This window comes from Magnolia sinica, chromosome 16, assembly GCF_029962835.1.
Source record: "Magnolia sinica isolate HGM2019 chromosome 16, MsV1, whole genome shotgun sequence".
Lineage (NCBI taxonomy): Eukaryota > Viridiplantae > Streptophyta > Magnoliopsida > Magnoliales > Magnoliaceae > Magnolia > Magnolia sinica.
This window is the reverse complement of record NC_080588.1, coordinates 8,320,728-8,392,816: the sequence shown is the minus strand read 5'-3', so window position 1 is coordinate 8,392,816 and position 72,089 is coordinate 8,320,728. Positions and strand designations below refer to the sequence as shown.

The 72,089-nt window shown below is 40.8% G+C and overlaps 1 protein-coding gene across 1 annotated transcript; it reads left to right on the top strand.

Moving 5' to 3' along the window:
* The first annotated feature begins 31,127 nt into the window (after window positions 1-31,127).
* On the top strand, window positions 31,128-71,475 carry LOC131228583 (hexosyltransferase GAUT11). Its single transcript, XM_058224339.1, has 2 exons — window positions 31,128-31,611; window positions 69,604-71,475. The coding sequence occupies exons 1-2, from the start codon at window positions 31,462-31,464 to the stop codon at window positions 71,056-71,058; spliced, it is 1,605 nt and encodes a 534-aa protein (XP_058080322.1). The 5' UTR covers window positions 31,128-31,461; the 3' UTR covers window positions 71,059-71,475.
* Window positions 71,476-72,089: the final 614 nt, after the last annotated feature.

The window sequence follows — 72,089 nt, the reverse complement described above, 5'->3', positions numbered from 1 at the left end:
ATTTCATAACTGTTTTGGGTTTAGGAACATAGTTGGTCTTCTTTTGTGTATATTTGTAAGAATGACCTATAGAGTTAGATTTTAAGAGCTCCTTGAGTAAATCAACTATCTTTTCAGCTAGTGGATTTCGTTTCTGATTAAAGTTGACATGGCTGTTTCTAGGTTTTTGAAAAGTTTTTGAATTTCTAGAAAAATCTTGATAAGTACTTTTCCCTTTTTAGTTTGAGGACTCTCCTTTAACAAACATAGGAGGAGTATACTTTTGTTTAGGAGGTAGATTTTTATCATAGCCCAACCCGGATTGATCGCCACATTTTCTTGATCCGGATAAAAGTTTCTCTAACTTTGGATCACCTTGAGCATATTTCCATGTGTCCTTTTGACTCAGAAGAGAAGATACTTCAATTTTAAGTTTCTCAATTTCAGATTTTAAATCAATAATTAGGGAGTTTTTGAAATCCAAATCGTATTTTGATTTTTTAAAACAATCTGAAATTTGTGGTTTTTCTAAGACAAGTGATTCAAAACAATTTTTGAGTTTAGAAAACTTTTCTTTTTAAAGTTTAAGTTTGACAGCAATTTTACAACTTTCCTTATAAAGGGCATTGTAAGCGTCTTGAAGATCATCCTCATTTTCACATTCACTATTCAGATTTTCTTCACTTGTAGAGTCATTATCTGAAAATGTGAATTTGGCTAGAGTCATAAGAGCTTTAACCTTATTGCCCGACTCAGTTTCAGAATCTTCTGATTCAGAAGAACCTTCAGAATCAGATGATTCATCCCATGTAGCCAACATACCCTTCTTCTTGCTTTTGAAAATCTTGTAAACTTTCTTAGCTAAAAGAGCCATATCATCTTCTGAATCAGAATTTTCTTTTGAATTACATTTAGAAGATTTTAGTGCGATAGATTTACCTTTAGGAGCTTTAAAGTTTAACTCGTAGGTTTATAGAGAACCAACTAGTTCTTCTACCCTCATATTATCTGTATCACGAAGTTCCTGGATCGCGGTTACTTTAGAGTTGAACCGTTCAGGAAGTGAGCGTAATATTTTTGCACATACTTTACTTTCTGAGATTTTATCGCTAAGACCCCACATTGAGTTTACAATGTCATTCAATATAGTGTAAAAGTCCATAAACATTTCATTTTCCTCCATATGAATTTCTTCAAATCCGGTTGTGAGAAGTTGGACTTTAGATTTTTTAACAATTGTAGTACCCTCGTGTGTCATTTCTAATATATCCCAAGCTTGTTTTGCAGTATCACAGGAAATGATTCTTTTGAACTCATCCGGTGATAGTGCGCAAGTAATTGCATTTAGTGCTTTAGCATTTGCACTACTCTCACTTTTCTGAAGAGTGGTCCATTGGTAATATGGTGTGGTTTTCATAGACTTTGAACCATCAACCCCAGTAACTTCTATGGTAGGAGGATTCCATTCAGTCACTGTGGCTTGCCACACATTTTCATCCATTGATTTGAGGAAGATCCTCATTCTGGCTTTCCAATAGGCATAGTTGGAGCCATCAAAGGGTGGAGGCCTTGTGATTGAAAGGCTATCAAAATTTGACATCTTAAATAGCTTAAATCGTTAGCTCAAGAATTAAATCCAAGAATAAAAAAGAGCTATTAGGCTCTGATACCACTTGAAAAGGCCAAGCTATATGTCCTAGAGGGGGAGTGAATAGGACAATGTCAAATAAAACTTATAACAGCAGAATTAAATAGAATATGATAGCCAAAATAAATCACAATGCAGGAAAGTAAAATAACCTCAAAATTCAGATCTTGAGAGGTTGATACAAATGTTATTCTAAGGACAACCTTACACCAAAAACTAAAGTTTATGGTAGGACAACCTTATTTCTAGAAAGATCTTTGTATCAAATCTCAAACCGAAGAGGAATACAAAAATGAATACAAACTGAATTGAAACAAATTGCAATCACAAATGTATTGTTCTAGGGAAAGCCATACACCATAAAAATGGCAGGGCAACCTTGCTGGAACAACTTTCAAAAGAAATTAAAATATCAAGCTGATAAAGGAATAGCAGAAAATAAATTCTAAACTATTACAACATTCTCATAATGCTTGAATTAAATGATTACAACATTCACCACCATGCATACATCCCACAAAAGAATAATTTAAAGATCAGAAGAATAAATCATTCAACCACAACACAAGGGATTATAGTGGTTCGCCTGTGTGTTCACCAACTGTTAAACAACAGCCACACAAAATGCTACTCCACTCCTAATATCCTCACACAAGGGATATTAGCGTTCACTAACAAAATAGGTTTTCCCAGGTTCACCCAAAACCTTTACAATTGTGTCTTTGTATGTGGGCTTACATAATTAAAAAAGCCCCACTTCTGAGTTTTCTTGGCTCTCCTCAGATAACCAATACAACAAGATTTTTCTGGCAAATCTTGAAAGAAACCAAAACAGAAAGGAATTTACAATTAAATGTAAAATACCTGATTATCTCCTTCGTTGTAGCAGCCCGGTAGAACCAAATCAGAGTAGATGATTGAATGTCCAAGTTCAATGTCCAGTACTCAATTACAATGGTTCTAATTCTAATAGATTTTAAATTAAATCGAATAGGGCTTGCCTTAATTGATTTTGATTCCAAAGAAAGGGAATAATAATTCCTCTTATCAAATCAGATTGGAATAGCAGAAACAAAATCAATTAAAATAAAGCTAAGGAAAGAGAATATTAAATAAGCACACTTAGCTTAGATGGAGCACAAAATTATCTCTCAGAAGTTCGACGAAGTTTGGCTTGAATGGATTAATTAATTCGATTGATTTCTTCTGAGATTCGTGCACTATTTATAAGTGAGCAGATCGTGTCTTCGACTGGTCTAGGGAGCTCTTCGACTAGTCGAAGCAATAACAGATATTTGAAATATCCGGCGGGATAAGCTCTGATCGTTCTACAACTGGTCGAAGGTCACCTTCGACTGGTCGTAGGTCACCTACGACTAGTCGTAGGTTTCCTTCGACTGGTCGAAGAACCTATAACACATCGCTGGATTTCGAGTCGAAGATTTTCGATTGGTCGTAGATGCAGTCGACACTATTCCTACGACTGGTCGAACAGATTCCTGGACTAGTCGAAGCCTAACAGATTTCATCCGAAATTTGTAACAAACTCACGACTGATCGAGGAATTTCTTAGACTGGTCGAAGTAACTCTAGGACTAGTCGAAGAAGGCCTAGGACTAGTCGAAGAACAGACCAAACTCATGTAAAATAAACATTCGACTTATGTATCCAAAATGACCTACTTCTAAGGTCAACCTATGGTCAGTCAAACCTCAACCATGAAGTATGGACATTGAAACATTAGGAACTAGTGACCTTGAAGTACGAGCCTTGAAGTCTTGATGTAGATCGATCTTGAAATCTTGATGTAGCTCAATCTTGAAAGTGTCTTGAGTTCTTTACAAACTGCCTTGAACTCTTCTTGAAGTCTTGCAACTTGAGTCTTGTCTTGAGAGCAGTTCTTGCATTCAAGATTGATCCTTGTACTTGTGAGCTTTGCTTGTTGTGAGCTTAGCTTGTTGTGATCTGCTTGTTGTGAGCTTAGCTTGTTTATGAATGTTGATCCTTGAGAGAGCTTCACTTATGCAAGTAATATATAACAGTGATTTTGGCACCACAAATTTGACAACAAACAGGGATATAAACTATAGCACTTACACGTAGGCCAACAGCTCGACCACGGTGTCCCATATCACCATGCCCGGCTCATGAGTCTTAGCGGATCGAGGTACCAAGATTTAAAGGGTTTTCACTGGTGAGTTTGGTACCTTAGATTCAAGCAGTAGCGTCCATACATGGTGAACATACATTGGGTCAATCGGGTTACTTGACGAGCTCGACTAGTACGAGCGTACGTTGAATTGATCGACATGAAGTGCGTAAGCACTCCGTGTGGCCTAACCACTGCCAACAACCAAGGTACAACTCGTGTTCATCGAACACGTCCTATGTGGTGAGACAACCTCAGCCACCTATTCGGTGCCTGTTACCGATTACCTGGACTATTCCGTAGTCCCAGACACATTCAATTATATCAGATAATTATACAAGCTAATCAAAACAGTAATGGATCAACAATTCCAATCATACAAGCATGTGAGCATTTGATGAATTTCAACTAAAACATGAATTCACACACATGCAGTGTCGAAGTAAAGCAGACAAAGAATGCAAATTACATGGAGGAAATCATACACCTCATTAAGATAGTTGAGAATCTCTTCTCAACACCCATATAAAGTACAATATATCACACACTTGTTCATTCAGACATTTCTACAAATACTTAGACTACATATTCCAACATACATGACGTATGTTGGTGATAGCACGTATTAGGATAAATCCTTTCGCCAAGGAGTTTTTACACATACAACTAGCATAAACATACGACAATTAATCATGGCAAGCACACGTTTAAATTTCATACACATATGATACTTTCTACATATACATGGAATACACTAAACTCCATATAGTTCATATATATCAGAAACGCGGTACAAACATCGCATTTGGCATGTGAAATTTCACCCACAACAGTAATAAACCAGTAACTGGCATTGAAAGCCTTGAAAACCATAACCTAAGCATTTATAGTCCACAACTTTCGCCAGTAGACTCGTAACGAACTCAGTTTTAAAGTCAAGTCTTTGTCTACGGCAGATTGGTAACCTGTAACATAAATTAGGTTAGCTATTTCATAACTTACACTATCTAAAACCCTAAAACAGATTAGGGTTAGGTTTTCTTACCCAAGTACGTTGTCGAAAATGCTGGATTTGTGATACAGAGGGGGTGGCTAAGTGCGTGGAGTAATGGGATCGAATCCCAGGAAGAACTTCCAACTCTCACTCTCAGTTTCTCTCTTTTCCTTTCTCTTTTCTCTTCTCTCTCTCCTAGGGTTTCTCAAATTCGTATGGGGTGAGAGAGAGAGGGTTTAAGGTCCTTATATAGGCCCAGGTTTGATGGAAATGGCCCTAGGGCCAAGGTATACTTAGGTTATATCCAAATACGGATCGTTCCTGTCCAACGGAGCACTTCTGGTGGCCCCTTTCCACGTGCGGTCGGACTTAAGCTCCCTGACCATGGATCTAGGTCAGGCTGAGTTTTCGTTCCGATCGGATTTATAGATCAGCCGTGGCGGACCAGTTTCAGTTTAACGGTCATGGTCACTCAAACAGGGTCACAAGTACACCGACATGTGTGGGACATTTCTCCTAATCCGAGGGTGTATTTGGGTCAGATTCTAACGGTCTGAATCTTTATATTTGGCCCGCAAGCAACACGACTCAGATTACTTAAATTCGGATTTTTATTTCTAAATATTTTTACGTTTCTCACACTCTTCGCTCCAGGCTCAAGTTGTGCATTTCTAGACACAGTTAGGACTTGATTTCCGAAGGGGTTGTCAAGTCCAGTAATGCGGTCATATCCGTATAGTTTTAGGGTAATCGAACTTTCGACGTGCCATCCAGGTCCGATACGAAGTTTCAGGATGCTCCCGAGAGCAACCGGGTTTTGAGATGGATTCTAGATTTCAGGGTAACGTAGCGTCAATGATTCTGTACATTTTGGGTCTTGCAGATCATATTTAAAGTGATTAGTGTTAATTTCACAAGCACTCTAGTTCAGCACTTTCTAACTTTAACCTAATTTCTAAAGGCTTTGGTCCTGGGTAATTTCTGCCTGAGGCGGTACTCAGGTCTTTGTACGAATTTTTTCGAGACGTTACAACTGGACTGGGAATGTGAAGGGAACGTCGTCGCCCTCGTATATTTTCACTGTCATTGTTTCACAATCAATTTCTGCCTTTATCACTGTCAACCAGTCCATGCCCAAGATGACATTGTAATGGAAGATCTTGGTCACTATCAAGTCCACGAATACCACCTTGCATCCCAAGTCTATGGGGCAATCACAACATATCTTGGTTGCTTTTGAGAAAATACTGGCGGCGACAATGATCTTTACTCCTACGAAGGGAGTAGGGCGTAGCCCTAAACGCTTAACAGTCGCATGTGATATGAGATAAGTAGTGGACCCAGTGTCCACCAAAAGAAATATAGGAGTACCTTGTATGTGGGCTGTCACCTCGAAGGCCGTGGGAGTGGAGGTGACTACATCTTGGCCCTCTGCCGATAAGGCATGGACCCTAGCTTGCTGTGTGAAGTTCGATCACTGCATAGGCCATTGTGGCAGCTGAACTTGAGGTAGGGGAGGACGGCTGAACTGTTGGCTAGGTGCCATCGTCCGAAGAGGAGGAACCTACAAGGCCTGTTGTGGGGGTCTATTGATGCGCTGTGGAGGCGTGAAGCCGAGGTCCCTCATCCTCTTAAAACAGTACAGCTCAAAGTGACCTATCCACCTACAGTAGTTGCATATCTATGTAGGTCGTGTAGAAGGGGCCGGTGTGGTAGCTAGCTTAGGTGGGGAATTCGGATGCGTCCTTTTCCTGGCTAGAGAAGAGGACGATCCCTCCATCCTGCTTCGCTGCCCCAACTATGAACGGGTCCATGAGAGTCGCTCCTCATCCTGTTCCACCCATATCGACATCTCAACAAGATCGGCATATGACCTGATGTTAGCACAACACATCTTTGAGCGGATGCCACTCCTCAACCCCTCAGTAAATCGCCTCATTTTAATCGCCTCGTCGGCGACTATATGGGAAGCATGGCTCAACAGTTCGGTGAAGAGATTTTCGTATTGCGCCACAGACATCCCTCCTTGTTGGAGGCGTAGGAATTCATTTTCCCTATCGTGCTGGCACATCTGAGGGATGTATTTTTTATTGAAGCGGCCCTCAAACGCTTCCCACATCCATACATGATTCTCGGGAACGGTCCTAATAACTCTCTCCCACCATAGGTCCGCCTCCTTCTCAAAGAGTTAAGAGAAGAGTTCGACACTCTCCGCTTCGGAACAATGGAGAGGTCGGAGCAATTTAGTGACTCGGTTGAGCCAATACTCAACTTCCTCTGGGCTGTGGGTGCCAGCGAACGTAGGGGGCCTGAACCTCTAAAACTGCTCAAACAAGTTGCCTGTGTTGGTTGCTGGGGCGACCATGCCGGGTTGTTCCGGCTGTTGCACACCCATGTTATGGGCCATAGCTCCCATCATAGTGGCCATCATTTGTTGCTGTTGTTGCATGAGAAGCAACATCTAGCCCATCTGTGCCATAGCTGGCGTGGTGGGAGGTGCGGGTGCCGTGGCTTGCGGTGGTGGGGCATCTGGAGCCGCCTCCTAAGTAGTACTACCTGTATTTTGGGAACCGGTCGCCCCTTGGGGGCCTTGTTGATCATCAGGGATTTGGTCCCTCTCGACCAAGCCGCTATGAGGTAGGCGGACAAAACGAGTATCATTCCGAGACCGCATCTCCTGGAAAGACGTTTCTTAGAGGGTTAGACACTAAAGCATCGATTATACAAAAGGTCTCACATACATTCATACAAGACCCATGGGCTCCATCCATAACTTATAAGTAACCATACATGCTAAGTAGTCACAATCAAGAAGAAATTTCAAGGCAATCCATACATTCACATTGATTTCAAAATGCCATTCATATGGCTAGTTACATCCTACAGCATGGATTATATATATCACTAGACATTTTGAACGTAAGGAAAAATACGACCTAGTCAAGCAAAAGTTCTAACTATTCTTCAATACATGCAGTTAGACCTAACCGTCTTAAAGCAAACTACTAATTTATTAGTAAGGTTATGCTGCTACTCTTCTGAGTCGAGCGAAGATGGGGGTGCTTCCTCTCCCTTGCTGTAGCAGATCAGGGTCTTTATGGCTCGATATATTTTCTTGTTCCATTTCTCTTACTTCGCTTGGTGCCTGGCTTGATTTTCCTTGATCTTTGCTATCTCGGCCTCGAGCGTATCCAAGCGCTCGCATAAACCTGGGGTGGTGAGTGGCTCCCCGCCAACTTCTTTAATTTCCTCAGCTTCTTCCACCTCTTCAACTTCATCCTTATCGCTTCCATTGCTTTCCTCTTCTTCTTCGTTAAGATCCCTGTATTGGTTGATATGGGCATGTTGCTGCCTGGAGCCTATCCCCATCTAATTCAACATGTCGTCGCCCAATAGTTGTGTCGGTACAGGATTTCCATCCGATCAGCCCACTCTGTATTGTTGAGCCAACAGACTGACCAGGCGACTAAATGGAAGGCATGCATTCTTCCTCGTAGCTCTTGCGGCTCGCACAATCTGGTGGAGCACTACACTGGGAAGGCACACATCTGCTCCCTGTCTCACTTGATATAAGAACTCTACCATATAACGGGAGCACTCGGAGCTGTTCAGTAGCCTCAGGTACACATTATGGGTACAAATGCGGTGAAACACTTGGTACTCTGGGCTAAGGATAGTCGAGCTCAGACCGACCTCTTGTTCTCCACGCTTTCACTAGGCAACCCGCCCACACAAAAAGCGGGTCCGCTCATCGCGGGCTCGACTCGTATCCAAGTTTCCCTCATCAATTTGTACCTCACCTCCTGGCACTCCAAGTACGTCGGCAATATCCTCCACCCCGAAGTGGAACCTCTTACTACCCTTATAACATCAAAGCTCAAGGGCTTGAATTGACGGTTTCTGATCCGCATGTAGAAAGCCCTAGCTTGACCTTCATCTGCCTAGGAATCTCCGTAGAATATTGGACCCCATTCTTTTTCCATAAGTTGACCGAGTAGGGCATACTTATCGAACAAATGCTCCTCCACGGAGGCTTCGAAGGCAATGTTGCGTACGCGAAAATTTTCCATATCTTTAACGGGCGGTTGGGATGCTTGGGTTGCGAGCCCTCTTTGGGGATCATTTCGGCACATGGATCGGACTTCCGAGACCACCTTCCCCTTTAGATCAGCTTTCTGCTTGATTCGCCTTTCTCGGCTCGGTCCCGCCTCGACGGGAGTCAGTCTCTTCTTCCCCATGGGGTTGGAGAAAGGAGTTGAGGTAATAGGGGATGAGTTTATGTGGGATTTGGGAAGGGATTTTGGATGGGTTTCAAAAAGATGGATTTGAGGAATGAGAGTTAAGGAATGATTTGGAAATGAGTTGAGGAAAGGAGATTTGAGAAAGGTTTGGAATGGGTTTGAAAATGAGATTTGAGGAGGGTTGGGGTTGGGTTTTATGAATGAGTTTTGGTAAATGGGTTTTGTGGATGGAAGTGGAATTTGGAGGATGGGTTTTAAGATGGGTTTGTTGGAGAGGAAGGTATTGAGAATGAGATTGAGAAAATTGTTAAGAAATGGTTTGAGAAGATGATTTGGAGATGAGGAATAGGAGATGGGAAATGTGGAAGAAGAAGATGGTAGATTTTAGATTTGGGTTGAGAATGGAGAATGGAGAATGGAGAGACTTCCTAAGAGTTTTGAAGCTATGGAGGGGAGTGAGATGGGAGGAAAATGAAGCTATTGGGTCTTTATTTGTAAGAAAAGTGGGCCCTACACATGTGTATGTTGCAAATGGGGAGGGGATCCACGTTTTTGGGGGTCGGTGTGGTCACGCCGACACGTTAGAAGATCGGGCGTGGTCTACGCCTGTTGGGCGTGGCCACGTCGGCACTCTGGAGGTTCGGGCGTGGGTTGCGCTTGTTGGGGGTGGCCACGCCGAGACGCTGGACAGTTAGGAGTGGGCAGCGCCCGCTCGGGCATGGTCGGGCCTGGGCTGTGCCCGCTGGCGTGGCGAATGCAGACGGGCGGGGTGGCCGGGTGTGGTCACGCCAGCTGGGCGTTTTTCCAGATAGGGTTGCCTTGTTTTGCGATTTCTCGGGCGCTGGTAAGGCCCCCGGGGAAGTACCATATATGATTTTGGGGTAAAAGAAGCCAGTTTACGCAATGGGCCTACCTATTTCACGAAATTCCTCCCAGTTAGGGGCTAAAATCTGAATTTTCTTCTATTTCATGATTTTCGATAAATATTTGTTCACCCCTAACTCTTTACCCCTAAATGGGTCAAACTATCAAATTTGGCCTGATATTCGCTCATTTGGTCTAGGACAATGATTTCAACCGTCAAACCGTTCAATTACCGGCTCGTTTCTGTCTATGGGTTGTGGGCTTATATGACTCCTAGACTCATTCTCTATCGTCACTACTCCCTATCACTACCCAATCCTAATTCGTGGGAAGCCTCACCATCCATCTAAGATTGTCGATTTGGGGTCTGGGAGGGGTCCTAGCGTTCTAAGTCTCTGTTGTGTTTCCTCTCGAGGCAGCGGACGCGTTAGTGGGTTCATGATCCACGGCTTAATTAATTCCAAACTATTGTTCTGATACCAACTTGTAATGTCCTGAAATTTGGGGGTTAGGCATACACTCGACTCTCAATTTTTCGGGTATCACTTATAACCGATTTTACTAAATGACGAGTAATCAGGTTTAAAAGCGCAGCATAGAATTATTTGAAACATGAAACACAACCACAACTAGTCTACTGAACTGAAAGAGGCCAAATATATACAAGTCCAAAATAATATAAATGGGTCGCACAAGACGTTGCCCATCAAAATTACAAAAGAATATGTCCAAAAAGAATGATGAGCTGAGTCCAACACCCAGCCATCCAAAATCCGTCTATTAGGCCGATAGGGAACCGTCCATTAGCTGGAAGTAGGACATCTCGTCCTCCTCCTCAAGACTTGCGCCACCAAGCTCCTCATACTCTACACCTGCATCTATGGGAGAGTCTTGTTGGTATGTTAAAATACCGTCCTAGAGTGGGAGTGAGTGATCAACTAAGTGGGTGCTATTAATCTTAAGTTACATCAGGCAGCTATTATATTATGAACTTAATGAAAGACAAACATTCATCAATCCCTATCTAATCTTATTAATGCATATGCATGATAAATGATATGATGCATGACCTCGCTACAATACTCCCTCGAGCGACTCCGTGTAACGATCGCACATGACCAACACTCCCTCATTGCGACCCCAACTGTCGAGTCTCCAAAGCCTAGCTAATGCAATGTATGAATAATGTTAACTGAGTATTTAGTTAGTTCCGTTCGTCCAAAAGATTGGAAAAACTGGTACACCCCACGTATCAATACCCTCAACTAGTTGCGAGGCCAAGGCCCCTCAACGTGCAAGGCTAGGACCCCACGATCCTTGACCCCATTGGGTTCCCCATCCCTGACTTCAAGCACATTGGGAGTGCTGAGAATGGATCTCTCGCAGTCACTACGGGGAGGCTCGTCACCCCAGCATAGGACGACAGCTCGAACACTGTCCCATTCCACCATGCCCGACTCACGAGTCGGTGGATCGGTTTCAATTTGGTTATCAATGAATTACAACAGTTGAAGGGTGGTCCAGGTTCCATACATACGTGAGCAGACAGGGTTAACAAATAAGGTTGGTCAGTAAGTAGACTAAACTGAATAGATTTTGGTGAGTATGTGACAGACAACATCGGGTACAAGCGACCCATGTAGTCTAACTACTGTCGCCCATACGCACCCACCCCAAATCCACAAGTTTAGCCTCAGGATAATCCTACCAATGAGACCACCATTTTTCTCGTCGGATTCCTGACCAACCCAAGGATTTGATAGTATTCAATAACATTTCAACAATCAGGGTTATTAACTAACATAATCAGTATCATGCATTCATATTTCCCAAACCAAAATCCAGATTTCCTACAAAGAAAATGCTAACAATATTATGAAATAAAGGTGCATGTGTTGTGTGGGTTAGTGAGGAAGGCAAGCATTTCATATATCTCCTAATGCTAAAATATACACAAGGGTTAATGCATCAAATATGTTATGGGGAAACATCAAACAAGAATCATGCAATGATTGTACAAACAATCATCAATTGCATACCCAATCATGTTGAGGAACATCAAACATTCTATCACCATTCCATGTTGATTTAGGGGAAATCTAAAGTGTAAGGTCTTATCTAGGTTTTTTCTAAATTACCCAAATACATCATCCAACAAGAAAAATCATTAAATTCATATTAAAATTGGTGCTAGGCCACTTAAGAACAATAGTCCACACCTATGGTTCGTTGAGGTTTTGGGAAACAACCTAAAAGAGCCAAACTCGGTGTCAATCGGCCTGAATCTTAAGACAATATACTTGCATGTTAGAATCTCATGCAAATCCTCTCTCACATAAGGGTTTTAAGAAAAAGGGGTGAGGGATTTACCTATACAATCAACGAAAGCAGTTCTTGCGGTTGTGGTGGAGGGTTTTCTTGAAGAAGAGGGATGGAGTTGCAAGGTTGAACTCCCTTGGGCCCCACTTCGATCTACAGTCCACTTCCTCTCTCACCTTCACTCTCTTTCTTCTCTCTTTACTCTCTTTGCTCTCCCTTTACTCTCCTTGGTAGTTGTAGTAATAGTGGGAGTTATGAGAGAAGGAGCTAGGGCTTTATTTCTTAGACTTGGGCCAATTGGCCTTAGTTTCAACAAATTCCACAATGGCCCTATGGGGGCCCCTTTTAGCTTTGGGGAGGCTGTATCATCCCCTTGGCCACCAAATTTGGTGTGTAGGTGTCTCATGGCCCGATAAGGGGCCATGCAAAATTTGAAGGCTTTATCATATGGTTTTGATCTTTAAATGGCCCTACGAGGTCCATTCTGGTTGTTGGGGCGGTCCTAGTGGCCCTCTGGCCATGAAACTTATAGGATAGGTGCTCCATGGCTTGATGAAGGGCCATGTAAAATTTGGAGGTAAACGGACACGGGATTTGACCATACGGGTTCAATTTGCGATCAACAGTCACCGTTTCACGATCGGGTCCCAGATTTTGTGGATGGGCGTAGAAAAATATCTTGGACCTCCACCGTAAATGTAGAAGAGATCCGATGGCAGGAAAGCTTGGTATCTCAGTTTTATTTACAAGTGCCAGATTTTAATTCTGGCCTTGGGTGAGTTGCGTTTGACAAGCGCAGTTGGGACAGCATGGATAATTAATTTCTAGATGTCCACTGAGTCCGTGGTCCGCGACGGACTACAAGCCTAGTGAGATCTTTGGTTCCCTAAATTTTTAAATTTTTCTGACCTTCCTTTGCCGATGCATGCCCCACACGGGCTGTTGCTAAGTACAAACAGGCTATCTAGCTTGACGGCCCGCACTATTCAGATCATGACTAGATTGGTCCACTCTAATGGGCTAATCCTAGGTTAATTTACTTGTGGTACCCCACCATGAGTAGTTTAAACGAACGGTCCTACAGCAAATCCTACGTGGACGACTCAGGACACTGTTCTGGTTGGACAGGACGTTACAGGTTAACATTCGGATTTTTAGAGAACAAGTCATATACTTGGGTTCCGAAAACTCGGGGCGTTACAGATGTACCGGATCATTTTAAAAAAATCTATAAAAGATTTTAATAAAACTGACATCGATCACAACTGACAATTCATGATTTAATGGACCTTATCATTAAAAAAATCATAAAATATTTTAATAAAAACCAGCATCAATCATAATCATTAAATCGCGAGTCGATGAACCAAATCATCTTTTAAAAATCACAAAATATTATCAATAAAAGCTGGCATCGATCGCAACTGTTGGATCACAATTCGATGGACCAGATCGTCTTTCAAAATTCAAAAAATATTCTAATAAAAACTGGTATAGTTTGCAACCATTGGACTGTGATTTGATGAACGAGATCATTTTCAAAAATTCTAAAAAATATTCTAATAAAAACCAGCATCAATTGCAACCGTTGGATCACGATTCGATGGACCAAATCATTTTTAAAAATCTTAGAAAATGTTTCATTAAAAATTAGTATCGATTGCAATCGTTGGATTACATTCGATGCACTAGATCATTTTGTAAAATCTCAAAAAATGACTCAATAAAAATAGGCATCGATCATAACTATTGGATCGTGATTGGATGGACTAGATCATTTTCAAAAACTCCAAAAAATATTTTAACATAAAACCTACATCGATTGCGACCACCAACTCGAGATCTGATGGATCGGATCACCTTTCAAAAATACCAAAAGCACTTTCAAATCCCCATAAGAGTCACAACTGCACTAAAATCTGAATAAATAGCAGGATAATGGACCTGATTGGTCGCAGATCAAAATATTGACCATCAACGATGGTCAGATCTACACCATCCCTAATAATATCGGATTGGATCACAACCAATGATCCAGATCAATAAAAAAAATCTCTAACAAGTTTGATTATCCTATGAGACGATGGAACCGATCACCAATCCGTAACAAATCAGACTCTTAATCACGACCACTAATCAAACTTTGAGCTAAATAAACCATCCCTAGTATATCCCTGTCATGATTGCGACCATCAAAACCAAGTAATAAATAAAAACTTTAAAATCTATAATCCTGAGCCGAGTCAATTTAGATCGCAACCATCATTTCACAAGAAAACGCATCAGCCCCTTGCATGTTTTTAATAAAAATCAGCTTACTTAAAATCCCATAGGCATCCCTAGTGGAGACAGCCAAGTAAGATAGATTCATTTATAAAAATCCTTGTGTAATAAAAACCTCTAAAGATTATCATTCTCCCAGAGTGGGGTGACATTTAAAATCACAAAAATATTTTCAGAACAAAAGTATCAGGCTTACGAGGCATTAAGAGATCTTCCATATCTCTGGGTGGAAGTCGGCGCAAAATCGAATAAGATCTGATATCTCACGATTTCCCCAGAGATTATGGGATCCGAATGTACATCAAAGTACGATCGGATTGAACTCCAGTATGAGCTCAATTGTATCAAATGTTAATGCTAAGAAAGACAATAGACCAAGACTGATTAGAAGAAATCATCTAAACAACGAAAAAGACAAATTGTAATCTAAGTGTCAAAACTAGAAGATTACATGGAAAAAAGTTACCCGCACATACTTAAGTGTGGATGCTTGCGAAACTTGATTGAGTCAAAGTCGGCATAGCGAGATCTCTGTAAGGCAGGAATAAGTGCAGGGTAAGCTAACTACTTTAATGATCTAGCAAAACAAGTACTCCTAAGGTGATCTGAGAAGCAACGAACATTCCATTTTGGGTCAGTATCCTCGTATGCTCGCAAAAAGCACAGGGGCTTTACTAAACCTTTCCAATGTTAGTACCGATCATGAGTGAAAGGGTTGCGATCCGTTACTCGTAATACTGTAGAAAGCGTAAGGACAATCACAACATTTTCCCCAAACCATCAAGATATGTGCAAGTTATCTATTTCCAAGCAACCAACTAACACTGACACAAATGTATGCAATGAATCTAGATCACAATCCATGACTGACTGGTAATACTCACTTTGGCATTCAGTTGCACACAATCTCTACTATAGAGGGGTATCCTTATACACCACATCCCACGACAATAAGCTAATTAGGTTTGAACCAATGGATGGTTAACCCAAACCTTAATCTTAAATCCTAACCCTAAAGGCCTAAACCCTAAGAATTCTAATTCTAAACCAAACTCGACCCTACTCAACCTAGTCAACCTTAACCTTAAAGGCCTAAACCTTAGGACCCTAAACCCTAGAGCCTTGAGTCAACTTGACAAGTCAACTCGCTAAGTCAACTCACTAAATCAACTCATCCGGTCAGCCAGCCCAGTCTAACAACCCATTCAACTCACCTAATTAATGCACAACAACAATACAACATCATTTATAGTAGAGCCTCCACACGAGTATGGGATGCTGCCTGCCAAAGCAAGAAGTCCATCTGTGAACTGGTAGCAACCTGCTTGCTATCGGCCACGTGGCATGCCTCCTCTTCAGTTAGGCACCTCTCAACCATGTGAAGTTCCCCTCTTATAACCCAAAAGTGTGTGACCAATGTGTATTTACTCCAATGCCCATCTCATTATCCAAATTTACCCTTTTACAACTCCTTCCAACCCATGAGATGTTGCCACATGGAAATCTCAAAATCCCAACCATTAACCCCCTTTTAACCATGGGATTACCCAAAATTACAGAAAAAACTGGGCTTGGAGGCTATAAATAGCCCATTCCCCTTCTCATTTCAACTGACCAAAGCATCCAGAGGAACCAAAATCCAGTGAATCCCCATCCATTCAGAAGCCTCTTTATTCCTTAGTCCCTTAGTCATCTTGTCATCCCATCCCTCACCAAGGAGAGTGAGAGTGAGAGAGGGATTCCAACCCTAGTCCAGTTTAGCCTAGTCAGAGCCTAAGCTTTCTAAGCTACTTAGTCCTGATCCAAGCCACTCGATATAGCCTTACAATACTACCATCCATCCAACCATATAGTCTTCAATCAACCTAGTCTAATTTCAAGCATTATCATTGAGCAACACACATTTCCTTCTTAACTCCCTTGCTCCTCATATACACCATCGCTATATTGTATTACATTATTTTTTCACATCCATTTGGCTCAGGCGTATGCTCTATGACTTGCTGATATAAGAGCCTGCCCACCAGAAACCCAGCCAATTAGCTTCCATTTTGTCATAAGCATCAACACAGATCAAACAACCATAACATTCAGCACTCGATCAATTTGAATATATGGTTTGTGGCTTGCTGGCATAGTTAGATCCTGCCCATTAGAAATTCAGATGGATTAGCTATTATCATCATTGCATTCATCTTTTGTATGTGAGAGCTAATCTTATCCCCCATAAATTAGTTAGATCTTGTGAAGTAGAGACCATACGCTTGAACGTACAGAATAGGTGCCTAACACCTTCCCTCTCTGTAACCAAAGTCCCTTACTCAAAATCTATGAACGTAGCCTTAAAAGTCATCTTAAGACTAATGATCTTCGGATTCCCAGTGTTAAGCGTTTCTATAAGGTTTAACTGACTGTAAATTAGAAGTAATTAATTAGTGATGACTACGGTCAAATATAATACCCCCTCAACCACAGCCCCACAAAAGCCCTCAAAATAGGTACACCCCTTCGGAAGCGAGTCAATCCATTTAGGATCCGGCGTCTACAGACCCAAGGGACCAAGCCTAGTCAAAATAATCAGGTGGACCACAATATACATTGGATGTGAGTTATGTGCATCTAATGGGCCACCAGTATACATTGAATATGAGTGGCTGGTTCTATTGTTCTTATGCATGTGGAGCCCACATAACTTTTGGGTTCCACATTCTTTTTGGGCTCGTCGGATTTCATGTGGTCCAAGAATCACTCTTATTAGATGTCATAATCATCTATTTGATAAAAAATTCTCTCTTTTATATATATATATAGAGGCATGCTCACCTATGCCCCTACGCACATGTGTCATGGGTATATAATCCAAACGGTCCATGTGATGCAGCATCCTAGGAAACCTCAAGGGACCAAATTTCACCCTGATCCAAAACTCTAGTGGGTCATAGCAAAAAGAGATGCAAATCAAGGGAGGAAACTGTTTTCTTTTTTCATGGCCCACCAAAATTTTGTATCAAAGTAAAATTGGGCCCTGGCGATTTCATGGGGTATTGCATCACCTGGATTGTTCAGATTTTGGACTTACATCACGTATGATGAGTTCTAAAAAAGTTTGCTTGAGTTCCATGCAAACTGGAGCGTAGCGGCTATATATATCCAATTATTATTTTCTATGAATATAATTTGCGTGTGTCATTATACCAAGATATGGTATATTACTTTTCAATTGCAGAATTAGTGGGCTTACTTTTATAACACAATAAAAGCTTAAAATTTCTTAATTTTGGGCTTTATATATTCCAATAGGCTTATTATAATTATTTTGTCAAATTTTACATATACACACTAATTCAAGGTATTAATTAAAGTTGATTTACTTAATCAAATTTAGGTTCAAGAATTCTAATGCATTTATATTATGGGGTCCAAATATAATTTTTCAATTCTAGCCCATTCCAATTTTAAACTACTTGACTAAGCATTCCAATTTACATCAATTTTATAATAATCGTGATTTGATTTTAATTTGTTCCAAATATAAGTTCACCAACCAAGCAGCCATAGCTTACAATGCATTAATAGCATGGATCATCCTCACATATAACAATTATTTAAATCATAAGGACGGTCAAAGTCATTTTAAAATCTTGTAAATCAAGGTCATTTCATGTCACGATAAATGGCGCGCCTAATGAAGCAAATCCACACGTTATGTTAGACTAATCAGCAAAATTCAACATATCATTATCATTAGATAATGGTCATCATGTCAAGAATCCATGCAACTGCATCCATATATCTATATGTACTTTCACTTGGTGCATACACCTGGACTGCATCTTTGCACAGTATACTCGAGTTCTAAGTTCTGGCAAGTGGGACCCATAGTTAGGTGATCCATACCAGTGGCCTCTTGGGTCCCACAATGAATGGAGCATGACCCAAGGAATCTCTCCAGGTGGCAGATCCCAGCGACCAATATGGCCCTTTGTTCATTTGAATGTCTACCGTTGTTATATCTCGTTTACTGCCTATCTATAGGCCCCAGATGGAAATGCTAGCATTGTCATATCAAGGAGATTTTTGACACACACTCCACCTATGGTGGGACACGGCAGATAAATGGTCTGGATTATGAAACCATCAGACCCACCTGTCAAAACTCAAGATACGAGGGAAAGATGAGGGTCACTGTCTCATATATGGTGCTTCTTGCATCAATAACATTAACGAAAACAATAGCAGAAAATGTCATTTGGCAAAGTGGGCCATGCCTATGTAATCCAGGCCATAGCTTTATTGTGTTCAACCGTGGATAGATCATGCCCCTAAAAAATCTCCGATATTGGAAGATCCTAGCCTTTGAACCGTCTATTTGTAGGCCAAAAATCAAAGGTCATGATTGTTCTATTGAGGCTATGTATGGGCATGGTTCATCCACATGGGACACAACAGAACAGTGATTTGGATTATGGAAAAATGGGCCACACTTAACAATGATTTGAATTATGGAAAATTAAAAACCTGCCTATGCTGATGGATGGTCCAGCTTAAAATAAAAAAGCATTTAATTATATTTCTCTCGTTATCAAGATTGTTACAACATTTAGATCTTCTACCCTGAAATCGGGCCATTTCACACATCAGGTGGGCCACAGCTTACAAATATCATGCCTAAAAACCTTTAATATTTGAAAGCAAAAAAAGAAAAAGAAAAAGAAGGAATAGAGCGACAGTGCCATACGGATCAGAGATTGGATGACCAGGAAATTGTATTCATGGATATTTTTCCAAGCATGCTTCATCCATGGGAGGCCCATCGTATCAACGGTCTGGATCACCCATCAATGCACCCTACTTGTACAAACATATTGTTTTAAGTTTCTGTCTCATCCACTGGCATCCATTGCGTCAATCTTAAGCGTCCGAATTGTCGGCCATCATTGATGAGTTTGAGCTCAAAGTTCATGCCGATCTTACCATCCTAACCGTCAGATTTTGCTGATTGGATTAGGGATTCTGACCATTTTAATCTGTATCATCCATTTGATAGCCACCAACTTCACGGTTAGTAACGACCAATCAGGGTAGATTCTGGTGTACACCATCCTACCATATGGCCTATGATTTGGACGGTCTAGATTGACGTGCATGTATGCTACAAGTTCAACGGATGAGAGGCACCCACCATAGGTAAAAAATGGTTGTCGGCTATGGCAATTACCATGTTTAGATATCTTATCATGTTAGTTTAGCTGCTTGGGTGGACCCAATCAGTTTCTACTGAGGATTGATCCTAGCCGTTCGTGTAACGGGTCAGTCTTGATTCCATGCCATTCAGCCGCCCAACTTGCGGCCTGGAAATGGGCTTTAAAAACAAGGAAGATCCAATGGTTCAGAGTAAACACGAAATGATCGGACGGATAAGGATTCCCTGATTGGCGTGCTTTTTGTAAGTTGCACCATCCATGGCAGGGCCCACCAATCAACCGTCTGATTTACTTTGGAGATATTTGGGATGTGGTACTTTAATGGTCGGATTTCACAAACTAATGGTGGAGATTGAATCACGAAAGGTTTGGATGGCCGAACAAGTTTGAACGCGGATTGCGTACTGCTATGGACTGCTATAGCGTACTGAGTAAACTCTCTGGGGCCCACTGTGATGTATGTAACTTATCCACGCCGTCTAACCATTTTTCGAGCTCATTTTAGTATACGAGACCAGAATTGAAGCATATCCAAAACTCGAGTGGATCACACACAGGAAATAGTGGGAATCGAACGCCTACCGTTGAAAACTTCTTGAGGGCCACAGAAGTTCTGGATCAAGCTGATATTTTTGTTTTCCCTTCATCCATGTCTGTGTGACCTTATGAACAGGTTGGATGACAAATAAACATCATTTTGGGCCCTAAGAAGGTTTCAACGGTGGAAATCATTATCCATACCGTTTCCTGTGGTGTGGTCCACTCGAGATTTGGATATGCTTAAATTTTGGGATCATGCCATGAAATGAGCTAGTAGATATGATGGACAGCATGGATAAGAAAAATACATTATCGTGGGCCCCACAGATTTTACTCAGTACGGAATCCGTGTCCACCGAGTATAACTTTTGAGAAATAGACCGTGGCCATGCATGAGTGTTATCAATCTCATACAAGCAGCCACGTCTCTTATCGTACAATCAAGTTCAACTATAAGAATGAGATCTATAATATCAATCCACACCATCCCACGTGCATCCCACCGTACATTTTTAATAGTAAAAGATAGATGGTCTAGATTAAAAATTTAAAAAGCATTTGATGATACTTTTCTCTCTTGATTAAGATTGGAATCATGAAAACCCTTTTGGAGAATGACAAACCCTAGTCTAGTTTAGCCTAGTCAGATCCTAAGCTTTCTTAGCTACTTAGTCCTGATGCAAGCCACTCGATATAGCCTTACAATACTACCATCCATCCAACCATATAGTTTTCAATCAACCTAGTCTAATTTCAAGCATAATAATTGAGCAACACACATTTCCTTCTTAACTCCCTTGCTCCTCATATACACCATCGCTATATTGTATTACATTATTTTTTCACATCCATTTGGCTCAGGCGTATGCTCTATGACTTGCTGATATAAGAGTCTGCCCACCAGAAATCCCGCCAATTAGCTTCCATTTTGTCATAAGCATCAACACAGCATCAAACAACCATAACATTCAGCACTCGATCAATTTGAATATATGGTTTGTGGCTTGCTGGCATAGTTAGATCCTGCCCATCAGCAATTCAGAGGGATTAGCTATTATCATCATTGCATTCATCTTTTGTATGTGAGAGCTAATCTTATCCCTCATAAATTAGTTAGATCTTGTGAAGTAGAAACCATACGCTTGAACGTACAGAGTAGGTACCTAACACCTTCCCTCTCTGTAACCATAGTCCCTTACTCAAAATCTATGAACGTAGCTTTAAAAGTCATCTTAAAACTAATGATCTTCGGATTCCCAGTGTTAAGCGTTTCTATAAGGTCTAACTGACTATAAATTAGAAGTAATTAAATAGTGATGACTACGGTAAAATATAATACCCTCTCAACCACAGCCCCACAAAAGCCCTCAAAAGAGGTACACCCCTTCAGAAGCAAGTCAATCCATTTGGGATCCGGCGTCTACAGACCCAAGGGACCAAGCCTAGTCAAAATAATCAGGTGGACCACAATATACATTGGATGTGAGTTATGTGCATCTAATGGGCCACCAATATACATTGAATATGAGTGGTTGGTTCTATTGTTCTTATGCATGTGGAGCCCACATAACTTATGGGTTCCACATTCTTTTTGGGCTCGTAGGATTTCACATGGTCCAAGAATCACTCTTATTGGATGTCATAATCATCCATTTGATAAAAAATTCTCTTACACACACACACACACACACACACACACACACACACACACACATTGGGCTCGTAGGATTTCACATGGTCCAAGAATCACTCTTATTGGATGTCATAATCATCCATTTGATAAAAAATTCTCTCTTATATATATACACACACACACACACACACACACACATAGAGGCATGCTCACCTATGCACCTACGCACATGTGTCATGGGTATATAATTCAAACGGTCCATGTGATGCAGCATCCCAGGAAACCTCAAGGGACCAAATTTCACCCTGATCCAAAACTTTGGTGGGCCATAGTAAAAAGAGATGCAAATCAAGGGAGGAAACTGTTTTCTTTTTTCATGGCCCACCAAAATTTTGGATCAAAGTAAAATTGGGCCCTGCCGGTTTCATGGGGTATTGCATCACCTGGATTGTTCAGATTTTGGACTTACATCACGTATGATGAGTTCTCAAAAAGTTTGCTTGAGTTCCATGCAAACTGGTGCGTAGCAGCTATATATATATATATATATATATATCCAATTATTATTTTCTATGAATATAATTTGCAAGGGGTGTGTCATTATACCAAGATATGGTATGTTACTTTTCAATTGTAGAATTAGTGGGCTTACTTTTATAACTCAACAAAAGCTTAAAATTTCTTAATTTTGGGCTTTATATATTCCAATAGGCTTATTATAATTATTTTGTCAAATTTTACATATGCACACTAATTCAAGGTATTAATTAAAGTTGATTTACTTAATCAAATTTAGGTTCAAGAATTCTAATGCATTTATATTATGGGGTCCAAATATAATTTTTCAATTCTAGCCCATTCCAATTTTAAACTACTTGACTAAGCCTTCCAATTACATCAATTTTATAATAATCGTGATTTGAATTTTAATTTGTTCCAAATATAAGTTCACCAACCAACCAGCCATAACTTACAATGCATCAATAGCATGGATCATCCTCACATATAACAATTATTTAAATCATAAGGATGGCCAAAGTCAATTTAAAATCTTGTAAATCAAGGTCATTTCATGTCATGATAAATGGCGCACCTAATGAAGCAAATCCACACGTTATGTTAGACTAATCGGCAAAATTCAACGTATCATTATCATATGATAATGGTCATCATGTCAAGAATCCACGCAACTGCATCCATATATCCGTATGTACTTTCACTTGGTGCATACACCTGGTCTGCATCTTTGCACAGTATACTCGAGTTCTAAGTTCTGGCAAGTGGGACCCATAGTTAGGTGATCCATACCAGTGGTCTCTTGGGTCCCACAATGAATGGAGCATGACCCAAGGAATCTCTCCAGGTGGCAGATCCCAGCGACCAATATGGCCCTTTGTTCATTTGAATGTCGACCGTTGTTATATCTCTTTTACTGTCTATCTATAGGCCCCAGATGGAAATGCTAGCATTGTCATATCAAGGAGATTTTTGACACACACTCCACCTATGGTGGGACACGGCAGATAAATGGTCTGGATTATGAAACCATCGGACCCACCTGTCAAAACTCAAGATACGAGGGAAAGATGAGGGTCACTGTCTCATATATGGTGCTTCTTGCATCAATAGCATTAACGAAAATAATAGCAGAAAATGTTATTTGGCAAAGTGGGCCATGCTATGTAATCCAGGCCATAGCCTTATTGTGTTCAACCGTGGATAGATCATGCCCCTAAAAAATCTCCGATATTGGAAGATCCTAGCCTTTGAACCGTCTATTTGTAGGCCAAAAATCAAAGGTCATGATTGTTCTATTGAGGCCTATGTATGGGCATGGTTCATCCACATGGGACAAAACAGAACAGTGATTTGGATTATGGAAAAATGGGCCACACTTAACAATGATTTGAATTATGGAAAATTAAAAACCTGCCTATGCTGATGGATGGTCCAGCTTAAAATAAAAAAGCATTTAATTATATTTCTCTCGTTATCAAGATTGTTACAACATTTAGATCTTCTACCCTGAAATCGGGCCATTTCACACATCAGGTGGGCCACAGCTTACAAATATCATGCCTAAAAACCCTTAATATTTGAAAGAAAGAAAAAAGAAAGAAGGAATAGAGCGACAGTGCCATACGGATCAGAGATTGGATGACCAGGAAATTGTATTCGTGGAGATTTTTCCAAGCATGCTTCATCCATGGGAGGCCCATCCTATCAACGGTCTGGATCACCCATCAATGCACCCTACTTGTACAAATCAAGAACCCCACTTGGTGATGCGTCACAGTTTCTGTCTCATCCACTGGCATCCATTGCGTCAATCTTAAGCGTCCGAATTGTGGGCCATCATTGATGAGTTTGAGCTCAAAGTTCATGCGGATCTTACCATCTTAACCGTCAGATTTTGCTGATTGGATTTGGGATTCTGACCATTTTAATCTGTATCATCCATTTGATAGCCACCAAATTCATGGTTAGTAACGACCAATCAGGGTAGATTTTGGTGTACACCATCCTACCATATGGCCTATGATTTGGACGGTCTAGATTGACGTGCATGTATGCTACAAGTTCAACGGATGAGAGGCACCCACCATAGTTAAAAAATGGCTGTCGGCTATGGCTATTACCATGTTTAGATATCTTATCACGTTAGTTTAGCTGCTTGGGTGGACCCAATCAGTTTCTACTGAGGATTGATCCTAGCCGTTCGTGTAACGGGTCAGTCTTGATTCCATGCCATTCAGCCGCCCAACTTGCGGCCTGGAAATGGGCTTTAAAAACAAGGAAGATCCAATGGTTCAGAGTAAACACGAAATGATCGGACGGACAAGGATTCCCTGATTGGCGTGCTTTTTGTAAGTTGCACCATCCATGGCAGGGCCCACCAATCAACCGTCTGATTTACTTTGGAGATATTTGGGATGTGGTACTTTAATGGTCGGATTTCACAAACTAATGGTGGAGATTGAATCACGAAAGGTTTGGATGGCCGAACAAGTTTGAACGCGGATTGCGTACTGCTATGGACTACTATAGCGTACTGAGTAAACTCTCTGGGGCCCACCGTAATGTATGTAACTTATCCACGCCGTCTATCCATTTTTCGATCTCATTTTAGGGTACGAAACCAGAATTGAAGTATATCCAAAACTCGAGTGGATCACACAGAGGAAATAGTGGGAATTGAACGCTTACCGTTGAAAACTTCTTGAGGGCCACAGAAATTCTGGATCAAGCTGATGTTTTTGTTTTCCCTTCATCCATGTTTTTGTGACCTTATGAACAGGTTGGATGACAAATAAACATCATTTTGGGCCCTAAGAAGGTTTCAACGGTGGACGTCATTATCCATACTGTTTCCTGTGGTGTGGTCCACACGAGCTCTGGATATGCTTAAATTTTGGACTCATAATCTAAAATGATCTGGTAGAAATGATGGACAGCATGGATAAGAAAAATACATCATGGTGGGCCCCACAGATTTTACTCAGTACGGAATCCGCCTCCACCTAGTATAACTTTTGAGAAATGGATGGTGGCCATGCATGAGTGTTATCAATCTCACACAAGCAGCCACGTCTCTTATCGTACAGTCAAGTTCAACTATAAGCATGAGATCTATAATATCAATCCACACCATCCCACGTGCATCCCACCGTACATTTTTAATAGTAAAAGATAGATGGTCTAGATTACAAATTAAAAAAGCATTTGATGATACTTTTCTCTCTTGATTAAGATTGGAATCATGAAAACCCTTTTGGAGAATGACAAACCCATTCTCTCCTTATTTCATCTCTTGCAGTGATGTTTTCTCATTCCACACACGTGTGGATCCCCTGTCATCCACTATGGAAAGCGTGTGTAACATCAGATCTTTCCATCAAGTGGGCTACACTGTTTAGGTCTTCTGATTTAAACATCAGGTCATCCAACACCTCTGCCCTATCACACCGTACAAAAACAGATGGACGGCTAGAAAAAAACCGTTTTAACTGTCAGTTTACTTTGTACACTGTGGCCCACCTGAGGAGCGAAACAGTCTGAATTTTGCAAATGACCCAAGAATTATTTCTAACAAGATGAAGGCTCGATCCTGCACACGTGTACTAAATTGGCACGTGTCTGCATGGGTATGATTTGCACGTGCTTTGGTTCTGGGATTGGAAACCAAAGAGCCAATACAGCCAAGAAAAGAGAGTGAAAACACAAAGGAAAATGCTCTCTCTCTAGCCTTTATGTTTTCGTAGCATTCGCACATGCATTCATGTGCCCTTTCCTTCTCTTTTATTATATGGGGCCAAGTAAGGTGGCTCGCAAGACCACCCGAATTGGTGGCTTGCATGTGAATGCGGCTAATATCAGATATCCAGGTGGACGGCACACGTGTCAGAGATCGGGGCCATTTATCAGGCAGTGAGCATTGAGAACTTGCCATGGACCGAAAATAATGTCAATCCGCTGATGAGGCAGGTTAATCTTGTGCCAGAAAAATGGACGGTTGAAAAAAAAAGAAGGTAAAATGGTAAAATATCGCGTACGTACCTGATTTGTGGGACATGGCATGTCCGCAAAGTACACGTTTGGCTGCTTCGATGAGCGTACGACTCTTGATTTTCTGGTAATGGCATGTTGACAGAGCGCAGCTTGATGAATGGCTTGGATCTCTCTGACATATGTGACGTACTGAAGCGGATTACGTGGTGAGCTGCACACCACGGCCTTGGTGGTGTATTGACGTGGAAACGTTACGTGGGCCCTACCATAATGTATGTGTTATATCCACACCGTCCATACATTTTTATAGATCATTTTATGCATTAAAAAAATACATGAGGCAGATTACAATCTCAAGCGGACCACACCATAGAAAGAAGTGGGGATAAGCTTACCATTGAAAACTTATTTGGGGCCACAGAAATTTTGGGTCATGCTCATATTTGTGTTTTCACTTCAGTCAGGTCTATGTGGCCTTATGAACAGATTAGATGGAAAATAAACATCATGGTTGGGACTAAGAAGGTTTCAATGGTGAGAGTTGTGGTCCCCACTGCTTCCTAGGGTGTGGTCCACTTGAGGCTTGGATCTGCCTCATTTTGTGTTCACCCCCTAAAATGATCTCGTAAAAATAAATGGACGGTGTGGATATAATATATGCATTATGATGGACTGACACAACTTTGCCACATCAATACACCATGGAGGTCGGTGGTGTGGATACATATCTTTGGCATGTGTCTCGAGGACGCGGATTCCCGCATGTGGATACTTATCTTTGGCATGTGTCTCCAGGAGCCAGGAAGTTCCTGCGCTGGAAGCTTAGATTAGCCACCGTGATGTTTATGAGGAATCGAAACCGTCCATCCGTTTTGTAAGCTTATTTTATAAGATCATACCAAATGTGAACAAATCCAAGACTCAAACAGGCCGTACTAAAGGAAAAATGTAGTTAGTGAAACTGCTCCCGTTGAAACCTTCCTTGTTCGATAGTGATGTTTTCACGCCATTCGTACCATTAATAACGTCATTCCTACTTATTCCTACTTATGATGAACTGAAAACACAAATATTAACATGATTCAAAACCTTTGTGGGCCATGAACATTTCAACCGTGGACGATTAATTATCACGTTTTCAATCCACTTAAGCATTGGATGCGGTTCACTTTTGGCCCCATGTCTTAGAATGAGCTCAAAAAATAAATGGACGGGGAGGATTTCTCCCAAACATCATATTAAGTCCCAGAACTTGTTTCCATCCCTCCCGCGAGGGTTGAATGGTGGAATTGCTCACACGAGCTAATGTGGCACATGCATACGGTAATATGCCAGTTATAACGGGGCCCCACTGGGAACATCCTGGGGCCAAAAAATTAATGTTTCGGCCACTAGGTGAATCGGCGATCCACACGCATAGTTTTTGTATTTTAATCATATTATTTTGGATCCTTAGTTTTGTCATACACATGTGGCCCACCTTATGAGTGATTGCCGTTTTCTTGTCATATATATATATATATATATATATATATATATATATATTATGGTGGGCTCCACTCGATATATGGAGAGGAATTTGCACACATGGCTGCACTGGCACATGTGATGGGTTGGAGAAATGGATAGGTGGCATGGATATACCACACATCATCAAGGTGGGCGCCACGGTAACGGCAATGCTAAGGGCCCGTTTGGCCAGGTGGATTGGAAGGGATTGAATGGTACTAGGGTGGATGGCATGGATTTCTAGGTAATGATGGTGTTGTCAGTGGGTTGTCTCGAGATCTATGAGATTGCTGTATCCCTGGATTGTTATATCCAGTCTTTAAATTAGAAGAACACACGTGTTATATCTAAATCGTTCATTTGTTTTGTAATCTCATTTTATAGCATGGGCCTAAAAATGAGGTAGATCCAAAACTTATATGGCCCCAAAGAAGTTTTCAATGGTAAGTATTCAATCCCAGTTGCTTTCTATGGTGGGGTCCACTTGAGCTTTAGATTTACCTGATTTTTTTGCCCATGCTCTAAAATAATCTCGAAAAATGGGTGGATGGTGTGGATATAGCCCACACATCATGGTGTTGCCAATGGATTGTCTTAAGATCCATGGGACTGGGATCAGATCACCGATCCTGTTTGGCACGCCGGGCCTATCCCAGGATTTAACTTCCAATCCCTGCCAATACCATCCAATCCCTTCCGATCCGACCGGCCAAACGCTAAGCTGCTACCCGAGCAGCACCTAATCCACTCTCCCACGACTGCATTAAATCGGGCCCCACACGATAAGGGTAACGCCCGCTGAGTTGTTGCCCGGGTAACGCTGTAGTCGGTATTACACTTACTGTGGAGCTCACCTTGATGATGTGTTGTATATCCATGCCGTCCATCCGTTTCTAAAGACCATTTCAGTAAGCAATCCTAAAAATTAAGCAATTCCAAATCTTAGATAACCACACCACAGGAGACAGTGGTTATTGAATACTTCACCATTGAAAACTTCCAAAGGGCCCATCTTACAGTTTTATTAATGTTTATTTTCCATCCAACCCGTCCATAAATTTCAATGGACCTGTATGATGGGAAAATATTCTTGATTCAAAAACTTTTATGGATCAGAAAACGGTTTTAATGATCATTTACCACTGTTTTCAATGGTGTGGTCCAGATGAGATTTGGTATTCTTAAGGTTTGGGATTGCTTAATAAAATGAGATGAAAAAACCGATGGACGGCATGGATATACAAAAAAAATACATCCAAACGGGGCCCACACGGTAAGTTAACACCGACTAAGGTGTTACCCGGTAACAGATAATCCGCTAAGCTGCGGACCGTTAAAAGAAACTGGTCAGCAGCCAACAGCTAGGATAACACTCTGTGGTCCATCTGATGATCAGGCAAGCCTCAATCTCAAAGGCATATTACTTGAGAAGTGTGCCCACCTGAAGAACGGCTCTGATCTCGCACACACGTGCTTCTCACTACGTGACTCGTCCTTATAACGAATAAAAAGAAGAAAAGGACAAATAAGATACGTAATACAAAAAGATCCCGAACGGCTAAGATTCCGTCATAGTTTACAGCCATTTAACATCTTCACACTTGCCATTGGTGTGCAACAATCCAGACCATTCAAATTGTTAGTCACTTAGTGGATTTGGAAAATCGATCCCAACCATCCAATCTGTTTCTATTTAATAATGAGAGTTCAAACATGAAACTAAAACATCAGATGGTTTATATCGAATTGTAGTATAATTTGTGGGTTATTCTTCATCCAGTGCGGCCATCATTCTTCATCCAGTGCGGGCATCGATTTGGACGGTCTGGATTTCCGTGAAACTATGGTAGAATATCCACCACGTTCTCTAGATGGTGGTGAACTAACACATGAGTGTGCCTGCTCCCGCATTTTCTCGTTTTCCAACCCTCAGCCTTCCACATTAAAACACGAGTGGAATCCTCCTCGCACGCACTCATTCCCTGAAAAATAAAAAATAAAAAATAAATTAAAAAAGAGAGAAATTAGGACACTTGGTCGGTCCAATGATCGGTTATTGACCGTCTGTTAGAATGTTAGGTCCATCACTACCATGCAATCATCATGATCCGTCAATTCTAACCGTCCGATGCAAAGATCCTGATCGTACCATCCTAACCATCCAATTCAAAAATCACATTCTGACAATCCTAACATCCAATCAGTCCAACCAAAATGAACTCATGCAAAAATATGATCCGTCAATTCTAACCGTCCGATGCAAAGATCCTGATCGGACCATCCAAACCATCCAATGCAGAATTCACAATCCGATCATCTAGCCATCCAATGCAGTCCAATAAAAAAGAAATAGACAACAGCAGCTTATATTCACTGTACAAAATAAGCCACCCAATCTTTTAAAAAAAAATAATAAAATTTTAAAATCATTTACCAGCCGTCCAAAAATAGCCTTGACCATTAATAAGGCTTACTCTCTTATGCTAGTTTGTCACCATTTTAAATTGGTTGGACTCTTCCACAGACCACATGGCATGGTTTTACGAGAATTCAGACGGTCCAAAATGTCGGCAACACTGATCTAATAGTAGTAGAATCTAATTTTGTCCCTAAAAATTGGGCCACTCATTATTCTATTTTGACCGTCCATTTCAAATCATCAAATATCACTTTATCAATGCCATTTTCGAGAGATACCCCATCCACAACATGCTCCGTAATTTGAATGGTCCAGATAGCCCTATATAATTAGCACATGCAAGGAAAATGGTGGTGGACGATCATGGGTGTCCCACTCTAGAAGCGCCCATGGAATCCTCACACGCCGACTCCATGTGAAAAAAGAGAAATGATCCAGTGCTCTCATAGCACACTCAACTTTAAAGTCCTCATGATTGAATCTGGACAGTTGAAATGTCCAACAATCGATCCGGATCATTGATCACATCCACCGCATTTCCAATAAAAAAAGTTACGTTTTTTTTACAACTACCACACACGTGGTATAAAACGGACGGATAAAAATAAATCATAGTAACTACTGCTTAGACTGTCAAATATAATTTATTTCTGTATAATTGCCAATCAGATATGCGAAAAATCTAATGTAAGGTCTGGATTAACAGATATAACTTCCTAATAGCCCATCATAAGCAGGAGAGCTATAGAAATTTCAGTGCTCTGGGAGATCACTGGATCATTTCTACAAATAAAATACAACTCTCTCTTTAACCTCCTTCCCTGTTATAGCTAATACGCAGATGTTGTGACATTTCCTGCACCCTCCCTTCCAATTTCCTATTTCTTGAATCCACTCCATACACTGTATCAAGCTGCCTTGTGGGGCCCACCACCCCCTATCAAGGCTTTTTTGATGCAGAGGACTGGACCTGAAGTTCTCTGTTCGTTGCTGCAACAAAAGACCCACAAAGGAATAGAAAGCGATTGAAATCTTGCTAAGAAAAAAAAGAGGAGAAGAAGAAGTTAAAATAAAAGATCAGTTTTTTTGGAGTCTTCAATCCAATCTGACAAATGGGTTTTTCTTGGTTTTGGATTTGGTGCTGAATTGGGGGAGAATCGAAGTTTCGGGATGCGGCGGCGGCAGGCCGAGTACCGGCGCCCAGTCCGCAGGCGCTTCTCGGGCTGGATCGTCGGGCTTCTTGGATTGTTCTTAGTTGGTGGCCTCACGCTGTTTGTTGTTCATCACCGGCACCAAGACCAGTTCGAAAGGCCGATTCAGGTAAGCTTTAGGTTCTGTTTTCTGTTAATCTTGATCTGCTTTTGTTGTAGGATTGTAGAGATTGGATGAATTTGGATTTGAATTTCTCAGTAGTTTTCTTAATTGAACTCATCCGTAGCTGGAGGCTTATGTTGCCATTATAGGCAGTGTACAGTGGATCATGCACGCCCATGTTTGCCGTACATGCATGTAAGTTGATCATGACGGCCTGGGTCACTGGCGCTACTATCAGTGGCTGTAGCTCAATGATCACACTCATTGGGTAGTGGTTGCTGTTCGATTGATGTTTGTATGATGGATAGGTAGAAAGGTATTCGATGCTCAACTCCACCGGGTGAAATAGGATGCTTGGTGTGGTTTTTGGGTTCTGCCCCATTATCGGTGGAGCGTGCGATTCGGTTGCTGTGGATTGAGGTACATGTATACCTCAAAGCATATGGTCCACCGCAGCCTGCTAGAATAAGATATCATTTCCTGAGTAGCTGGAGTAGGAGTGGCTGAAAGTATTCAGTCACAGTGGTTGAACTGCAGTTGTGTGACTGTAAAAAGAAAAGAAAATCCCAATTCACGGTGATTGGAATGGAGTTGTGTGACTGTATTGAAATTTCCATTAGTGAGTCGGAAGGAGAAGAAAAGATTGAACTTCACCTTGGTAATTTTGATTTGGCTCGCAATGGGTTGTCGAACTGGTGATGTTTTATTTCACAGATGTGTCTGCACGTTGACATTTTGAGTATTTTTGGGTATTGCAATATGAGTGGTTGAAATGTATGAATGTGTGGTCAGTGTGGATCAGTGACTGTGATGAAGCTCTAATTAGAGTTTTCGTAAGATCCTTACTTTATGCGCTTCCCTTTCCTTGAATCAGTGTTGTTGGATTATGTTCTTCAAATTTGGAAAGCATTGATAAGCAAACTGATACCAGAGGCTTAGTGATTGATAGATGAGCTTGTTTCGAGGTTATAAATTATCTGAATTTGTGAAGTTATTTCATCCACACATCCTTTTTCTGATGTTTGTTAGGTTTTTGGTTCAAGCCATGTTCCCTAGCGGTTTGGTCGTAAGGGTCCCAATGTTGAAGTCATGCGTTTGATCTAGCTTACCCACCCAATAAAAAGGAAAAAAAAAGGGAATGGCTTTGGAGGGACGGAATTCCTATTGTTCCTGACCAATGTAATTGGATCTTGGAGGTTTACCTGCACGCGTGTACAAGGCATATCAGCTACACAACTAATGTCTGCATGGCAGACTGATGTGATATCCAAGCCGTCCATCAGGTGGATCTGACCATCTAGACGTTCGTGCACAAACTTCAGGCTGGTCCACTCATCAGGTGGACCACTTTGTTAGAAATAGGTGGACGGCTTATAAAATGTCGGTCAAGTTTTTTCAGCTGTATATATTTTTTTCATCAACATTGCGGCCCCTTAAGATGGATGGATTGCATCTTGTACCTGTGTCCCATGCTGATGCATGTGATGGCATGTACATGAACTTCCTTATGCACATTTGTGGGCTTAGGGAGCTCTGGATTTTGATATGGTTTGTAAAACTCTCAAGGCATGGACAATCTCCATTTGTGTAGATAGTTGTTTGTTTTGCTGACCTCCAAGATCTATAGCCCAATGTTAGATATGAATTTCTTAGTGATCCACCTTTGCCATCACTACTAAGTCTATTGGCTGGATTTTAGGTCTATGCGGATTCATGATAGACATGGATGTATTTTCACAGATCACAAAATCCTTTTTAGATCCATCCAAATAGGAACGGAATGCTCCCAAATGAGTTTTCCCACAGGGCTCACGTGTCTTATGCATAAAAACAATAAATCTTGCAAGCTCTTTACTTTGCAGGATCCTTTGAACTAGGTGCCACTCCCACTTCGGATCTTGCTCTGGACTCATGCTTCTGCTCCCACTTTCTAGCCATTTATACTTGATAACTGTTTGAAATAGACGCTTCCCTGCTCTTGCACCTAAATCTGTTGCCGCTTTGATTCACATTTCATGCAACTATAGCTCTTTATGTGTTCTCATAGTAGCATTTGCATTTTCCCCATCACTACTGTTCTTGCGTAGAAGGCTGCTAGCCGAGGTTCACTCTCAAGCTTGCCTTGGTCCTATGCAGTGCATTTTCTATGTTCTAACTATTCGATCAAGATGTGCCTGATCAACAGCAGCAACTGATTCTGATATGAATAGAGATCCCGTGAACCAGATTTCAGATCTGAGAAGATGATCGAATCTGGCTCTCTTCCTCTTCTTCTTCTTCTTTTTCTCAGATTGATGAACCTGAACAGAAATTCCTTCAAACTGATTTCAGGTATAGGAAAATATCAAATCAGGTTAATGAAACTATCAATGAAATAGGAATTTCCAATTGAAGTAGACATGGTGATAAGGTTTTTGGATTTTCAATGCAGAGGTAGCCAACAACAATGGGTCTAGAAAACCCACTTCGATACAATATGAAGCTTCAAAAGAAAGATAATGAGAAAGAAGTGAACCTTTTGTGGAGTGAAAACAGGATGTACTCATTACGGTTGTTACGTAACCTTTTTGGCATACCATGGGGCTTACTCACATTGGCCATGGGAGGGTGTTGGCTGAATATAAAGTTCTATGCTAGAGATGCTTAAACTGATAGTCTTCGGAACCAACAAATTAAAATGTTTTCATATTTGGAGACCCTGATGGGCCCACTTTTTACATGTGGGCCTACTTGAGTTATGCTGCTCTACAAAGCATGTATTTTACTGCTCTAAGTTAGATTTCACTATTACCCAAGACTGTATACTTTGTACTTGGGGGAATGTGCAATGCACATGGAGAAAGGAAGAGAGAGAAAAAAAGGAGAGAGACTAAGAGAAGGGGTGTAGCTACATACAATGGTGGGTGAATCGGTGACCTGTCACCAGCTTTTCTAGTGATGTGGTTCACTCAAGGTTCGATCTGCCTTGTTTTCGGGGCTGACATCTCCCAGCATGAGGTGACACATTAGATGTATGGAGTGAGTTTCATAGAACCATTTACGTAACCATTACGTGTTATGCCATTATGTAACTGTTTTTGAATACCTTGGCATGGACTAGATGTTGAGATGTGGAGAGCGGCTACTCGCATTAAATAAGTTGCCTTTTGCAGGTAAATCCAAGTCATTGTAAGCCTTTTGTGGTGAAATCTGCATGTTCGACCGACAATAGGCACATTTTTTAGTTTCCAAAATATCCATATCTTTATTGGAAATGTATTCCCATATCATTTGAATATCCAAAGGTCTCCGCCCTACGGAACGTAATAGTGGGGGCAAAAATTTCCAAAAATCTGCTAGCACTATGTATAGTATACATGGTATTGATAACGGATTGGCTGAATCTTGTGCGGAGGGGTACAATACTCGGTGTAAAATTCATTACATGGAAGGAGGATAACGATTGAGCTGGATTACAGCTTAGATGGGGACTGTACTGTTGTCTATTCTTTATGAGTTGTTTGTAGGCTCTATTGTAGGTGGGTGAAGTTATGCGGGCTTAAATCTGAACGGGAAGTATGCTGATTTTGGAGTACCAAGGCATGATAACTAATGATTACATGAGCGAAGATTTAGATATGAGTGTTTCTTTGTGATATCCTGGCCTAATGTTTAAATTGGACTTGTTCTTACTCAACAGGCCTACACTAGCCTTCTTGGAATGCTCTTCTAAAGCACATCCACAGCTATTCTTTTGTTGTGTATTATATATCTCCACTACAAGTTCTCCACAAAGAATCTAACGTTGTTAACAACCTTCTAGACAGTCAGCACATAGCCTAAGGCGTTTGTTTGGATGCACATCAAAATTGCACTTTGAATGCATTTGGAGATATTATGGACTGCATCATAGAGATTGTGGTGTGTTTGCATACTGCAACTTTTCTCACATGATCCAAAACATCCTTAAAATTCCTAGATTTCGAGTTCTTTTCATTTCATCAATGGCTCAAAACAAAATGCGTTAAAATGGCACGAGATATTCTATGGCCTATAACAATACACATCAAGATCTTTGAAGGTGGTTTACCTCTGATGCTAGTTGAGATAAACTGTGCCTGGAGTTGAAGTGCAATCAGAGAGTGGGGAATTGTAGGAAAAAGGGTTAGACTACTGTTTGCATTTTCCATCATTTCTTAAATGTTTGTGAGTCATGAACCGTGCACACGTTGCATGCTTATACATCAGTTCTAATGTCCAAATAGTGGGTTCTATTGTGTGGGGATTGAGGCTACGTAACTGGGACAGCACTTCTCTGAAATTGTGCTTAACAAGTGTCAGCACCTCCTGGATATGGCTCATTTTTTTTAAACTCCTGGATATGGCTCATTTTTTTTTCCTGGATATTGCTCATATAAAACTAACTATTATGTTTAATTATCATTATCTTTTATTTTTGGTTACATCCTCACACAAATAATTAATGTTAGGTTTATTACTATGACTATTATTTCTGAAATTTTTTTACATAAATAATAAAAATATAATATTTTAGTATTTTAAATATTTGTGCAGGTGTATTGAATTGATGAATCTGATTCTTAGAACTCACTGTGTCCAACACCCTGTATCTGTGTCTGACAACATCACACCTCTTCATGTCCAAGTTACATAGGATGGAGGATAGCCTAAAACAACTTTACATAGGTTGCCAACCCCCCTACATTTTATGTTTTGTATCATGTGTTCCAGATTATGGATCATTTCCGATCCATGTCGATTTTTTTACCAACCTGGAACCATGATCTCTACCCTTTTTGTTGATTAGGTTGCTATCAAAATTTATATTGAGGCTGTAGACATTTATACTTTGACTTGTGCAATCGCAGGAACACAACATAATGGCACGCATGCAGGATCTACATAATAACATATGTCATAACATTATATAAATTGCATTATTATTATTATTATTATTATTATTATTATTTTTATTTTGATGACAACAGGGTGTCCCCGCCCCATTTTAAGGTGAGACTAATCCCTGTGGATGCACGCAATCACCCGCAAACCACGTGCATCTGGTAATCCCGGGGAGGGGAATCGAATATATGCTCAGTAGTATGTATGGAGGGAGGGAGGGAGTGGACCACAACTTGGACTGCCTGGGTTGACATATGTTTATGCCACCAGTATTGTAGATGAGTTTCCCCCATTTAAGAAATGGTGGAAGTGGCAGATAGTAGTCTTATCTTCTACCAGTGTTTTCGCATGGCTTAAATTAAGGCTGCACATGCTATTTGGTGCAACCAAACGCATCCTAAAATAATAGGAAAAATGGGGTAAAGATAAGGTGTAAAGATAAATAAATAGCTAGGGAACTAGTTTACTATTGTTACTTATATTATTTTATTAAAATCATGAAAAATATTAACTAATTTTTATTGAAAAAAGAAAAATGTAACCAATCATTGAAACATTAATTTAGTTTTAATATTTAGTAAAAAATTACTTGTAGTGTAAGCTTCATAGCGTGTAGCATAGGCTACATGTTACCAAAGCTATTTCATGAGCTATGTAGTGTGAAGATTAGGCTATGTAGCTTAAGCTATTTAAAAGACTGTATTGTACAGAAAAAAGGCATCTGAACATCCTGTGGCTTTTCTTTTATAAAACTTGTCACTGTTAGAAAAAAGAATTCATCCAAACATGCCACTTAGGCCATGCTTCAAACATATTGGATGTGTTTTTAATAAGGTAAGTCATTTGGAATTTGCTATTTATTTCAATTATGTGCCAACATGCCTTAAAAGTGAAACCCATTCTGTTTTTTTTTTTTTTTTTCCTAAAAAAAAACTTCAATAAGATGTGCAAGCGTTTGGCTTTTAAGTCCTGTTAGACACTCTTTTGTCTTTTTCCTCTTTCTACACGAAAGGTGTCTATTTGGCTTTCAAAAAAGGAAAAAAAGACTCACATTTCTCATGCGTGTTCAACCAATTTTATCTCTTAATCAGTCAAACAGAAAGTGCAGTAAAGCCTAGTGGAAATTACACAGTGAGGCTGAAGAGTGAAGGCGCCACAAAATGTGGAAGGCCAAAGATAGGATTTGATATTTGGATGCAAGTTTGAAAGAAGTGGAGCATCATCCTTAGCCATCAAATTGAGTTCAAGTCTCCTTCAAACCAAATTGTCAGTTGGGGCCAATCTGATTGAGTGTTAGGAATCTCTTTCTATCCATAATGTTGACTGGACATGATATGGTTTTGACTGTAAGGAGACTCCTTCAGACCATATCATTGATTAAGGATAATCTAATTGAGTGTACATTGTCCCATCGGTCCTCACCATTGATTGCGAGTCATCTGGTTGAGTATAAGGATCCCCTTTGATTAGTGTTATTGATTACAGATCTTGACTTCAATTGCTGCAGAAAAAGAATAACACTGTTTGGATAGTTGTCGATAAAGCAGGGAATATAGACATAATCACCTTTGGAACTTAGGTTAGGCTGAATTGGGGGAACCTCTTGCAAAGCCCCAACCACGCACATAAGAATGGAGCAATGCTCCCAATTACGGGAAGAGCAATCTTTCATTAGAAAATCATGAAGTTGTCTTTCCTCTTCTCCTCATTTATACTATACATAAAGCGACTAGCTTTTGACGTTTTTGCCCCTGCAAATAGTTTTGTTAGGGTGGAGAACTTTGAACATTGAAAGGGCATGAGAAGACATTTTAAATGAAGTCTAGGGTATTTTGGGAACTGAAAAATGTGGCTATTGTCTGTCTAATGGTTCAAATTTCACCCACAATATGCCTTAAATGGTTTAGTTTTTATCTGCAAAAAGCAACATGCTTTAATGCGAGTAGCCCACTCTCCTCTTTATCGCGTGTAGCAGGCCCTGATGGTGCTACTAGGGAGTGTGCAATAAAGGCTGTGGGGCTGACCGTGATGACTCCATGAAATCCACTCCATAACACTGAAAACAGTACTCTTTTCTTTGTGTGGTATGTAGCTGCACTCTTTTCCTCTCTCTCTCTCTCTCTCTCTCTCTTATTTTCTCTCCCTCACTCTTTTTCCACTTCTTCCACATGCGTTGCGCATGCCACACCCCTAGTCTTCTATAATAGAAGTAAGAAAAGTGATTTTTTTTTTTTTTTTTCTAAATCATTTTATCTTATCCAACTCGCTATTACTCCTAACCATTCTAAAAATACCGAAATACTGTTAAAAATATAAAAAACACTCAAAATTCATTGTAATTTCCTTCACTAATCTTTAAGTCATATCTTGAGGCCAAAAACAATGAAATATAGGAAGTTACATAGAAGTAGCTGCTTCATTCTACCAAGAACTTTGAATTGAGCTAAAGATCACTCGAAATGGACATCCAACCGCAAAGTAATGTCTCTTGGAAGGCGCTCCTTGGGGATTTGAAAATCCAAGAGCACCTTTCTTAACGTCCATTTGTCACATTCACATATTTAGTTGCTCTCTCTCTCTCTCTCTCTCTCTCTACCTTCAAGCTGTGCAACATTGCTGTGCCAACCACTGTTAAATATCGATGCGATATATCTTGTATCCCACCAGTGCGATACAAAACGCACAAGTATTGTGATATATCCCACATGTTCGATCTAGTGAGCATTTTCGAATTTCGATGCTCTTATTTTCTGTAAATCATGTTAAATTAGTGTTAAATTGTTACAAATTCATGATTTTTCATGTTATGCATGAAAAATCATGGATTGAGTGCTTCGATTTCGAGATTTGGAGGAGATGGGCCGAGTTGCGAAAAATTGAAAAAAAAATCAAAATTTCCCAATTTCTCGCAAATCATTTGCAATCTTTGTGTTCAAACATCACATCAAACATGTCTGTAACCTAATCTAGTGATTTTTCTTCTGCTTTTGAATGTATTGCTTGTGTTTCCACACGTCTTCTTCCATTTATAAATTATATGAATAGACATTGAATATACTTGCATCAATTTAGTTAGACAACGCATAGATTAGGACCCCATGCAAAGATAACCTGTTATGTGTACTTCTTTTTTGTAATGTTTTGATTTATAAGTGTGTATTGATGTCTTTTTTAACAATTAGCAAAGTTTCATCGAAAAATTCAACCAATTTCCCAATGTTTCCCCATGTTTCCAACAACAACGATTCATTACACGATACAACCGATATATCCCCTGCGATAACTGATACGTATCCGTATCCCAAGAACGCGATACGTAATGTGATACCAATATTTCGAACACAGGTGCCAACCTGTGTATTCTTGGTTTGGAAGGCCTATTAATTTGGTTTTCATGATCCCCCCTCGATTGAGGAGATCATTCCCGTGTTTGATCTACTGCATCCTTTGAATGGATCCATGACAGTTCCTTTGTGTGATTGTACTGGATTGGCTGCTAGACACTTTCTAATTAATGGAAGCTGTTGCTTAAAACAACAAACATATCAAGTTGGTCCTTGAAAGATCTTCAAAAAAGTTAGTAAAATTGGATCAACATTGCCAGTTAAATAGGTAGGTTTTTTTTTTTTCCCCTTCTTATTAATCATAACTCCATTGGAGGTACTGCTATCTTAGATATTACCTCTGGTTCTTGGTTATAATATCAGAAAATTCTTCATCAATCAACCACTGCAAGGGATTCACAAATCACTTTGTCATTAAGGCAAATCCACTTAAAGGTTATTGGCAAATGACCATTTCTTCATTTTTCAATTATTCATTGTAGATGGGTTCAAAAGAATCTGAATCCAACTCTATTTTATGTCTACACTTGATCTTTCTGTAGATAATCAAAGAACAATTACAGGAATCTCTAATGGTTGGAAAGATTATGAATGCCTTGATTGGCGTGTAGTTCTAGCTGAGCCATCATATGAAAAGTAATTTGTTCCTCACCTTTTGAGATCACCTCTTTGATTCCTTGTAGCCGTTGAACATATTTTAACCAAGAAAAGCTTCAATCTATTGGCAAGACTCATTCAAAGCGTGAGAGGAGATTCCAAAATTCTACACACGTGGTGATGTAGGACTGATGTATGAACTAAGTAACATGTGAGATCAAATAGCCGAATTAAGATATTTAACGAAAAAAATACAAACATCATTATAATAATTACAAATATCATGAAAATCAAAAGAAAACCATGCATAATCCTAGCCTAAGCTACCAAGTACCAACATCGTAACTCGAGATCATTAAATAAAAAGAAACGAGGATCTAATGGATGTAGGGGCATCCAATTAGCATAAGATATAGTCTATTTCAAAATAGGAAACTTAATACAACCTAGGGTGAAAGTTAGGGTTTGAGTAATTTGGGAAAGTAGGAAAATTGGAAATTTTAGGTTTAGGGTTAGGGTTTGGATTGTGGATGGGTATGAGAAAGTTGAGTTTGGGAGAAGAAGAAGATTTGGGATGAGAGAATTAAGAATCTGAAGGAAATACCTGGATGGGGAATAAAATAGAAGACGGTGTGGGGATAGATGGAGACCTCGCACCAATCCTTCCAAATCGCATGGAAGTATCTTCAAATTGCATGAAGATGGGAGAAGAAAGCAAGAGCTTTTCTCTCTCTCTCTCTCTCTCTCTCTCTCTCTCTCTCTCTCTTTTAAATCGCGAAATTCAATGAGGGAGAGGTCACACGCCCTTTTCTTTTATAGATCCAAGAAGTTTCAAAAATTACAAAAATCCCCGTCTTGTGAACTTTAATGAAAATAGCCATAGTCTAAATAAAATCAATTAAAACTCTCATAATGTGTCCAAATATAAAATAATAAAAAACTAAATCCTAAAATATGATAAAGTCTAAAACTGATGTGGACAATTAACGATCAATGGTTCGATCATGTGATACATGCGATCCAATGGCTCGATCGTCATGTCCCTCCGATCCAACGGTCTGGATCACTCCATAAAGTAGCCCATGTGCATCTTCGCAGTGTGAGGTCTTCCAGATGCTCGCACATGCACATGGGGTCTTCAGCACTATCACAGGTACTCGCCTAGCCATAGGGAAATTGGTGTGGCCCACTTCCTCCTCTGATATGTACGTAAGGATGTACGTAATGTGATGTCCTCATCACGTGGAGAATAAATGGAAGGGCCATGGTCCCTGATGGTTTTGAGTTATCATCTATCTTTAGCTAAATCCCATGAGGATTGCCCCATAAATTAAGAACAAATTAAAGGGTTGGATACCCTAAACCAAGGAGATCTTTGTCATTGCATTGGGAATTTTCTTTCTCTAAGGGGCTGTCTGGTAGCAGGCGAAGTTGTCCTAGAAACAACTTTGCTTGAAATGGGAGATGTCCTTGGTTTCATCTTTTGGCACCGATGCCAAGAATTTTTAAGACGAACTTTATCCAACAATATGACTGTTCAAGCTGATAGCTTGTCTCTACAGAAAGGTGAAACTCGGACACCAAAGGATGTTTATATACTCTAGAAAATTCTTTGGGTACCCTTGCCACTTTAATCTTTAGTGTCCCACATGTTTCACATTTTTCACAGTCAATTGCCCCACATGTGCCACAAGTGCCAATGTTCACATGCACCACATGTGCCAATATGTTAACATGCATATGCGCCAAATGTGTCACGTGTACCACTGTCCATCTTCAAGCATCCACATGTGCTACAAGTGCCAATATTAGTCTTTAAGAGCTCCACATGTGTGACACGTGCCACCATCAATCCACAAATGCCCCATATATGCCACATATGCCAATGTGTACATGTGCCATGTGCTGGATAATCCTTGTTCCAGAGTGTATGACAAACAACGCACAGTACAATGTGCAAGATGTTACAAGCTAGATGTGTCTAGATAGGCCTGTCTGCTACAAATTTTTTGAGCAACCAAATGGGCTCATAGGCAGCTCACACCATTGACTAGAAGTGAAATTTGTCTTAGTTATTGGTGGTCCTCTTTTTTTAACCTTTCAAAAAAATAAAAATCGTGAGCCTCTTTATGGATCATGGTTTGTGAAGTTCATATGGGCATATTAAGATATTATAAGATTATACCCACACAGTCCTTAAGCACTAAATCAAGAGAATATGACCCATCTCATCCATTGACAAATTCACACATAACATAGAACTTATCAGAAAAAGTCACAGATAAATTGAGACCTTGAACCACGTGCTTCCCTATTCCAAGTTGGTACCATATGGAGCATCATCCCTGATAGTCCGAGTCAAAGTCAGAGCTCGAGGTGGTGGGCTTGTTCCTCAAATATTTTCCAAAGCCATGCCTCTGATCTTGGTTAAAAGATGTGATCTAAATTCTAATTGAGAATACAAAATCATGCTCTTTGACCCCACATACTCACATGTGAATCTCCCAACGTGGAATAAACACTCCAATAACTCACTCTGGGGGGCTAGAAATTATTTAGAGCACAAGTAGCTGACCACTCCTTCGGAATAGAGAAAAGAAAAGATATAGGACAATGGGAAAAAAAACGGAACTTGGTATGAGATGGAAACTAAATTAAATGTGGGAGGTCAGTTTGAAATCAGGGACTCTAGTATTGGTGGAGTTTTGAGAGACCGCAAGGGCTAGATCAAATGACCATTTCGAGTTTGGCGACCGGGACATGGGATTATAGTGAACAGAAATTTGAACTCTTTGAGAGGGGTTATGAGTTTTTTTTTTGGTATCCTTTTTCACACCTTTTATTCAGGAAGGAGACCCACAAAATCCAATGGAATTGTCTCCATTGTGAGAATTTGAATCCTGAGGTTCATCTCTATGATGCATGAGAATGCTTCATGTATTGACCCTTTTGCCATACTGTAAGGGAGAACGATGATAATGTGAGCATTTTGTTAGGATGGTGTTATCAGAGAGAATCTCTATATTGACTCGTTATTGTCCTTTGTATTTTTATTTAAAAAAAAAAACAAATTTCCAGTTAATTAAAAGAATAGAATCCTTCCTGCACCTCAATGTCCTTACCACTGTACTTCCGAAAATCGCTGTGCAGCTCACAAAGCTATTGTATACGAGGCCAGGAACTGAGAAGCCAAAGGGTCTTCCTCACTTTAGGTGTGTTTCCAGGACAAGATTCGTGCATCTATACTCACCTGGTTAATCTAATATGTGGCCAAGTTTATTTAGTTGCTCCCATAGATGTTGTCGAACCCGATATATACACAGTAGATGGTAGTTTGGCTATTTGGCAGATGCGTTGCCTTTCGTTGGATGGATGAATTACATTCGTCAAGTTGATTCATGCGATTTGCTGTCATTGAAAATCATTGTTTGGGTATGACCAATCTAGAAAGACTTAAAAGTGATTTCTTCTTATTGGAGGGAAGGGGGATGGGTCATAAATATCAGTGAGGAAGGGCCTAAGAAGTGAAGACATTGAGGTGGAAATATTAGTAATAGGAGTGTTTTTTTTTTGTTTTTGTGTTTTTAAATTGGCATCCGGGGGTTGGGAACTGAAAGCATTATGGATAAGGTGATTATGGAAAAGTTTAAGGTAGCGAAAAGTAACTGAAATTATGGTTTGGTATGTGGGAGTTCAGGAATTTGTTTGGGAGTAGGTTACACAAGGTATTTGGTAACGGTAACGGCTGGTGTAACAACCAGCCATATGACCGTTACCATACAGGCCATAATGGTCATTATGGCCCTATAATGATCATTTTTTTCAAGAGGAAAAAGGTATCGGCCTTGTCCTAGTCCATAATGAGCCTGTAATGGCTGTTACGTCTGTTATAGGCCCCCCTTTTTTTTTTCCAGATCAGGCGTTAAGGGCCTGTATCATGTAATGGGTCCCACCATTAGCATTATGGCCCTATGTAACCATTTTTGAATACCTTGATGTTACAAGGTCCAATTGGAGTTGAAGAATGGTCAGAGGATGGGAATTTGGGAAGATCCATGGTTTGGAGAAATTTCTTTTTGCATTATTTTCTTATCTTCTACATAATATGGGGTGTTAGGCTTCATCGTATTAACTTTCTACCTAAGTTGTTCCCTAGCTCCTGCTTCAAAACCTCACTTTCGCTATTGCTTCTTAGGTATTTAAACTTCCTACAGCTTGATAATGACTCGCTGCTCTAAATATGCTCTTGCTCTAGCTCACTCGTGAGTTGATAAACAAAAATCTTGAAAAGGTTTGGGGTCCAGGTAATTTGGAATTTAAAGTTTAGGAGAAGTATAGAGTAGGGATGAGAACTTCGCTCGAGCATTACTTGAATTGGTTAGAGAATTTTCTCTCCGTTTGTGATCATAATAGTAATAATAAACTATAAAGCTTACTATACGGCTTTAAACTATAAATATGACATTTCCTTAAAAAAAAAAAGAGAAAAAGAAAGACGAAAAAAGAAAAAGAAAGTAAACTATATTGGCCCCTTGTGGGAATTCACCATGAAAGGTTTCTTGGGGGTAACTTGTTACCATCAAAGTTAAACTTTAGGGATCCATATGGTAGAGAAACCTAATTAGTCATCGAGTTTTTGGCATTGTGCAACCTTCAACAACTAACCTCCCATTTTGATTAATGTCATGGAAAGAGAGCCCCCAATTTAACATCCTTCCAAAAAAAAAAAAAAGAAAAAGAAAAAAGAAAAAAAGAGAGAGCTCCCAATTTGTTTCTAATCATCTAATGCATCCACCATGATTTCCTCGATTTGTAAATCGAAGCTGCATCTTCATTAGGAATCATAAATTGGCTCTAACTTTTCTCTTCCACAGTCCCCACAACAATGTAGAAGGGAAAAATCTCCAAAGAGTATGGCCCTAACCAAGGTGTTCCGTAACGGTAACGGTGGCCGTAACGGCTACCACCATTACCTTTACGATACGGGGCATAACGACTATTACGGCCCCGTAACGGCCGTTACGCTCTCTCTCTCTCTCTCTCTCTCTCTCTCTTTTTGAAAAAACCCCTGAAAAACCTATATCTGCCCTGTAATGTTGATTAGAAAGTATGAAAAACCTGTATGTCCCGTAATAGACCATTATGGGGCTATTATGGCCTTTATAAGGGATGTAACGTGCTGTTAACGGCAATTAGAGGTCATTTTTTCCCACAACAGCTGTTATTGTAATGTCAATGCTGTCCTGATTGACATCCCCCCTCAAATTGATGCTGTTCGATCAAGAGCATCAATTTGCCTACAAGGAACTGATGGCGTTGTCGTGTCATGACCTTGGTAAACACGTCAGCTATCTGAAGGTCAGTGTAAACATGAGGAAGAGAAATGATACGAGTGTCTAAGGCTTCCCGAATAGAATGACAGTCCACCTCAATATGCTTCATTCGTTCATGGAAAATGGGATTAGTAGCAATCTGAATGACACTAGTATTATCAGCATGGAGAGGTGTAGGTTCAGATTGGGAAAAATCAAGTTCAGCCAGAAGCCCACGAAGCTAAACAATCTCAGACCAAGTAGCAGACATGGCACGGTATTCGGATTCAGTAGAAGATTTAGAAATGCGAGGTTGTTTCTTACTCTTCCAAGAGATTAAGGAATCACCAAGAAACATACGCCAACTTGTGACAGACCGGTGAGTATCAGGATAGCCGGCCCAATCCGCATCACTATATGCAACAAGGTGACGAGGATAGCCTGTTGGGAAGAACAACCCATGGCTAGGGGACCCTCGAAGGGGTATCGGATGATACGACGAACGACAACCAAATGTAGATGGTGTGGAGTCTGCATGAACTGGCTAACCTGGTGGACAGCGAAGGAAATATCAGGCCGAGTAATAGTCAAATAGTTCAAATTGCCTACCAGCTGTCAAAACAGAGTGGGATCAGACAACAGATCACCCTCCTCATGACGATACTTCGTGTTTACTTCTAGAGGAGTATCCACAGAAGAAGTATCCTGAAGACCAGCTAAAGCAATCAAATCCTGTGTGTACTTATGTTGATTTAGAATGATACCAGAAGGATTCATGTGAACTTCCAATCCCAAGAAGTATGTAAGAGAACCAAGATCCTTCATATGAAACGAGGCCTGAAGATGCTGCTATAGGCGAGTGATCAAGTCTGAATCCGTCCCGGTGATAACAATATCATCAACGTAAACAAGAAGAAGAATAATACCAGTAGAGGTCTTACGAAGAAACAAAGAGGAGTCATATTGACTCTGCTCAAAGGAAAACTGAAGCAATGTGGATCGGAACTCAAACCATGCCTGGGGAGCCTGTTTCAACCGATATAGAGATCGCTTCAATTTACATACATCAGAAGAAGAGGAGGTCAAGCCAGGCGGTAGAGCCATGTAAATTTCCTCTTTGAGGTCACCATGAAGAAATACGTTTTTAACATCTATTTGATGAATTGGCCAACCTTAGGACACTACAATAGAAATAAGCATCCACATCGTAGTCATCTTGGTGACTGGAGCAAAGGTCTCCTCATAGTCCACCCCATATTCCTGTCTGTTACCAAGTGCAACCAATCGGGCCTTATAGCGATCCAGAGTACCATTGGAATGCAGCTTATTCGAGTAAACCCAATTACAACCAATGGCTTTAACATTTGCCGGACAAGGAACAACATCACATGTGTGATTGTCTTGAAGAGTCCGAAGTTCTTCGGCCATCGCCTCACGCTAACATTCATGCTTAACAGCCTCGGAATAACATGATGGAATTGAAATAGAGGATAAAGTAGTATGAAGAGATGTATGAGAAAAGTCATACCGATCAGGAGGACGAGACTCTAGTAGACTGGCGAGGAACAATGTCAGAACCCGGATTATTCGCAGAAGGAACAGTCTGAACAGGCTCAGATGTCGGGTTAGGCTCAGGAACGGGCAAAGTCGGTCGTCGGCGTTTATACACAAATCTAGGTTTAAATCGCTCAGGAATAGGAGTCAAGTCATCAAAATGAGGAAGAACATTGATCTCAGGCAAGGATGCAACATGAGTAGAAAAGAAAGATTGATTTTCAAAGAAAACAACATGACGAGAAATGCGAAATCTGTTAGAGCATGGATCATAGCAAACATAACCTTTGTGTGAATTATTATAACCCATAAAAGCACATTTACAGATTGGGCAGAAAGTTTGTGTCGTTCATGTGATGGCAAATGAACAAAACAAACACAACCAAAGGTATGCATATCAAGATAGTTGGGATGCTGATGATGAAGACGATAGTAGGGAGATTCAAAATGCAAGACCTTGAAGGCAATCTATTAATTAAATAAACTGCCGTGGATAAGGTTTCCACCCAAAATTTAGAAGGAACGGAAGATTCAAGCAATAACATTCGAACAACCTCCAATAGGTGGCGAATCTTATGTTCAGCAACACCATTCTGCTAAAGTGTATAAGGACAAGAACGCTCAGAAACAATTCCTTTCTCCTTGAGAAAGGCATGAAATTCATGGGACATATATTCACCACTTGAATCGGACCTTAACATTTTAATGCCTGAAGCGAATTGAGTTTCAATATAAGCCACAAATTGTTGAAACACAGAAAATACCTCAGATTTAGAACGAAGAAAATAAATCCAGGCATACCCACTATAATCATCAATGAACGTGACAAAATATTTATAATTTGCATGAGATATAACAGGAGTAATACCTCACACATCACTATGGATCAAATCAAAACAGCTTTCAGCATGATTACTATGAGCAGGAAAGGAAAGGGATTTACTCTTACCTAACTTACATGTTGAGCAATCAAAAGAGAGATGAGAGGAAAATTGATCTTTATTACCCAACAAACCAGAGTTTACTAAATGAGATAGAACAATAGAGTTAGGATGACCCAAACGTTTGTGTCATACTTCACCCTTATTGTTTACAGTTGTACAAGCCAAAGAAATGCAAGAAAGAATGGAAAAATGTAGAGGAAACAATCGTCCAACTTTAGGCCCCTTCGCGAGTATCTTCCCCGACACCTGATCCTGTACAATACAACCATCACGAGAAAACCCAACATTACAGTTGTTATCAACCAATTGTCCGACGGAAATGAGACTAGTAGAAAGCTCAGCAGATACAAAAACTTCTTTAACTAATGAACTAATATTCCCAACAGCATGAATAGGTAATTGACTACCATCAATAATCATGTACGATGAGCCATGATAATTCCAAACATTGGTAAGAGTGTTGGAGGAACTAGTCATATGATTAGACGCAATAGAATCAACAAGCCAAGGTAAAGATGGTAGTGTACTGTTACCTTGAAGCCCTAAGGCTGAAAAGGCTGAAATGATCATCTGTTAAACTGTTTCAGGAGTAAGAACAAAGGGATCACCAGCTGTAGAGGAATTAGCGGAAGCAGAAGTACCCACCGCAGGTTGATAGGCATTAGTTTGGTGATTTTGGCGATGAGTTGGATAGTCTTTGATAATATGTCTTGGCTTCTTGCAATAATTGCAAGATTTCTTGGCATAATGAGTAGCAATATGCCCATATTCCTTGCAGCTGAAGCATTGGACCTTCCGCATATCCTTACCCTTGCCTTTCCTATGAGCTGCATAAGCGACGTCATTAGAGGTCATGCGGTTCTGCTGAAAAGTAGCCTGTGTTGCAAGACGCTGCTCTTCATGAAGTAATTCCCCAAAGCACACATCCAAAGAGGGAGGAGGATCACGATTCATCAAATTGGAGCGAGTTGCCTCGAATTCCAGCTGTAACTTCATTAGAAACTGATCTCTCTTGCTCTGTTCATGAACCTCCTAAACAGCAGAGAGAGATGCAGCTGGTATCTTAGCATAAATAATGTCAGCAAATTCACCCCACAAGTTCTGAAACCTAGAAAAATAATCTTGTATGGAGAGATCTCCTCGAGTGTAATTGGTGATCTCATATTCCAACTGAAAGCGTTTGGCTGTGTGGTCCTGATTGTAAACCTTCTTTAAATACTCCCACATATCTCTTGCAGTCTTGTATGGCCTCAGATTTAGGACAATCAGAGGATCAACAGATCCTAAAATCCATGTCATGACTCTAGCATCTTTTACTTTCCACTTACCCAATTTAGAGGTCAGTAGGAGCTGGATCACTTCCATCTATGTGACCCCATAACTCTTTCCCCGGGACAAATAGATGAAATTGAAATTCCCAGGCAGAATAATTTTTGCCCGTGAAGCTCACACCAAAAGAATCCGAGTTGCTAGTAGACATGGTGCCCGGAACACAGTAATAAAGACAGATGATACTAAATCCACCTCACCCCTAGTCCAAAAACAAGCCTGCAACCAGCAAGCCTAAAACAAAAGGAGATCAAGATGGAGTTTCCAGCAAGAACTGGACAAGCCAACAACCACTAATCACCACAAAATGAGAGTTTCTAGCAAGAAAGAAACTTCTTACCCTCAACAGAAACTGCTGAACAACAGTTTATAACCCACCAGAATTGTCTACACCTTCCTTTAAAGGTATCGACAGCCAAGGAGACCAACAAATCAGTCCCAACCCAACCCAGAAATCTCAGAACAGGCTTTGATACCATGTAAGTATTTTGGATTGAATGTCCTCATTGTGAGGTTCCTCTGTTTATATAGAAATTCTAGGCTTAATTACAAGGCTGAATTGCAGCCATTAACGTCAATCTAGGCTAACAAACAAGGAAACAATAACTGTGCAAGATATATACAATCAATAACTGTACAAGATATATGCCATAAATAGATGACCTAATTATGGCTAAATATATGCTGTCCTGATTGACTTGCTGTCTAGCTAAATATATGCTCCATGCTATCTTGATTGACTTGCTGTCTGGCTAAATATATGTTGTCCATGCTGTCCTGATTAACATGCTGTCTGGCTAAATATATGCTGTCCATGTTGTCCAGATTGACATGCTGTCCTGATTGACAGATTGACATGCTGTCCATGCTGTCCTGATTGACAGTTACGGCCGTTACAACCATGTAACGTTTAACGGTTGCCACCGTTACCTTTATGTAGTGGCCTTTACGGCACACCATGAAGCCCCAAAAGGGCCACTTGATCAACCATCAAACAAGTTGGAGGGAGAGACTCAACTAACCCCAATAGGTTCAGAAAGAAGTGCCATAAAATTACCACCTCATGATGTATGAAAAGATGACCTGCCTTTTCCTCTGCAAGGAAGAACACGTACTAGCGAACCTGGACTTCCTCTTCTTCAAATGGTGCCAGGTGAAAATGTTATCGATCAAGGTTTTTCAACAACATGCCTCAAGTCTTCTCATTGCCTCTCTCTCTCTCTCTCTCTCTCTCTCTCTCTCTCTCTCTCTCTCTCTCCCTCCCTCACATAAGACTGACCTACTACAATCTTACTCGTAGCATTGAATGAAAATAAACTTCTTCCTTCCATTGACCATGTGTCTTCTCAAAACCTTACTATCTCTATCTTCATCTCCATCTCCATCTCAATCTCTTTCCTTGCTTTAAACCTTTTTTTTTTTTCCTTTGAGAATAAACGATGTTTGTTAAATAAGTCAAAAAACATTTCGAAATTGCTAAACGATTTCCAATACAAAGGGAGTATTGATGAACACCCTCTTTGACCAATAGTATCGTCCAAAATGTTAGCTTCTCTCTCACTTGGGTAAACAAAATGCTTAGCCAAGAGGCACTGGGCCGATGTCAAGTAAATTTTAGTAGCCTTGGCTCCAATTGCTTGTGGAATGCTGAAGAAACATATTTTCTAAATAACCTTCTACAAGAAGGTGCTTGAAAAACTATAGAGAATATCATTAAGCCTCCTTGAAGGGCGTTTGCCTTTCTTTCGAAGAATCCACCATGCTAATGGATCCGGGAGACATTAAATGCCTATGCGCAATAGATCAAGATTCACTTTCCACTAACCACAAGAAGGGGGCTTCTTCCATCTAGGACTCTCCTTGACTCTTCTTTTTTTTGGAATTAGCCATCTGCAGCCAATTGAAATACAAATCGGACAAAGTCTCCCTAAAGAATCCGAGGCATAGATGCCCTCATTATCATATTACTCATGATTCTTTGCTAGCTTAATCTTGCTAATCTTATTACTGGATGCCTAGTTGTTTCTCTCTATCTGTATTCTCTAACCTACGGAAAAATGCAACATTCTCCTAAGGATTTTTCCCCTTCTTAAAATGGCTACCTCTCCAACCTCATACCACTTCATTTTAACTTTTGATGAAATGACCTAGAGTACCCGAAAAGGTTAAGGAGAAACCCCACTTTCTTCTTGCTGCATTACAATGTATGGCTTAAACAGGTTATGAATGGTTCATCCCTTTCCTACACACAATGCCAATGTTGGGAACGCAATGCCTCCCATTTTAAAGATGATCAAGAGTGATGATGTTGTTTTTCATGGCTATTCATGCAAATGTTTCAACCCTAGGTGGCCCCATCAACCTCTCAAGAGGATGTAGGGTGGGGATCGAAAATGAGGTGTCCAGGTTCCAATTCCAAATTTTATAATCTTCTCCATTTCTTGAGATTTGTACTTCATTCATCAATGCTAAGAGGTTCATAAGTGTCTCATCTTTGAGATTCTTCCTAAAGAGAGTGCTCCACACCAAGTTCCACTAATCTCTTTAAGATAATCTTTGACATGAATTCCTTTCCTCAGGGCCACCCTAGAAAGCACATGAAATTTGGGCAAGGGCTTCATTTCTTGTCTAAAGATCCTCCCAAAACCTCATCTTCTCCCTTTCCTTGGTGTGTTTCTAATGCCATCATGACAAGCGTTTCCATTGGATGCTGGGTATCTATTATGTTGAACTTGTTTTTAGCGCAGATGGCTAATGGGAAGGATCCGCCCAAACATAGGCACCTCCAAGCTAAGCACAAGAATCACAATACAGTGCAGAAAACACTATTCATAATTTTATTTATTTATTTCAAAGGTGTCTTGAGACTACTCATGTCAAGCCCTTAAATAGGCTTCTTAGATGTACAAAGAAGGAAGGTTCTTAATGTCATTGACAACTAATGATTTATGAAAAAAATAGGGGAGTAATGAAGAAAGATGCTTAATGGATAAGAGAGATCTAATGGGATTTTATTGCATGGCTGGTGGATTGATTTTGCATAGCTAGTTGCCTAATTAGGAGGCTTGGGCATCCTTAATGATGGGCCAACTGTGGGGCTTGGGCTTGGGCCTAATGGGCATGGCCCTGGCCCGTGCATCTTAGGTGTTCAAGTTGCATCAATCCTTCCCAGCTTGAAAGAACTTAACTCCAACGATGGTATGATATTTGCTCATAGAAGTCAGGATTTAGGCGCTGGAAGTATGTAGTTGTGATCCATGTAGCATTGGAGAGGGGTTGTCCTTGCCAATGAACAAGAAACTTCTGATAGCTGCCCTGGCTCGTGGAGGTGATCTGGTTGTCAAGTACATCACTAATCGTGCGTGTAGGTAGCAAAATGGCCAGAATTCTGATGGCTTGTTCCTCGATACCATCATCACAATGACCCACGATAGATGGAATGATCTTCCACAGAGAGTAGGACTGATAAGTAAATGTAGTGGGTGTTTTAAAACATAAGCATCGACACTAATCTTCTTTATGAATTTGAATGATCACGCACTGTGAGGATGGAGCTTCTTCAAGGACCTGAAGGGTAACCATTTAGGACGAATACTAACCATAACCATGTCACCTTCCGCAAATTTGACAAAACAACATCTTACATCTGCAAGATGTTTATAATCTTCGCTACTAATTTGTATTAGGCCCTTCAACTTGATCTTTACAAAGGCCACTTGCTGGACATTGTCTATGTCGTACCATGCCAAATAATCTTCAAGCATTGTTATCCAGTCGACAAAAGCATTTGCATTAAGGAAACTTTTGAAGTCCGGAACTTCAACTTGTACTTTCTTAGTGATATCACTTTTCTTGGGTGTTCAATCAAGTTTTTGTGGCTTTTTTTTTTTTAATAACAAAAGAGCCGTTGTATGAAGTCGTAAATAGACTCCGAGGACTAGTACTATTTTGATTCACTGAAGATTCTAGCTGGACACCTGGTTGCAGATTTGGGTTATTGTTAGTATATCCAGTAAAGTTAGGCTGCTTTCCATGTTGTTATCCTCATACCTGGTCAACAACGGCTTTCATGCTGGCTGTCCTTACGAATAGCTCGGTGATGCATTTATGTTGTTGTTGATTGGTAAGCCTCCCTCGATAGATATTACCACTACGAGTGGACATCATATCAGGGGAGCGACGCTGACAAAGTAATGGATGGAATGTAGTGCGGTTTCTGAGCTAGAATAGAGGAATGTTAATGGGTTGAGATTCTGGGCTTTAATGGGTTGGAACAAGGGGTGGAATTTGGAATGTTAATGAGCTTTTACTGAGTTGGAATATAGGTTGGATTTGGATTGTTTATAGGCTGGTTTTCTGGGCTAGAATAGGGGTTGGGTTTGGACTATTAATGGCCTGGTCTTCTGGGCTTTTAATGTGTTGGTTTTCTGGGCTTTCAATAGGTTGGAATAGGAGGGTAGATGTCTGCCAAAATTTTGGCAAAGTCTCCCCTTGTCAATTAGACGTATGAGCTTTATAAAAGAAAGCAAAAAGAGTAGGGGGTAGGAGGAATAGATGCAATGAAGAAAATAAAGGAAAACATCCAAATTTTAAATGATTTAAGAACCTGGAAGTATAAGATTATGACTGTTGTTGATCTAAGACTTTAATCCAGCCGTTGGAATCCGCTTTGATACTAATCTGGCATAGCCGACTGATGGGAAGGATATGCCCAAATGTAGGCACCTCCAAGAGGAACACTAGAGGGCACATTTCCAGTTTTCTCACACAAAGATGAATACTAGGAAAGAAGAAGGCAATGACATACTAGGAAAGAAGAAGGCGATGACATTCTCTGTACTCATCACCTTCGCCACGTCCACAACCCCACTATTTGTTGCGCAGCACGCCAACAACACAGTGAACTGAGATCCAATATCCGATCTCACCCACAAACGATAAACAGAAAGAAATATAATCTAGAAAAAGAATCAAAGTATTCCAAACAAACCACAAGACAAAATATACGTGGAAAAACCCCAAACAAGGGTACAAAACCACGGGTGCAAACTTCCACTGTGAAGAAAAACGAGATTGCAAGCAATATACTAACCTCTTCCCTTGGATGTATTAAAAAACCCTTTGCATATACCTTAGAATAACACCCATAACCTTAGAAAAACCCTAGGGACCCCTATTTATAGTTTAGGCAACTTCCCTTTCGCACTTCTACGAAAACCGCCTCAAAATTACGCAGTCCGTGCAAAATTCGGAAACGAATCTGCGTAACCTCGACTGGTCGATCTGGCTCCTTGACTAGTTGAGCACCTTGGACCCAAAAAACTGCTACTCGCTGGACTTTGAGTCGAGCCAGCCCTTGACTGGTCGAGTGGGCCACTCGATTGGTCGAACAGGGCACTCGACTGGTCGAGCAGCCCTTTCCAGATATGGCTCCACATCTCAACAATCTCCCACTTGGAGACACATCACCATAAATCTGTCTTCTACATCCGGAGTGCACCACCTCCCCGTCTTCAAGCCTGAAGACCAATCAAAGCTGAACAAAACTTCAGCTTCTCCCGTGTGACCACCTTGGTCAGCATATCCACAGGATTCTCACTTGTATGAATCTTCTCTAGAGCAATCGATCCATCTTCCAATAACAAGCGTATGAAGTGATATCTGATGTCAATATGCTTGGTCCTTGAATGAAAGGTTGAATTCTTAGCTAAGTGTATTGCACTCTGACTGTCATTGTACAGCTTGCAATCTGCTTGCTTCTTACCCAACTCTTCCATGAAACCTTGCATCCACACCTTGTACGCTTCTTTAGTTGCAACATATTCTGCTTCCGTTGTACCGATAGATACTATCTTCTGTAACTGACTGTAGCACTACCCAGAGTAAAGACATAACCTGTAGTGCTTCTTCTGCTGTTGATATTTCCTGCCAAATCTGAATCTACGTAGCTTTGTAGCTTGATTTTTGATCCTTCATAACACAATCCTACATCCACAGTACCTACCAGGTATTTAAGGATCCACTTCACAGCTTCCCAATGTTCCTTCCCGGGGTTGTTCATAAACCTACTAACAACTCCCACTGCTTGAGCAATGTCTGGCCTCGTGCTCACTATAGCATACATGAGACTCCCAATAGCTGACGCGTATGGGACTTTAGCTATGTAGTCCCCTTCCTCCACCTTGGTCCTTAGAAAGCTTGAAATGGTTGGCTAATGGAGTGCTAACCGGTTTAGCACCTCCCCATACTGAATCGATCAAGTACCTTGGCTATGTACTCTGCTTGTGAGAAAACCAGTTTCTTGTTTTCCCTGTCATGCTTTATCCTCATGTCTAAGATTTGTTTTGCAGCTCCTGAATCCTTCATGGCGAATTCTCTAGACAGTTGTCTTTTGAGATTTGAGATGTCCTTCATACTTGATCCGGCCACAAGCATATCATCAACGTATAGAAGAAGGATGATGTACGACGTATCAAACTTCTTCAAATAACAACAGTGGTTTGCATGACATCTCCTAAAACCGTTTCCCGACATGAAACTGTCGAACTTCTTGTACCACTGCCTCGGGGCCTGCTTCAGGCCATATAGACTCTTCTTCAGTATACACACCTTGTTCTCCTTTCCTGGTGCCCCATCGGCTGATGTTTATATATCTCTTCTTCAAGGTTCCCATGAAGAAAGGCTGTCTTAACATCTAGCTGCTCTAGATGTAAGTCCTCTGTAGCCACTATACTCAAGACTATACGAATCGTAGACATTTTCACCACTGGTGAAAATATTTCAGTGAAGTCGATACCTGCCTTTTGTTAGAACCCTTTCACAACTAATCTAGTCTTGTACCGTTTCGAACCATCATGCTCCTTCAGTTTGTAAACCCACTTGTTATGAAAAGCTTTCTTACCCTTAGGTAGGGCGACTAGCCCCCATGTACGATTAGACTCAAGAGAGTGTCTCATCATCCATGGCCTGCTCCCACTTAACCCGTGTATCTGACTGTAATGCCTCTTCAAAACACTCTGGTTCACCATTATTTGTCAGCAATAGATAATGTAAGGAGGGTGAGTATCGGACCGTGGGTCTGGGTCTCCTCTCCCGAGTAGACCTCACAACCGGTGTTTGCGGCTTTGCCTCATAATGCTCCTGTGCATGATCATCCTATGGCGCTGTAACACCTGTGTCCGGTAACTCTTCCAATTCTACGAATTCTTTCTCCTCGCCCTCATTTTGCTGCACACTATCCTTATGCATCACTTTTTCATTGAAGACTACATCCTTGCTTTTGATGATTTTTCGATTTTCTGTATCCCAAAACTTGTAGCTAAAATCATGCTCCCCGTAGCCTATAAACGTGCACTTCCTGTACTTCGCATCCAGCTTGTTTCTGTGCTCTGCATCAATGTGAACGTATGAACTGCAACTGAACACTTTGAGATGTGTAAGGTTCACTTCTTTGCCAGTCTATGTTTCTTCCGGTAGCCTACCATCCAATGGTATTGAGGGACTTCTATTGATGAGATATGCAGTAGTATTCACAGCATCTGCCCAAAACGTCTTAGGCAACCTTGCATGTTACCTCATGCTCCTGGTGCGCTCAAGGATGGTCCTGTTAATGCGCTCAGCCACATCGTTTTGTTACAGTGTCCCTGGAATCGTTTTTTGATGTTTGATTCCATTTGCTACACAATACTCCTCAAACCTCTTATCACTGTATTCTCCCCCATTATCTGATCTGAGACATTTTACTGTTTTACCTGTTTCGTTTTCTACCATTACTTTCCACTTCTTAGATACATCAAATACGTCAGATTTATACTTTAAGAAATAGACCCACAGTTTTATACTAACATCATCAATAAAGGAAACAATAATGTGAACCACAAAGAGATGATACTTGTGCCGGTCCCCACACATCAGTGTGTATAAGCTCCAACAGATGAGTCTTTGGAGCGTGTTTTGTTTTCTTGAAACTTACTCTCTTCTGCTTGCCATACACGCAGTTCTCGCAGAATTCCAAGTCAATAGACTTCAGCCCTGGTAGCTTCCCTTTTGATAATAGCACTTTCATCCATTTCTCATTCATATGTCCCAACCTCTGATGCCATAACTGCCCATTCACTCCAGTTGATGCGACTGCGAGTGAACTATATGAGCCTAAAGTCACTTACAAAGTACCTTTCTTCTTGCCTCGAGATATCACCAAGGCACCTTTTGTGATCTTCCAGGAATCACTAGTGAATGTCGTCACATATCCGGTATCGGCCAACTGCCCCAATGAGAGCAAATTCCGTTTCAAACTCGGTACATGTCTGACATCCTTCAATTTCAAAGCCGTTTCGTTTTCTGATTAATATGAATGTCTCCCTTTCCAACAATACTGCACGGCTCATCATCACCCAGGTAGACTCTCCTGAAGTCACCTGACACATAATCACATAGAACTTCCTTACACGAAGTGGCATGAAACGAAGCACCCGAGTCTATGACCCAAGACTCATTCCTCGCATCAAGAGACAAGATCAACGCCTCTGTGTCACTCTCTTCAGATAGATTCACTGAATCCTTCCTGCCTTGAGAGTTTCCTTCTTGTTTTTTAAGCCCCTTGCAATCACGTTTCATGTGCCCCTTCTTTCCGCAATGCTAACACCCGTCTGTCTTTCGGTCATTTGGACTTCTTCCTCGACTTAGAACGTTCATGTTAATTGCCTCCTTTGTTTAGCGATCTTCCTCTTGTTTCAACGTTTAGAGCATTCCCTGAATCCCCTGAAACTCCCGATGCCTTTCTTCTAGATTCTTCGCTGAGAATTAGACTGGACACATCATCAAATTTTAGCTTTGTCGACCCTGAAGAATTGCTCATAGTAATCACCAAACCATCCCAACTGTCTGGCAAATTGGACAAGATCAATAACGCCCTGACCTCATCCTCAAAAACAATGCCAACGGATTCCAACTGGCTCGTGACTGTATTGAACTCGTTTAGATGTTCAGCTACGCTCCCACCATCTAACATCTTCATGTTGAATAGCTGTTTCATAAGATGAACCTTGTTGGACGCTGAGGGTTTCTCATACATCGTAGCTAGGGCTTCCGTTAATTCTTTTGTGGTCTTCACCTTGGATATATTGAAGGCGACGCTCTTAGACAAAGAGAGTCAGATCGTTCTTAAAGCCTTCCGATCCAATAAAGACTATTCATCATCTGTTATCTTCTCTGGTTTCTTCTTTTTTCGTCCTAGAGGAATATAGAGGTCCTTCTGATGCAGATAATCCTCCATCTGCATTTTCCAGAAGGCAAAGTTTGAACTATCAAACTTCTCAATTCTAATCTTCCCTTCTTCCGTCATCGCTTCCACTAGAACTAAACCAATAGCTCTGATACCAGTTGTTGCGCAGCACACCAATAACACAGTGAACCGAGATCCAATATCCGGTCTCACCCACAAACGATAAATAGAAAGAAATATAATTTAGAAAAAGAATCAAAACATTCCAAACAAACCACAAGACAAAATATACGTGGAAAAACCTCAAATAAGGGTAAAAAACCATGGGTGCAAACTTCCACTATGAAGAAAAACGAGATTACAAGCAATATACTAACCTCTTCCCTTGGATGTATAGAAAAACCCTTTGTATACACCTTAGAATAACTCCCATAACCCTAGAAAAGCCCTAGAGACCCCTATTTATAGTTTAGGCAGCTTCCCTTTCGCACCTCTGCAAAAATCGCCTCAAAATTACGCAGTCCGTGCAAAATCTGGAAACGAATTTGCGTAACCTCGACTGGTCGAGCAGGGGCCTCGACCGGTTGAGCACCTCAGACCCAAAAAACTGCTGCTCGTTGGACTTTGAATCGAGTTAGCCCTCGACTGGTCGAGCAAGCCACTCGACTGGTCGAGCAGCCCTGTCCAGATGTGGCTCCACATCTCAACACTATTCTCCAATGGAACTCCCAATATTTCAGTCTTAGACTTGTAACCTTTTGACATAGCACCTTACAAAACCACCTAAGAATCATCTTTAGGTGCAACACTTGTTTACACATTAATATCGCAAAACAAGATCGGATCATCTACAAACTATAGATGGGAGACTCAGAAAGTACCTTTTCCACCTTAAAACTGCTCATCAACGCTTATATATTTGCTCAATCACCACAAACAAGAATGGGGAAAACATGTCTCCTTGGCAAGCCTGTCCATCTCCTAAAGAATAGTTTATCCTTTATTACAACCAAGAAGCAAGCAGAGCACACCCAATCCAACAACCAATTCCTCCCAACTCCAATCCAACCTCCCTAGCATTCAGTCCAGAAACTTCCAGTTTATATGATAGAACTAGGAATCTTCAGACCTTGGGGTGTTAGGAAGGCTTGTATTATCATATAATTCATGGAAGTAAATGTAGCTTTAGCAAGGATGAATAAGGAAAGAGTGCGGGGGCAGATGATATACCAATAAAGGTGGGAAGTTACTGAGGAGAGTGCCATAGCCCATATGAATGACTTGCCCAACAAATTCATAGAAGCTGACCCCAAGTAGATGGCTCCGATGAAGACAATAATGATGACAGCAAGGAAAGCTTTTTGTGGAAAGGAGCCTTTATATTTATTTATTTATTTTTTTATTTTTTTAAATTTTACAATTTCATGGGTTCTGATAAGACTGTCTTCCTGGTTATTTGTCAGTATCCTTGATGAGACTTGAAATATTGCTAGTGATGTTGTTTCTTTTTGGAGTATTCCTTGCAAGGCCACTAAGTTAGCTGAGAGTTTACTGAATGAAGGAGATTCTTGATCTTCTATATCTATTTGGAAATCTTTGCCCCTTCAATGTTTTCTTTTGTTTATGATAAAATTCATCCTTACAAGTTTAACAGGTCATAACGACCAAGGGCTGAATCCATTATGAGCTGCCATATATGCTGTTATGGCTGGCGTGTCATTTTGTTATTTCAAATATGTATTTCTAACATATGATATATTTATTAAATGACATTTATATTTATTGAATATTAGATGCAATATTTTATTACTTGGACCAGTCCTCAACCCATGTTTGCAGGCAGTTTGGTCCAACTGGTCAGAGCCACTCTGGCATGTAACAGCCTTGAAATTTGAGTATTAACACTAATTGGCTATTTGCCTAGTGGTTGGACAGGTTGATTTTCAAGTAGAAGTTGTGTATTCGAGCTTTGACTAACACAATTGCATTTTCATATATGGGACAAATTATCCACAAATCTGACTGTGTTTTAATGTGACCGAGCCTCTTTTGGCGGCTGGTTCCAGTCCAGATCTCTCTGACCTAGTGCTTTGGGTTTTAAAACACTGATTAAATATTATTGTTATTTTACTTATGATTAATTGATTATGTAATTTGCTAGTGGAGATTGTAAGAAAGACTTGATGACCTATGGTTTAACTGAGGATATGGTCCTTGATAGAGTCGAATGGTAGAACATGATTCATGTAGTTGACCCCAATTAGTTGGGATAGTGCTTAGATGATGATGATGAGCAACATAGCAACTATAATGGACCAGAATAATGGCTGCCACTGGCTCATTGCTCGCTATATCAATCTCTCAACGACCATAACCATCATTGTAATGTTGGCAGTTATTTCACCCCATAACATGTCGGGGTGCCCCTTTACTGTTATAATGCCGTTATAATGGTCTCCACATAATGAACAATCCGATGGACGACCCACATTGAAGGTGGGGGCCCAGACAATGGACGGTCCATCGAAGGTGGGCTCCACATGATGGGCAATGGAATCTGAAGTGGGCCTTACATGATGGACAATTAACACTGATGGTGGGCCCACATGGCGGATGACCCACATCAAGGTGGGCCCCACATAATGGGAGGTCCACATCGAAGGTTGGCCCCTAATGATGAATGGCCCACATCCAAGGCAAGCTTTGCATGATGGACGGCCCACATTGAAGGTGGGGCCCACATGATGGATGGTCCACATTAAATGTGGGCTCCACACGATGGGCGATGGACATTGAAGGTGGGCCCCACATAATGGATGGTCTACATTTGAATGGCCCACATCTAAGGCGAGCTCTGCATGATGGATGACCCACATTGAAGGTGAGGCCCACACAACGGACGGTCCACATTAAATGTGGGCTCCACAAGATGGGCAGTGGACATTGAAGGTGGGCCCCACAATGGATGGTCCACATCAAAGGTTGGCCCCTAATGATGAATGACACACATCCAAGGCGGGCCTTGCATGATGGACGACCCACATCAAAGGTGGGGGCTGACACAATAGACGATCCACATCAAAGGTGGGGGCGCCGACACAATGGACGATCCAAATCAAAGGTGGGCTCCACATGATGGGCGGTGGATATTGAAGGTGGCCCCACATGATGGACAATAACATTGATGGTGGGTCCCAGATGATGGATGACTTGTTTCAAGGTGGGCTCACATAAGGACAATCCACATTGAAGGTCGGCTCCCAATGATGAATGGCCTATATTGCGGGCCCCGCATGATGGACAACCCACTTTGAAGCTGGGCCCCGCATGATGGACGGTCTACATTAATGGTGGGCCTTGCATGATGGACATTCCCCATCCAATGTTCGACATGACGGATGGCCCACATCCAAGGTGGGCCCCACATGATGGATAACCCACATCGAAGGTGGGCCATGTAAGGTGGATTGTCCACATTGAAGGCAAACCCCACACAATGGATGGTTCACATTGAAGATAGGGCTAAGGTGGGCCCAACATAATGAATGGTCGACATCAAAGGTTGGCCCCAAATGATAGATAGTGGATATTATAGGTGGACCAAACAAACTTGCGGGATTAGTACATATGTGATGTTGGAAAACCAAACATGCTACTTTTTGGCTGATAAGTATGTTGTTTACCAAACATACTTATCTGTTGAATAAGTAGAAACCGATATAAGCTACTTAAGGAATAAGTATCTTATGTAAAGTAACTTACGATCCAAATGAGCCCTAAGGGAGATCATTGTAGACTGTTTTTGGATGATCAATCTTTTAAGCTTTTGTTGGCTTGTATGTTAGAATGGCTTGAAAGAAGTTTTGAGGATGAAGTAAGAAAAATGATTCAGGAAATGAAAAAAGACGATGCACCAAGGTCGGTTGGTTTCATGATATTCTTTCAGGCTTATTGGGATATTATCAAAGGTGTTATGACCTTCTCCGAGTTCCAATGTAGATTCAATTTGAGCAAAGGGTTGAGCACAATTTTCATCACTCTTATCCTAATGTCCGAGGAAGTGTTGGAAATCAGAGATTTTAGGCCAATTAGTTTGGTAGGTGCTATGTACAAGTTTTGGCAAGAGGTCTCTTGATCAAATTGCAGGAAGCTATAGCTTTCTTTATAGGGATTTTTTCTATGTGGACACTTACATTTTGGTCAATAGACCAAAACACACCCACTTTTAAACTATTTCCAAAATGCCACGTACTTTTTTGATATACAGATGAAAAAGAGACTACGTTGACTTTGACTGATGGATTGTTATGAAAAGAGCCGTTAGTAGCTAAAAAGATAATCTTGCTCATCTTTGAGAATTGTTTTAATTATTTTACCCCATTGTACACGGTGGTTGTCAGTTTGGAAAGCAAAAGTTTGATGGGCCTACCGTAATGTCCTTGTGACATCTACTCCGTTGATCCTTTTTGTGAGCTTATGGAAGGACATGAGCCCAAAAACTAGCTAGATCCAAAACTCATGTGGGCCACACGTAAAAAATAGTGGCAGATGGAATTCTCAGCATTAATGCCTTCATGGGGCCCATAGTGATGCTTTTGTAACATCCACTCCCTCCATCAAATTTGTAAGCTCATGGAAGGACGCAACTCTTAAAACTAGGCAAATCCAACACTTAGATGGGCCACCCCATAGAAAACGGTGCAGGATGAAAACACCAACCTTTGATACCTTCATGGGGCCCACCATCATCTTTATGGTCTATCCAATTCGTTCAGAAGGCAATGCTCACAAGGATGAAGCGAAAGAACAAGTATCAGCATCATCCGAAAATCTTGTGGGTCCCACTAGGGATCCAATGATACGTGTTCAATTCCATTGTTTCTTGTGGTGTAGCCCACTCGAGTTTTGGATCTGGCTAGTTTTTGGGCTCACGTCCTTTCATAAGCTTGCGAAAATGATGGATAGAGTGAATTTCACAAGGACATTACAAAAGGGTCCATCAAACTTTTGCTTACCTAAATTAACATTCATTGTATGCAATTGGGTAGAATAATGAAAACAATGGTCAAGGAGGGACAAGGTTGTCTTTTTAGCTGCTAACAGCTTTTTTTGTTAACGATCCGTCAGTCAAAGTCAAGTAGATGCTTTTCGTTTGTATGCTAAAAAGGTTAGTGGTTTCTTGGAATTAGTTTAAAAGTAGGCACTCTTTGGTCTATGGACCAAAATATAGGTGACTATATAGAAAATCCCTTTTTATGATCATAGTTGGGTCCACTGTTTTAAATATCGACGATATCGGCCGATATATCCCACAATATCTCTTGTATCCCACCAGTGCGATACGAAACGCATAAGTAGTGTGATATATCCCACATGTTTGATCTAGTGAGCATTTTCGAATTTCGATGCTTTTATTTTCTGTAAATCATTTTAAATTAGTGTTAAATTGTTATAAATTCATGATTTTTCATGTTCTGCATGAAAAATCATGGATTGAGAGACTTCGATTTCGAGATTTGGAGGGGATGGGCCGAGTTGCGAAAAATTGAAAAAAAAAAAATCAAAATTTCCCAATTTCTCACAAATCGTTTGCAATCTTTGTGTTCAAACATCATATCAAACATGTCTGTAACCTAATCTAGTGATTCTTCTTTTGCTTTGGAATGTATTGCTTGTGTTTCCACACGTCTTCTTACATTTATAAATTATATGAATAGACATTGAATATACTTGCATCAATTCAGTTCGACAACGCATAGATTTGGACCCCATACAAAGAAAACCTATTATGTGTACTTTTTTTTTTTTTGGTAATGTTTTGATTTATAAGTGTGTATTGATGTCTTTTTTAACAATCACTGAAGTTTCATCGAAAAATTCAACCAATTTCCTAATGTTTCCCCATGTTTCCCACAACAACGATACATTACACGATGCAACCGATATATCACCTGCGATAACCGATACGTATCCGTATCCCAAGAATGCGATACATAACGCGATACTAATATTTCGAACACTGGTTGGGTCCCGTCAAGTTAGGAGTTCCAAGGCTATTCAGTGGTGGATCTCTCTAGGGAGTTGGGGAGGAAATTTTTTGGGTTAAAGTTGGAGCTTCTCTTGTATTGGAGTCCTCTTTTTTTTTTTTTTTTTTCCTTGTATCTTTTGTGTCCTTTTGGCTGTTTTTTTGCCATATATTTTGGCTTGCGTTGCGTGATGAGAGGGTCACTAGGTGCACTAGTATTGTTCTTTGCTTCTTTTTTAACAAAAATGTTGTCTTTCAAAAAGGAAACAAAAAAGAGAAGCGTATATATTTTGTAATTCGAAAGGTCTTGCCTTAGGGTGGCTAGTGGAGAGAGAATTTCTAGTTGGCTGAATTTTGATGAAGTCAGCTGATAATATAAGACCGGTGGACATTGGAGTGGTGTAGAATTGGTGACATTCTCCTCACCCAGTCTGCCCAGTTTGGAAAGATTGTAATGGAGTGGAGACATGTGCTCTCTTGGAACGCCTCGTTTTTTTATTTAAACTCCCTAACTCATGAAATGTTGTGGGCGGTTAAGAGTTCTGGTCCTTGGATGTCTTTTGTTTTACTGGGATATTCCATTTAGATATCCATCCTGAGGGCAACGAAGTGACTAATTCTGCAGTTAAAGTTAGGGGTGGCTATGGGTCTAGTTCACATCAGGTCAGGGTCTGGCTGAGCCAAGCCGTTCACTGACGGGCCCAGAATCTGAGCCTGACCCATGATTTGTAATGAGATGGTCAGTTTCGAGCTGTGACGAGGTTCTTAAGCTCAAGCCTGGTCCAACCTGTCCTGTCTTAGTGGTTAAGGGCTCGAAGCAAAAACCTTTGCTAGGTTTGTCTTTCATCATGATTTGCCCATCGTGTACTAGTGGAGTGCTACCTGTTTTTGTGATTCTCTAAGTACACAGCCATACATCATGATGGCGTCATAGCCCTGCTCCAATTATTTAGGATCTGCTTTATGAATACTGTTTTGCTAAGAAATCCTAATGCCCTATCCTTTGTAGGTGAACAAGTTTCCATTTTACTTCTCACCGCCTCGATCTAAGCCCTTTATGTCTTCCTCTCGTTCTTTTTCAGTCACTTCAACACCTAATCAAAATCCCCTTCCTAACCGGAGTCATCTCTGTTCCCTTTTCTTTTTTAAAGGAAGATAACATATTCATTAAAGCCAGACCGGCTTTACAAAAGAAAGGCGAACGGGTGACCCTCTCATCACTCCCGCTTGGCGCAAGCAAACAAAAAGAAAATACAAGCCCCAGATCCACAAATCCTCAAAAAACCTGGAAGATGAGCCCAACATGAGAGTCTCCCAATCCCTCACAAGCGTCTAAAATGAGATACCTGAAAACTCCAGTCAGACTAATGCCCACTCGGCAGCAAGGGTAGAAACAGATGGAATCCAAAGGGACTGTTTTGCCTTAAAAGATTCTAGCGTTCCTTTCTATCCAAATCCCCTGAAATACATCGAAACGGATCAGCTTCCGTAAAACTTTGCCATGATTAGAAAACGGGCTGCTGCCCAACCTGTAATATTGTTGAGCACAAAACCATGCGTAACCACTTGATTTCAATAAGTTGCCAAACATGAGACCAAACTGCCCGAGCTACCGAACAACGGATGAAAAGATGGTCCCCACGACTCTTCATTATTCTTGCACATGATACTCCTGTTGAACATCATTGTTGCACATGATCGAACCATCTCAAAATGCTTTTTTTTTCCCTTTTTCTTTTCTCGTGGAGGGACTACTCATAGGCTGCTTTAGATGACTGCATTCTTAATTTTATCATTACTAGTCTTACCACACATCTATCTCAATATCCTCATCTTTGCAGCAATCCTTCTCCACACATGTTGCTTTCTAACTTGCTTTATGGCTCATATAGACTAGCTGCTCGAATAATTGTCATGGGGGGTGTTCATGATCTAGTGCAAACATTTTCACCATAATTGTAGTGCAAATGAGTTGTGGGGAATCACATTGACCTCACCATTCACCTTAACCCTTTTGAATAATAGAGCTAAACAAATCACATTGAGGAATCTCTTGACGATTGATTTTAATTTTTAACAAAAGCATCACTTCTAGAATAGTTCTTACTAAAGTTGCATTCCAAATACTGTCTTGGTTCTACCAAAAATTTTCCCTCTCTTTGACACTACCCTTCCTCCAAACTGTCAATTTGGCATTTGCCCCTATATAGTGTTGCAACCCTGTAGCCTTATCGACCAACACCATGTCAATAGCAAACAACACATACCAAGGGACCTCATCCTTGAAGTGATTAGTTCATCTATAACAAGATCTGTGAATTTTCATTTGTATGTATGTGTTGTGGTTTGACTTGCCTATTTGGGACATGCTTGCAAGCGGGGTCAATGTTTGGCGGTCAGCTGGTTGTCAAACCTTTGCCAAGAGACCGATGAGACCGATGATAATGCTAACCCCGGATAGCTGGGACAAGGCCATGGTGAGATGGCAAACAAAGACACACACACACACACACACACCCCCTAGCCATTTCATCACTACATGGTGACTATTAGTAAATGATGTCACAAGTACTTGTCTGACTCATCCTTCTCATAGTGACGGTAGGTGGGCTTCACAAGTGATCTGCTCAGATTATCAGGCTACATTGAGTGATCCTATCAGATTGGCGGGCCACATGATCCATCTACCATCCCAATTCAAACCACATGGCTAAGATAGAGCCTAAACCTCAAACCCCAGCCACCCAATCATCCATTTCTCTTAACTGCACCCAGTCCTACAAAATTCCAATACATAATCCCAAAACCACAGTCCGGGGTTGATTTCGTGTCCAATTCCTTGACCATAGCTTCTATTCAACCCTACACCCAAGACTGTGACCTGTCCATCCAGTTATCATTGTTGTTGTTGTTGTTGTTGTTTATTTATTTATTTTTTTTTTAATTTTTAACACACGCATTCATACCCCACGCACTCACACCACAGTGGGATTTCACCACAATGGGTACTCGAACCCATGACCGCGTGTTGAAACTCTTGTGAGTCCACCACCGAGGCATGAGCAAGGACCCTTCTTCTTGTTGTTATTTTATTTGGATGATGACAGAATTTCATTAAATCTTGAAAAGATGCGAAAAAGCATGGAACTCTAGTAGTGACCCTTATGTTGCTAGAAAGTACCACATTCTCATCCTCAGCCCATGACCATTTTTTTAATGGGTAAGTTCTGCTTTTATTATAGGGAAAAGGTAAACTAAAACCAAATCCAATTCACTGCGGCCCCAAAGATCCTTAACTGTAACCTATAAAAAAAGGATGCATGTAAATACACCCAGTGTTCAAAGTATCGGTATCGCTACAAGTTTCGCTAGTTGGCGATACGGAAACAATATCAATATTGCCGATAATATCGTTGATAATCGGAAATGCGGGGAAACATAGAAAAAATGGTAGAATTTTCATTGAAACTTCACGAGATGTTAAAATACATATATTTGCATATTTAGGAATAAAAAATTTGCAAAAATAAAAATAAAAATGTATACACAATAAGTTTCCATTTAATGGAGGCTTAAAAGTATGTGTCGTTATAAAAGCAATCTAACCATCCCATCCATCCCATCTAACCATCCAACCATCCATCAAACCTTCCATCCAAACATCCATTGATATTGTAGAATATCGACAATTCACGATATTTTGTCAAGAGATCATCAACAATTGGAAAGGAAACGAAAGATTGTGGTCTTGATATCGCGCGTGTTGCAATAACGATAATATCGAGATATTATCAATATTAGCAACAACAAATTGAACATTGCATACAACCATGTGCTTGTAAAAAAGTTTGAAATATAATTTTTTTAATAAACAATTTTTTTGTGATATCTCTACGTTGGTGATATTATTAAAATATCGCTGATACACTTGTCATACAAGCGTCTCCTAGAATTTACATAGTCGAAAATATTGGTGGTATCGATACATCAGCAATACAACCCCCATATGGAATTTACTCAATTGAAAATATTGGCAATATCGATACGTTGGCGTTACTTAGCAATACATTGTTGATACATGGAATTTCTAATACTATCGGTGTCGCCACCAGTGTTATAGGTATTGCCAAGCTAAAGATAACGATGATAGCATAGATAATTCGAAGAATGAATACACCCACACACCATCAAATCCTATCTGTAGGAAAAATGAAACACCTGCTCGACAACTACAAGGGGCTTACTCCAGTGGTACCAATACCATCGTAAGCTTGCGGTGGTACCAGGCAGACGTGGGGCTCACATGATGCATTTACACCATCCAACCTGTCTATCAGATGCATCACCTCAGAAAACGTCTAGGACCCAAAACTCAGCCTGATCCAAAATTAAAGCGGGCTAGACCGGCGTGAATTTTGCTCTGATCCTTCTTCCGTGGGCATTCGTTCTCAGTAAGCTTCTTATGCCGTGGCCCATCTGAGTATTGGATCGGGCTGATTTTTGGTTTGGGCTTCTTTTTCTTGTTTTTTGTTTTTGTGAGGTGTGATGCATCTAATGGACGGGTTCGATTCTGTGAACACATTATTGGGCCTTACATCTGCCCAGTACCACCATAAACCCATGGTGGTACCAGTACCACTGGAGTGCACCTCCTACTGCAACACCATGTCAACATGTCCTTTTTTTTCTTTTTGTATTCATGGATCTTTTCAACGGTTGATTTTCTATATAAATTGAATTGGGCTTATGTGTTTTATCCCTTTTCCAGGAGAAGGCTGTTACAATCCAACAGCCTCCCCACGATGCTTTGAATTTCACCCAAGAACTACTGAGTGCTACTTCTTTCGCCCGGCAGTTGAGCGATCAAATGACACTAGCCAAGGCTTATGTGATCCTTGCAAAGGAGCACAACAATCTCCAACTTGCTTGGGAGCTCAGCTCACAGATTCGGAGCTGCCAGCTCTTGCTGTCGAAAGCAGCCATGAGAGGCGCACCCATCACAGTATCTGATGCGGAGCCTGTAGTTCGGAGATTGTCTTTGCTAATCTACAAGGCCCAGGATGCTCACTATGACATAGCGACCACCATAATTACTCTAAAGACCCATATTCAAGCCCTTGAAGAACGTGCGAGCGCAGCAACAGCACAGACTGTTGCATTTGGGCAGTTTGCCACTGAAGCAGTGCCCAAGAGCCTTCACTGTCTGAATATCAAAATGACGGTTGACTGGCTTAGAAACCCAGCTCTACAAGAACTTGCAGAGGAGCAGCGAAATTCGCTCCGGCTGGTGGACAACAACCTCTATCATTTTTGTATATTCTCAGATAATGTGCTAGCGATTTCCGCCGTGGTAAATTCTACCGTCTCGAATGCCGACCACCCAAAGCAGCTCGTCTTCCACGTGGTCACAGACGGTGTGAATTACCGAGCGATGCAGGCTTGGTTCTTCGCGAACGATTTCAAAGGGTCAACGATAGAAGTGCAGAACGTGGAGGATTTTGCTTGGTTGAATTCCTCCTACTCACCCGTGATGAAGCAGCTCCGAGATGCCGACACACAGGAATACTACTTCACGGGTTCTCAAGATCCGAAGAGTGAAGTGAAATTCCGCAATCCAAAGTACATCTCTTTGCTTAATCACTTGCGTTTTTACATCCCAGAATTGTATCCCATGCTGGAGAAGGTGGTGTTTCTTGACGACGATGTGATCGTCCAGAAGGATCTGACACCTCTCTTCTCCTTGGAATTGCATGGAAATGTGAATGGAGCTGTCGAGACGTGCCTTGAGGCGTTTCACCGCTACTACAAGTACCTTAATTTCTCCAGTGCAATCATCAGCTCCAAGTTTGATCCCCAAGCCTGCGGATGGGCGTTTGGGATGAACGTCTTCGACCTCATAGCGTGGAAGAAGGCTAATGTGACAGCCCGGTATCACTACTGGCAGGAACAAAATGCCGACAGGATGCTCTGGAAGCTGGGGACCCTTCCTCCAGGCCTTCTCTCATTTTACGGGTTGACCGAGCCGCTCGACCGGAGATGGCACGTGATGGGGTTGGGCTATGACTCCAACATCGATGATCGGCTGATCGAGAGTGCGGCTGTCGTGCACTATAATGGGAATATGAAGCCATGGCTGAAGCTGGCCATCGGCAGGTATAAGCCCCTGTGGGAGCGGTATGTTAACCATACACACCCGTTTCTGTTAGATTGCATCCGGCGTTGAAACATGTACTTGTCCGTATTGTTTCGGTGAGATCATAATGCACAAATGCCCTATCGGGGTTATCTCATTCTTACAGAATTGGAAGCAGAAGTTTCCGCTCATTTAGGGCTATTTATTTTTTCTTTTTAAATCTTTTTTTTTTTTTTTCAATACATGAGAAAGCATGAATGTAGTAATAGGGTGGGATTTGGGTGGGGATTCTTTTGGTGGAAGAAATTTTTGTAATAATGTGCTTTGTTGGATTACATGTATTTTGGACTGAATTATTTTTCTTGTAATTCAACCAGGTAATCTGGTGATAAGTGTAAAACAGGTGTTACTAGGCCCTGTCTTTTTTTTGGGGTCTTCACTCAAAAATATTGGGGGTGCTTAGCAATTTGTGTAACTTGTGTGTACCCTTGTCTGACGATTTTTTTATTTTTATTTTTATTTTTATTTTTTTTTAATTTTTAAGTGAGGATTCTTAGTAAACCCTCAAATGTGTTTTTCTTTTGAGGTGTAAAAACTTATGGCTTATGGTAGTAATTATTGACGGCTGGATTTGCACATACTCTCGTGTCAACTTTTTGAGAACTCATCGCACGTCAGATGTTTCCAACATCTGAACGGTCCACGTGATGCAGCACCCCATGAAACCTCTAGAGTCCTACTTTTACTTTGATCCAAACTATGGTTGGCCATGACAAAAGAAGACAGTTTCCTCCCTTGTTTTGGATCTCTTTGCTATGGCCCACTAGAGTTTTAGATCTGGGTGAAAATTGGTCCCTGAGGTTTCATGGGATGCCGCATCAAATGGGCCCTTCGGATTAGACGCCCATGACGTGTGTGCAAAGGTGCGCAGGTGAGCACGGGTGTCTCTCTCTCTCTCTATATATATAGAGAGAGAGATTTTTTCGTATGATCGATGAAAAGTAGTTGTTTGTTTGGGTGGGCCCCATTGTAGCATTAATGTGAAATCCACCCAATCATTAGGTGAGTCACTGCATGTTAGACCCCATGCAAAAAAGACTACCCCCATCCTTGGTTCACGT

Excerpts from the sequence above, each read along its gene's own strand:
- LOC131228583 (XM_058224339.1), top strand. The coding sequence starts at position 31,462 with ATGCGGCGGCGGCAGGCCGAGTACCGGCGCCCAGTCCGCAGGCGCTTC. Across the intron at positions 31,612-69,603 it reads AGTTCGAAAGGCCGATTCAG|GAGAAGGCTGTTACAATCCA; the intron begins GTAAGCTTTAGG and ends TCCCTTTTCCAG.